General features: G+C 36.6%; 2 long non-coding RNA genes across 2 annotated transcripts; both read left to right on the top strand.

Annotated features, from left to right (window-relative positions):
* Nucleotides 1-31,009: 31,009 nt before the first annotated feature.
* On the top strand, nt 31,010-32,183 carry LOC135079072 (uncharacterized). The gene is made up of 2 exons (XR_010258721.1): nt 31,010-31,432; nt 32,007-32,183. It is a non-coding gene; the product is annotated as an uncharacterized LOC135079072 (long non-coding RNA).
* Nucleotides 32,184-34,739: 2,556 nt separating this feature from the next.
* LOC135079071 (uncharacterized) lies at nt 34,740-36,547 on the top strand. The gene is made up of 2 exons (XR_010258720.1): nt 34,740-35,796; nt 36,371-36,547. It is a non-coding gene; the product is annotated as an uncharacterized LOC135079071 (long non-coding RNA).
* The last annotated feature ends 35,542 nt before the right edge of the window (nt 36,548-72,089 follow it).

Below are 72,089 nucleotides of genomic sequence, written 5' to 3'. Positions count from 1 at the left end.
AGCGGAATCATCCTTTTTTGTCTAATATAAGACTTGATGATGTCATATTTATTGTATGTAGTCTTATAACCATTATAACGCTACTAAATTCTAAATAAAACAGGTCCTCTTAGTAACTTTTGTTGTTTAACACTATGCGATATAAGTAGATAGGTAGGTAATAGAATAGGTTCTTTGTGTGACTCTATAGTCTGATCTGTGAGCACGTAGAATTTTGTCCAGTCGCGACAGCAATATAATTACGCGCGAGCGATAAGGATGGGTAGCTTGGGGTCATTGGACAAAATTCTACGTGCTCACAGACCGGGCTTTAGTTCAAATCAGTGGGTATCAAAGGTGATTGGTATTAATACGTCAAAACGTTCGGTTACCAATGGGGCTACAACAAAGCGATTCAATCGCTATCTATTAATTCAAAGCTTAATCAATGGACAAACTATTCACACCAATTGAACTCCACTAACACCGAAAGTCAACCGCGCCCGCAACTATTGTGGAGCCCTCGGAAGCGCTCTCTAATCACAACAACCTAATTAACAAAGCGGCGCAAACTAATATCTAGCTCTAATATCAGATGATGCTAAAACAATGCGTGTTGTAAATTAATTTCGCCGTTCAAATATAATTTCGATCGGCGGTAATCGGATAACGGAGATCCGACGATAAATTACTGTATTCCAATTAAACCGGCCCAGTTGGGGTAGTGGGCGGTGTAAACGAGCGTTTAAACGCCCAACTGATAGCATAATGCGTAGACGGATAACTTTTGTAGCACCGCGTGTATTAAGTGACATAGGTAGTTAAGTTAATCATAATATTAAGTTTTTTTTATAGAGTCTAGTAAATGGACGGTGCAGTTAAATGTTAAGTACCTAGTTTAAATTAAATGAAGACTAGGTACAAAAATATAAAGTCACTTAGTTACTATTGATGCAGATAGCAGCAAAGATGCAATACGGTTTGATTGACTCATTTTATTGTGTGATAAACTATGACAATAGTACCTAATATTTTTAGAGGTTGAAATAGTCTTTCCATCTGGGCAATGTTGTGATGTGTACAATAAATCACCCTGCAATTGAGGTTAAGGAGTTTATTGTGCCATTTTAATCCAGGCGTCTACACGCTCGTCTGCTCCAATACCCGGTGGAAGAAATTTTCATACTCCCAAAGCCCTCAGCGGCACCCGGCAAATAAATTAACGTTCTTATGGCGCCGACGGTACCGCCATTGAGCTCGCGCATGATTTATTGTTTAATTTGCACACGCTTTTTTTGCTGACCGTCCACGTGGTTGCGCGGTGTCAAAATTGTTTATTGTATCTTTTTGGTGTAATTTTAATTCAAAAATATTCGATACTTGTTTGAGATCGGTACTGGAGGATACCAGCGTCACCAGCTTGAACGATGAGATTTTTAATGTTATTATATTTTGTCAATTTTAGTCGATAAGCTTCTTCTAGTCGGCCGTTTGGTGTAGTGGTTCATAAACGTGCTACTATGCCGAGAGGTCCCGGGTTCGATTCCCGGCCGGGCAGAAATTGAAATGATGAATTTTAATTTCTGTGTCGGGTCTGGGTGTTACTATGTATAATATGTATGTATTTAAAAAAAAAAATATGTAAGTAGTATATCCGTTAAGCTAGCACCCATAACACAAGCATATAAGTTGCTTACTTTGGGGCTAGCTGGCGATGTGTGAAATTGTCTAAAGATTTATTTATTATTATTATTGTTTTGAAATGTATCGTGTTGTTCTTGCTAGCCCAGCTGGTCTGGTTTTTTATGTGGTCTCGATCTTTGGTTTCGGTTTCGTTTTACCTCCCTTCTCTTCCTCCTTCTTCTTTGGAATATTTTGTCTATACAAGACATGGACTGGCAAAATCATATGGTTTGCATCTGTTTTGCGGTGATAGACGAGAGAGACTAAAAAGTACTACATTATTAGGTGAAATCATGATTCTCGGGACTAGTGGAATGATTAAAGTAGGCGCATAAATGAGGTTATTGCAGATATCTCCTAACTCCTGCGGGGAGCAGGGTATTTATGCAGTCTCACGATGCGTTGTATCGCCGCGCGGAACACTGTTTATTTCAAGCGGTGCCTTATCATCGAGCGAGGGCGCTCATTGTGAGTACACTTTCATTACAAAGCAAAATAGACTATGAAAAACGAAATAATGCAATATTTTTCATTAACTTTAATATAATTTTACTCCGGCGACCGCTTTACTTTTGCAAGACGAATGCGCTTGTTGAAACAATAAAGAATGTCGCATCACATTTTTATTAACTCATTAAACAGCGGAAAGCGTCGAATTAGAGAAAATTGGGCAAAGTTGTCAAATTAGGCAAAAGGCGGTATAATTAAAGAGTCTTTGTAAGGGGAGACAGGGGATACGGACGCGGCACAATTACCTGGATTTTGTTTAAGTTTTTCCCTCGACTTTACTCTAAGTTATGTCGGAATTAAGGCTAGAGTTATAATGCTAATTTTTCACTTGTTGGCTCCCTTGGAGGCGGCGGCCGACCGAACTTTAAATAAATGAAATAAATAATTTATGACATAATCATTCCAACTTGAAGCTTTCCAAGAATCATGTTTTATTCAAAGCTTGTAAATTCTAAAAATATAATTTATGAAAGATGTACAAAGAAGAACTTTATGGGCCTTTTGTTCGAGTACCTATGGAAAAATATTAAAATAGCTTAATAATATTGTCAAGAAGGATACCTAGTTGACTAAGAACCAAGAAGAATAAAATAAAGAATACTTCTTTTTCGAAATGAGAAAAGACAACACAGGCATGTTATTGCCACCGAAAGGACAGTAAATTATACAAGGTAGGACTTGGACTAGGAATCCTGGGTTCTATTGAAAACAACATAATCCATGGCCCCTTACCTAACAGGCCGAGGTCACGTAGAAATTAACAAAGGAAACATCCCTAAGATATAATGTCCCGCAAAGGAAATAGTGAGACATAAATAAATAGTAAACACAACGGCAATATGGCGGATCCTTTTATTCCCGGATTTATTTGCCCGGGCCAATTTACTGCCGCACCGGATCCTGCCTAGGTAGCCGGCGACGGATATTGAATTTTCTAAGCGATATTTCTAAATCGCTTGAAGGTGAGGACTTGTTATGATAATTTAAATAAGTTAATGCTAATGTAATACAATCAAGTATGTACAGTGTAACCCCATTTGCCTAACCTACCACCCGATAAAAATATTTGGTGCTTGTAAACTATTACTCGTACATAGTACCTACTTAGTTACTTTATAATTACATAGTTATTAAGCCTATGAATTCAGTGAGCAGAGCCGCAACGCGTGACAGGGTTTATAATCAAACCCAAGCAAAAAAAAACAAGATCAAAATTTCGTGAACGTCAGAATGGCGGGTGTATGATCACAGAAATGAATAAAATAAATATGATTAATTAATACCTGAGGTGTACCTTGGTGTACCTTTAGTTATTTATTTTGTACTTCCCTAAGACAGGAACAATTACGATTACAAAATGAGCCGCCAACCTGATATCAGGTTGGCGGGTGTATGCTGAAATTGGACGAAACAGGTAAGTTATGGTATTCTAATATTTATCATTATTTAGTACCTGAGATGTACCTCACAAATATATTAATACGAACCAAATGCGACGAATAATTAACGAGAAAATCGATACGATAAATTTGATATCCACCATTTTCTTGATGGCCACCATTTTTTATAAGAAGTTAAAAAGTTGATACCGACACAGATAATACATACCGTAGTATTTTAAAAGTCTGTTTTTATGACACGCACACTCGTGAATTTGCCAATACCATTAATTTGCTAAAATCAAAAAATATTGATAGCAGCGCCCTCCTGTAATTATGCATAGAGGAATTAAGTGTAAATATCATAAATAAGGTTGTCCAACGTGCAAATTAATGGTATTGGCAAATTCACAAGTGTGCGTGTCATAAAAAACAGACTTTCAAAGGGTATGATTTAAGCTGTCACCAATTAAACTCGTTTTCTGTTTCCAATACAGTTTGTCCCCAAAATAATAGATTTGTCACCAAAATCAAGTCACCAAACAATATAAAATCAGTTCCACGAAAAAACACCTAAAATCATGGAGATAATAATAGGGTCTAGTACCAAATTAATATTGTTGAATGTATTTTAATAGGTTTTATCTTAATAAGTATTGAAGCAAATTAATTTAAAGTGATCACCGCTTTTTTGTCGCTAGAAAATTTCAAAAAGTTTCACTAAAATTAGAAGTTATCATCACGAATAAAGTCTACCTGCTACTTTACTGGACATTTATAATGCCTCCCCCAAGGATCTTAATTCCCACAGGTAAAAGCATGATTTAGATGAAATTTCTAGCAGGATAGTAAATAAAACACATAGTTTACGTGACAAAATAACAAATTAAAGGGAATCGCTGTTTGGGATCGAAAATCGATTTATTTGGTGACAGATCTACCATTTTGAGGACAAAGCTATTATTTTAACTAAAACTATTATTATGAGAACGATGTTTATATTCAATCAATGCACTACATTTTATTTGGTGATCCATCTTTAATTTTACACATATTATATTAACATTAATTTGGTGATTCATACCTGGGAACACATTTGTTTATCTGAGAACGAAAATATTTCGTGGCGACAGATCTAATTATTTGGTGATATAACTTGATGACAAATATAAATTTTGGTGACAGAAAATATTATAGTTCCCCTTTAAAAATACTACGGTATGTATTATCTGTGTCGGTATAAACTTTCTTACTTCTTATAAAAAATGGTGGCCATCAAGAAAATGGTGGATATCAAATTTATCGTATCGATTTTCTCGTTAATTAATCGTCGCATTTGGTTCGTATTAATATATTTGTGAGGTACATCTCAGGTACTAAATAATGATAAATATTAGAATACCATAACTTACCTGTTTCGTCCAATTTCAGCATACACCCGCCAACCTGATATCAGGTTGGCGGCTCATTTTGTAATCGTAATTGTTCCCGTCTTAGGGAAGTACAAAATAAATAACTAAAGGTACACCAAGGTACACCTCAGGTATTAATTAACCATATTTATTTTATTCATTTCTGTGATCATACACCCGCCATTCTGACGTTCACAAAATTTCACTAAATTAGGGACTAGACAAAAGATAGGCTTAGCTATAAAATTAGTCAGTACTGAAGCTTAAGTATTTTGCAATATCAACTCAATAACGTTCAAAATGTGAATTTCACAGAACTACTACGAGAATTTACCTACTAACATCTAAAATTAAGTTATGATAAAATCAAAGCAATCCCTCGAAACGGAAAATACAGGACACGGCAAAAATGTAACTATTACAAAGTAAAACTTTACACGACAAAACACAATATTTTCGTCTGAAAATTACGGCGCAAGCTCTCCCTCACGCTGTAAAATTAATTTTGCAACTTAAAGCAAATAGTTGAAGAAACACACAATCCGGGTCGCTAAGTCCGTCGGCAAGCGGCCCGGGTGGGGCAAGCTCATAAATAAAATCTACACGTGCTTACGTTGTATACCTTAATGCCATTTTACATAACAATAAATTGAAATACGAACACAATTTCTCTTAGATGAGGAATCATTTTGAAGCGAGTTTTCTGGATTCAAACGCATTTTGTGGTCATGGAAAAACCATTTTGTTATGTGTCAGGTTTTGTAGATAAATCCCGGTTTGTGTGTGACGCTTGTACCTATGTTATTAGAGTTAAGTTAATTAGTAAACTGAAGCGTGAAAGTACTTTACGTAAATACCTTTATTGAAATTGGTTTAAGTAACACGAAGACTAAATCGCCTTACAAAATATTGTTCGCGTCCAACTAAAATTGAAAGGAACTAGGAACAATTTTAATGAAATCAATCAATTGAATTAATGAGTAAAGTTGAGTGTTTAAGAAGACGCCATTTATAACAAAATATTCGGTCGGTCTGTTTGTGGCCGCGACGTAACAATTTTATGGGGACTAACAATTTACGACCAGAATAAACCCAGATCCGATACTTTGAGGATTTGAATTTAGGTATCTGTATAATGTAATGATAATAACGAAAGTAACGAGTTTAAAATGCTAATGTTGTGTAGGTATTAGCGAAATGTTACAATCACACTCTTGTCATCGTTCGTTCGTTTCAGCCGAAAGACGTCCACTGCTGGACAAAGGCCTCCCCCAAGGATTTCCACAAAGACCGGTCCAGCGCCGCTCGCATCCAGGCACCTCCCGCGACCTTCACCAGAACGTCGGTCTACCTAGTGGGAGGCCTGCCCACGCTACATCTTCCGGCTTGTGGTCGCCACTCAAGAACTTTCCTGCCCCAGCGGCCGTCAGCTCTACGAGCTATGTGCCCCGCACACTGCCACTTGATTTTAGCGATTCTGCGGGCTATGTCAGTCACTCTAGTCATAAGCAAGTACAAACATCTTGCCACCCCATAAGTTGAAAATTCTATTCTTATAAGGAATCCTAACCAATTCATTCATCATAAACAGTGGAATCTATAAAAACTACACAAGTGTAAGGTACGTGTGTGAAGCGATGATACAAAAGATCTAAAGCTGGCTTTAAACAAGTCATTTGTAAATGCCACAAAATCTGCTCAACAATATCCATTTATCATCTGCGTTTATTTATTGCTATTACAACTTCAGCTCGGCAGTGAACTTCTTTACAAGACGCTCGCGAAGTCTGGCAAATTGAATTTCGTTTAAAATTTCAAGTGCAGAAGCGAGTGTAAAGATTCGCCGGCCGCGCGAATAATAAACTTTGGCTCGTGCTCGGACTCCGAGCGAGAGCTAATACATTTTCGGAGTTAGCTAATGTTTTGAGAAGCTCCTCAAATATGGCGAAAAGAAATACAGAATGAAGACGACATTATGAGAATGCCTCGGATTTGATGGAATAGAAAATACATTTCCAAATGGACAAACTGTTTGGGTGTTTTTTTTGCACTTTAAATTAAGATTATACCTTCTATTTTATATTGATTGCATGGAGCATTGACTTCAAACCACATTGGATCATTCTTGGAAATCATCAAAGGCTCAGAATATTACGTCCATAAGCCGAATCGATGATGATAATGACAAATGAGAGACGAAGCAGTCCATGCAGAAATTGCAAGCTTGCCGTGCTCGGCCGTGCGTTGTTATATCAAACGTTCGGCTCGGAATAATTAATACCGGTGTTTATCGAATGGTTTGCGGGCAACTCATTACGATGCTAATTCCTGGCCGCAAATATTGGCGATGATTGGATGCGGATCGACCTGTTTGCTATTCCAGCGGTGGTGGCCGCGGTGTAGCCAGAATCAAAATAAGTTACGTCCAAAACCGATTCAGATATTGGACGTTGTTGCTGAGAAACTATGTCAAATATTTTATTTGGTTTATATTTTTCATGCCTGAATTGTAAGAATTTTTAAAATAACACTTGGATGTGTTGTTTTAGAAAGCCCGTGGATTTTTGCGTCTTGTTGCCAGTTCTCGACGCGAAGCAAATAATAACTAGCCTAACAGCGTATTAGTTACCATGTGAAACTTTCCATGGTTGTGTTTTGTGATCGCATACTTAATAGGATTATTAATACTTTACAATGATCCGGATTACGAGCGATTACACAAAGTTGATCGCCAGCCGTAACTAAACATCAAATTAGTCGGCTCGCGTGATGCGCGACCTGTGCCTTTGATTTATTAACTTGTTGCCCTCGTTGTCCCGCGTCATGCAGTAATCCTCTGCAGTTCATTCGAAAATTTAATTGTCAACAGAATCATTGCTGTACGCGTGACATTAAACAACGATGACATCATTCGGATAATAGATTAATGGGTGCTGAGAAGACATGGATATTTCTGTTATATTTTTTTTTTCAGACTCTTTTACTTTTTATGATGGTTTGTAGCTAGATAATACGAGTAGATAGATGTAGAGATTAGTATTTGCTAAAATCAGCAGACTTCCATCATTTTTTTTTTAAATCTGTCAGTAAAACTTCACGCTAAACTCGTAGGTCCAGTACCTACGAGTTTAGCGTGAAGAAACTCGCCAAAAACGAAGATAAATGTAAAGACACCGATTTTTTGCTTGACCCTCATTACTTCGTTACATTAAATAAGTTATCTTGGAACGTGTAAAAGAGCTTTTGCATATCCAACCTAATGAAAATAAAATTATCGTTAAAATTATGGATCATATTACCTTTGGACAGTATCCAATTAATTTTCATAATAAAGAACCAATTGTGACGTTTTACTCCAATATTTTACCAACATAGTTTTCGGTAATTAATATTTGGTAATTAATTACCAAATATATTATTACTTCAGCCAAATAAATATTCATTAATAAACAATAATTTTGCATTATTAACGGGATGTATCATTTAAATTCGAATCAACTATAATACAATACTTTTTAATTATTGTTAAATTATTGAATGTAAAAGTATATACCTAATTATTTTCATTTAAAACGGATGGGTTAACAGCAGTCTGTGTCTCACTTGGCTCACTGGATTTCAGCGCCATTGCCTATAAAGGTCAAGGCACTTACGAATTCTGAAACCATTTCCTGGACATTGCTTCCTACTTCCAAGGTCAACATGTCTGCATTCATGTGGCTAACTATCCTCAGTTTCTCTATGTCCATCATTTAAATAGTTTATGCTCCCTATTGCCAGAGTCATACAGAAGGTTTCTAAACACAAAAGGAAAATAAATACCAACCGTCCTTCTTTCGATTGAAACAGTAAATCCAATAGAAAAATTTAACTGGAAAGTAATAGGTCTGTTCAAGAGAAACTCTTCAAACCGATTAAGCAAATCGAGTTTATAATTCTAATCGATCACAGTTTCCGAGTCCGGGGCTCGTGGGACTTACTCGGAGGAATTCGGGACAAAGAGTCGCTGCCCTTTGTGTGACGATAATTAACTTCCGTTAAGTTAAATTGATCCGCATCAGCTCGGAGGGACGTGATCCTGGGACGCAGGGATCGTGTGTGAAGACGTTATTCATAATTGTTGACTGATTGAATTTCTATCACAAAAAGTACCTACCTATCAATTGGATGAAGGTTGGTGTGGGATATAAGAACGTGACGAAATGGTGTACTCATACGGTGTACTTAAGTTATAATTATTTTTACGGTTTATAGTACATCTATAACGATCTAAACAAGCGAAGAAAATCTTGAATTTCAAATATGCGCATAAATGATAATGATTGTCTGCCTGAAAAGTGGTTTTAAGTGTTGCGTTGTTTTAGATGGTCTTCCCCAAAGACTTGTTTCAGTAGTGAAACTACTGTTGATAATACGCCATTAGACATAATTACGCAAGAGTAAGTAATGAAAACATCTTATCTTTGTGAGTTACTCTAAGTACGTAACATACACAAAGAATCTTGGGTAAAGTGTACCGAGAAACGTGTTTAAACGAGCGAGTTAACCAACTCTGTGCTATTAGCAAAAACATTCCTGAATTAAGATCGACCAATTCCTGGAAAATGTTATCGAAAGTCTAATGCAAGATTAAAACTCATCACACTCATTCTTTCATCCTTTTCCTCTTGACATAATGCTTTCAAGATAGCTGGAGTAAAGCAGGCAGTATTTGTATGACCTTTTGTGAGTTTGTGAGTGTGATGAAGGGTCAAGGAGGCCTTTGCCCTATAGCGCTACATCATCGGATCGCGATAGTAATCAATAAAAAGTACTTTCGACTAATGAATATTTTGACAGTTCTTTAAATTCCAAAAACTTTTCCGGAATTGGAACTTATAGGAACAGTGACTAGGATCTAACTGATGATGATTGATTATGATCTAACTACAATTAATCGACAGATTAACTGTACCTTTTGCTTAAATCGGACTGGCTGCTCTTCGTTGCCAGAGATCCAGCTCTCAGCCATTTGGATATCGTGAAATTTACGATCTGCGCCTGTGATTGACAGCTTAGTAAATTTTCTGCGACGCAAATTGGCTGAGAGTTGAAGGATCTCGCGTCTTTTGGGACCGGAGTACGCAGAAGGAGGCTTGCTCGTGGGTTGTTGTTGAAGTAATCATTCTGCTTAAACAGATAAATTGTTAGTTATGTGACTAGTTACGTAGTTGGGAACAGGCGAAAAATTATTGTGCAATTTCTTATAAAACTCGACTTTGGAAATAATATCTTTGTCATGGTACAACAATGCGTAGGTATTTAGTACTTAGAGTCTTCACATTACAAGAGCACTTATTATTACACTGAAAAATCAACCACTCAATAGAATCTTTGATATCGTGTACACAATCAGCCTTAGAAGACAAACACAATACCGGTCACCAAGACGAATCTCAAATGCCTTAAACCAGATCAAAAGCTGAAAGAATTTACTCTGGCATACTCTTGTGTGTTACAAAAAATGTTGGGCACAAAAGGGAACGCCCAGACCGAGGAAAAAGTTAAGAAGGGACAAAGCTAGGTAAAAAGCGGGATTTGTCATGCGTGGCTTAGCCTTCGCTTTGCCAAATTCGCGGTAGAATTTTTGGCAACCCTGATTCTTTATTTGCTTTTTCTGCGTATGGGTGGTGTTGGTTTGAGTCGCGAGTGTGGTTCAATCTTTATTTAATCTGATGCTTCTATTAGCGTACGTAGATGTTAATCGATAATCGATTGGCATGCGAATCTAAGTATATTTTTTTAATTGAAATAGATTTATGTAATGGTATTAAGTTGTGGTAGTGGGAAAATATATTAATCAATTCATTAACGATTAATAACGTTATGGTACGATTAATAAATTCATTAACATTACTCAAATATAAATGAGGTCACCCTCATCAAAGGAATTGTAACTAAGCGTTTCCCAAAATTCATTATTCCCCTAGCCCGTGCCGAGCATCCTAAAAATAGTTCCAAGTTATCAATAGCACATAAAACCGCCGCGAAGGTCAAAACACTCCGGGAGGTTGTTAAACACTCCTTAATGACCCTCCCTCGTTAAGAGGAAAGGTTTTGCCTGTTCTTTGGAATTAACAGTTACAACGCTGCGGAAAACCAGCGTATCTTGATCCTTTAGTCCTCATACTTGATGAGGAAACGCGAGTTTTTTTTCATGGGGCTGGACGAGGCGCGGGTCTCGCGGGACTGGCCGCAGGCTTGCGGCGCCGCATAAAGTTTTATGCATTCGGAATAGCGCGAAAATTGCTCGTTTGACGTTTTCGAAGCGTGAAACGGCGGGTCTAAGCTGGAAAATTTGATAAGAGACAAAATATTGTGAAGTGTACCCGAGGTGGAACGCCTTGATCTTTTGATTTTATCTTATTACGGTTACACTTTCGTACTAAGTTTGTTTTGTATTAATTGTTGGTCTTGTGATATAAATTCCCGCTTATGTTATTTCGAAACATGGTGTATTAAAATTTTTAATGATGACCTACGTAAAGGTATATTTACTGACTTAATGACCTCAGTGAAAAATCTTGAAGAAACACAAATGAATAGTTCTTTGTCCGAAATCTTCATAAGCCTCCGGTTAAAGTAGAGTAGTAGAGTTACATGAGTTCAAATATAATAATATACAATACTGGAAATATACAGAACATTATTATTAAACTTACCTACTTGTATTTCGTATCTCTATGACACGTGTAATAGGAATAGGATCAAACAGTTTCGCGACTCGACACGTATTCAATCAGCGCCGCCTGCCAGGTGAGATTTAAACGAACGCGGGCCCATTTAGCGAACTAGCCTTTGTCAGCGCGAATTTGGCCGTCACAGAAGAATTAAACTCTCAACCCCTCCGTGTTCCTGGAATTAATACCGCCGCTACAGAACACATTACTCTTGCTGTGTAATCAAAAACCAATGCAACAACTTTTACTGCAGAAGTAAAACTAAAATTGCTTAGTACATTCCGGCTTTTCATACGAGTTTACTTGTTCCCGTCGATGATTTTGTATAGCGCAATCAAACCGATTTCGAATTTAGTTCCGTCGTAAAATGCGCTTTATTCGGGAGCATGATATTAAAAGCTGATTACGTAGTTTCATGTGCTATTTGGGTTTAATTTTAGTGAACATTCAAATCTGCAGAATAATAGTTAGTCATCAAATCAAACAACATATTTTTGTATCGTTTGTGCGGATAGCGGTATATTTAGTTCAACTTTCTAATGAAGAACCTGACAAAATAACTTCAGATTTTTTTTTTCTAATAACAATCTTGCTCTGCTTAATTGTCTCGTGCTGCTCTACACGCCCCTGCGGAATCAATAGCAACTCTGTTCATAAGAAAAGAAGTTGATTATAGATGAAGTCCGGCACACGGCCGGCAATATTAGCGAGATTTATGGCCGCCCGCCGGGGTGTTGTCGGCTACGGTGGCCAAATGTGGCACGCACTCAGGACAGGAGCATAGAATTTTGGAACATGGTTTTCGTGGGCGGGATTGTCGATTACATCCGATAGAGTCGAGAATACTTAGGTAAGTAAATAGTCTCACATTTGAAAAAAAAAGTGAAAAGTAATCAATTTCAAGTAATTGAAGCCTACTTCGAGTAGGAGCGACCGCGTCCGCGATGCCTTGGTAGGTCTAGCTAGAAGAAGAGAGATGCGGAATATGTAAAATCTTCCTACACTATCAAACGGTGGTTGTAGAACTTCCTAGGGGGAGTCCTGTCAGTGGATATCTGAGTCTTTAACTTGAAAAGGAAAAAATGATGAAATCCCTAAAAGTTGATATTATTGGTAGCACTACTAAAGGGGTCCGTTTTCCTGCTTACGTTGGAAGTAACTCCAAAAACTGAACGTTACTCGAATAATCGCTTGGATAAGTTGTTATTATTACATGGACACATACAGTCTATATTTGCGAACCGACAGACGTAAGTATCTATGACGCACTGGCCCATTTATTGTCCCGAAGTAGTGGTAGGGTTAATACTGGGACGTGTAAAAGTGCTTTTTAAAGGCCTACTTGCAAAAATAAATGAGTTTTATGAGTTTTATTTCTACATCACATTGAATTCGTATTACCTTACCAAAATTGAAGAAAATCTATGAGTAATTATTGAAGAAATAACCCATCAACGCGATAGTTCCAGGTTTGTGGTTCAGACCACAGTACAACACAGATCAGAGTATTGGATAAAAACACAATGATCCAGGATGTACCTACTATATCTGAGTCATGGACAAAGCTATTTGGCTTGGCGAATATCTTCAATTGTCACGTCGTAAACTAAGTTTAATTTAGCTATGTTTGTTTGTCTAATCCTCGCCTATCAGAGCTTCAACAACGAGCTGCTCCAAAACCAGCAGTACATCGCGCCAGCTAATTCGTCTTTTATCTATTCCGCAGAGCAACATTGAATTATCTCGCAAATCCCGACACCCGGAGACAAAACAGCCGAAATATGTTCGTGCAGATCTGGCTGAACAATTAATCAGTATTAGCGGAGCGATCTGTCGTGAGGCTTTGCTGGCGCCGGGCGGCTTACCGTCTCCGCTGTAAGCCACTCGACCAGCTCGTGTGCTATCTTCGGCATTAGTGCGCGTAACAACAGCCTACCTAATACTCTCGTGTACCTCTTACATGTACATTGTACAAGCCATCCAAGGTCTTAAGAAGGTCTCCCTGATAGTTGCCATCTTATGATGCCTCGTTTTGGGTTACATACTGACAAAATTCTTCGGTGTCTGTTGTTAAATTCTGCTCTAAATCCCAATTGCTCTCATTTTATTTTGTAATTCACCCGATTTTTACTTTCTTGTCTTAGTTTATTTAAAGTGAAGGAATTTTGTATCCGAGCTTCAAATTCCTCAAAAAATAACTTCTGATTATACTTCGTTGCAGCGCTGTATCATGAGCATCGAATCGTTTACATCCGGCTAAACAGTTTAAGTTATTGTTATGACCGTTTTGATTATTTAGAATTTGAATACAAAGTCACAATAAACAAAACACAGCGTTTAGTTTTAGCGGGGCTCTTTTAAAAGCCAAATAATGTCCGACACAGTTTCAGTGCCAAACGCGCAGTTAACCTGCTAAAATAATAACAGGGACACGTCCACTTGAATTCATTTGCTTAAACCCGCCTCGAATGCCGCTCCCTGGGTGCTGTTTATTTTCGCGTGTTTGTGAAATGTTTTTCAACTATAAATTGTTTTGTTAAAAACCGACTGAGTAATTTGAGACAACCATAACTTTAATAAGCGGAAAATTGCAGTTCTTTGTGCGGCGCAGAATGTTCTAATCCTATTGTGTCATCTCTTGGATTAAAATTAACTTGTTCTTTTGATTAAGATTTTGAATTGCTGTTTCAGTAGAATAACCGGAATAGCATGTAAACGTTCTTAAAATACCTTACTCGTATATGGCTACTAATTTTATTAATACTTTATTATTTAATTAAACAGTCACTCAAGAAACCCCTACAGCTTGCATGAATGCAAAGGCTTTTGATATTTCTTTGTCTGAAGACAAATTAATTTTTAATAATTGCTTCGCTACCATTTTAAATTAAATAATTCAATCACGTGAATTTATGTAGAGGCACAGCTATTTTTAAATCACTTATCTAAACGTACTTAAAAGTATTAGATCGCTCTGAATTTCTCAAATTCGTTAAATTATATCCTTCGTTGTGTGCAACAAAAAAATCTTCCGCTGACATAATAAGCGCATTCGGCGAATACTGGCGAATGCGACATTGTCGCGCGCGCGGACGGCCGTCGGATTACGCGCCGGCGCCGGATGGCGATTGTTGGGGGAATAATATCTAATCTGAATATGCTGCCGTGGAACAAAGAATTCCGTGAGCCCTACGCTACCGTCAAGATATTTTTCGGTCATTTGGTACGTTTGCATAAGAAAGGAAAATGAACAGAATTTAACTTATACAGAAGGTAGTATTAAAGCAGGTTGAATAATAAAACAAACAATATTTTTCCAAGTACCTGAAATAATTTAAATGGAACACTGATTTTACTGCTACGTCTGAGTGTGTGTATTTAGGATACCATATCAATTGTATGTAGAGAAATGGATACGAATTTAGACCTTTTCGAATAGTGAAGTAAAGTGCGAATATATTCCTGTTAATTCCATGCAACCAATTTATTGGAGGTTAGTGTGATTTGTTTAGCATAATGCCTTCTCTAATATCGCTTGATATTAGCATTTACGCCAAGCCGAAGTCGCAGGGACGTTTCATAACAGCTGACAGTGAGGTTAGCCGCTAACCTCGCTCTCGTCCACCGGGTGGACCAGCGTTATTGAATTTAGCCTAAAACACTCCGCAGTTAGTTTGGGTGAGGCGTGTGTCCTTCGTGGGATGTATCTAAATTAAAAGCCTTCCTTACTATTGGCGTTTTTGTAGCTAACTAGGCTCTGGGTTCGTAGAAGAGGATACACAAATTGAAAGAATCACTGTGTACTTTTTCCAAGTTTAGTTAACTGCATTTTACGTTACAGACAAATGGTTTACAGACTTTGTGTATAAGATACATAGAAAACAACTAGACCTAACTATAATACCTACTCGAACAAACAGATATATTATGCACACCAATGTTTGTATTGTGCGGAGATCGAACGTGCGACCTCTGGCTTACTAATCGTCCGGTACGAACCACTACACCAAACGGGAGATAGGTATTTATTTCATCAATTTGTTTGACTCATCATAACGTCTGATACCAGGATTGTAATTTGTAACCTATTAAGATCATAATCATGGGTAGATAGATTTGCTATAACTAGACCAAAAATAAATGTACAATCCTAAACCCAAGGCACTATTATTATTCAATTACTGAGAAATATCATTATCGTGAGCACAAAGAAGACTCGTAAAAACAAAACCTTCTTTTATCTAGCCGATTAAACGGTAATGACCACGCATCAGGGCCCAGTGAGTTGACACTCGCCGATAACACTCATTTTTACCGTTATTATGATTAACCGATAACGTTTATTGCATACCCGTTATACTTACCAACTATCCCAAAATCCCGTTGTACTCTCTATCTTATAAATAGATGCCCCTTGAGGCTTATTTTACTTATGGCAATGTTCTGGGATATATACCCGGAATGGATGCCATAGAATATGATAAAATGGAGATTTTTGGAAAAAAATATATTTATTCACAATGTGGTTTATCACATTACTTTTGAAATTTATGAAATAAAATAACGATATTATTAATACCGGTTACTGAAAAGACATCACTAGCTAATGAGAATTGACTGGAGTGAAAGAGACATCAACAGAATGGGTCAGTAATGATATATGAACTCGTCGAGGGTGTTAATCTATTAAAGGGGGATAAATTGTAAGGTGGGCTGATTTGGGCCGATAAGCGCTGTGTTGGCCTTCTTTTCCTTATAAAAGGGTTCTCCTACGAAAGATTTAAGGATCCGGTTAAGTGAATAGTGTAGACGGAGTTCGAATAATATCGGCCGAAACTTCAGGCAGGGTTATTCCGGACTAATTCAAACATCGAACTTATGAATTGGGTCATATTGGATTAGGTCAAACAGATAAATACGGTGGAGCTGTGCTAACGGAGATTTTGTATTTGCAAATACATACAGGGTGACAGGGATAATCGAGCTATTTCCTTGAAAGGGTTAATACTAGAGAGAGATCATTAACAACAAATTATGTCCAGTGGAAATAAAAAAAGCTTACAGAATATAAAAAATATTTTTACTTAAGACCTTTTATTTCTGAGATTATGTAAGTATAGTACAAGCACTTTTTTTCAAAATGTTCACAATTTTTTCAGCATTTAGAAAAGTATCAATTCAATGTTTAGGGTGGAGTAGTTTATTCACAATTAAAATTGTCTAAAAATCGAAGAACCGTCTCAGCTCGCTAACCATACAGTTCCGACCCCTGGTTCTCTTGACTTAATGAATAAACCCCTTTCAATGAATAGGTCGAGTATCCCAATTACCCTGTATAGATGACGAGTCATCATCATCATCATCATTTCAGCCATGGACGTCCACTGCTGAACGAACATAAGCATCCCCCAATGGGGTGTGTAATGTATGATATAACTACATATCATATAATACTTAGAGGATATAACATCAAATTATATAAAATCATTTAATATAATAATTATTTACTATAATAAACGAATAATATAATTTTAAAACGAATAATTTTAAGACAAATAACTATTAACTGATATAAAATGGTTTGATATAATGAATATTTTCTATAAAACTTACAATGTATACTATTTAAAACAAATAACATTCAAATCATATAAAAATAAAATGTCGAACAATCAAATGAGATAAAATTCTTTTCCTATAAAACTTAAATCATATAACAATAAGTTCAATTGTTATAATACGCATTGCATGCAGCAATCAAGCAAGCAAACAAGCAAGCTAGCAAACGAGCAAGCAAGCAAGCGAGCAAGCGAGCAAGCGAGCAAGCAAGCAAGCGAGCAAGCGAGCAAGCGAGCAAGCGAGCAAGCGAGCAAGCAAGCAAGCATGCAAGCAAGCAAGCAAGCAAGCATGCAAGCAAGCAAGCTAGCATGCAGGCAAGCAAGCAAGCAAGCAGGCATGCAGGCATGCAGGCATGCAGCATGCAAATTTGACTAAAAACTTGAGACTTCTGTCACGGCTCCGGCACTGCGGGGCTCTGGCGGTCCCTCGCGTGCTAATCGTCGCAGATGGCTTTCGCTCGACACCGCGTCTTCGGCTTGCTGGCCGGCGAAGCCGGCCAGCCTCAGCCGCGGCGCCTCGCTTCCAGCCACCTGCTCCTTAGCCCGCGGGCCGCCTCGCCCCTCCGTGCCTACGCGCTTCTAAATTACACTCTAGGGGTAGGGCAGACAAGACTACGTGGAGTCGGTTTTACGGCGATTCGTTTTTGTCACTAAAGTCATTTATAAGTCAAGCTAAAGAACAACATACTAAAAGTTATATCTATCAGAAATTATATCAATTAAAGAGTACCTATACCAAATAGTCGTTATAACAAATAATATTTATTACAAGTAATGGTTATGTGAAATATTATTTATGTTAAACAAAATTACATCAAATGAGTCTTAGATTAAGTAAGGTTTATATCAAATGTCTTTATGCGTTGTGATTGGTATCTGAAATGACATTATTAGAAATGATTTATAACCAAATACAAATTTTCTTTCTTTCTTCTTTCTATATCAACATTTATAGCTCATTGTATGCAAATAACAGGCTCATCTACAAAAAGGTGCCTCTTAAAATTTCAAGATTTTTTTAATCGCCCAAAGATAGCTTCGTGTAAAACTTTTCTTGGAAAGTTCAAACCTAATCCCATAATTATAAGCAATAACAGTTTCCTCAAGATTTCAAAGTCCAGGCGCAAGTTCTGAAGTGTAGCGGCGAAAGTAATCATATTTTTAATGGCCTCGTTAAGCCAGATGTTTCGGAATATCTTCGTGGGTCAACGGTTTCGGGAACAAATGAGAACAGTGTCTGATTCAAGGAGCGGATAGCTTTAGTTTTGGCTTAATTATCTCTTGAATTGATACAGATCTCCAATTTATAAAATCCAAGTTTTCTATTTTTTTACACAAATTACCTAATCTCAAAATCGAAAATAATTTGTTCTATAGAACTAAATTGTTAATTGTAAATCTGTAAATTAGTTATTACTATAGTAACTTACTTATTTAAAATAATAATAAATAATAATAATCCTGTTAAGGAAATACACGCGTTTAAACCACAAAAGATATTTCACTTTTAATTAACATACAATACGTCTTGTTAAGGAAACCTACTAATTTGAAGACTCGTAAGCAAAATACGTTATCCGAATTTCAGGAGTTTCAGAACTGTAGGTACACCGACGAAAGGTGAATATACGCTTTAAATAGTTCAAGACACCACTCAGTCTATTTTTGTATTGTTACTTACGCTTTCACAATTTCCATTTGACGCAATACCTTCGTAAGGTTAATCTGACTTTAATAGAGAAGCATGATAAATTAGGTTTTGAGAGCGATCACCTTAGTGATTTCTCGCTCTTTGATGCCTTGTTAACATAAACCAATTAAATAGATTGTGCTTTTGCTTTAACTGGTGTGATGATAATGTCAGATCTATTTACAATATGTAGACGATATCATATGAGCAGGAAAGCGCTGGATGCAGGCCGCTACTAACCAGCTAGATTTTGTTTTTATTTTTATTTTATTTTAATTTAATGAATTACTATAACTAAAAGTGCAGATGTGAAATCTTTGGGGGAGGCCTATGTTCATACAGTTTTTAAGCAGAAATAAATTGTTGAGGAATTCTAACTTTTATTGATACGTTAAAATATATCCAACCCACCGTAAAAAAAACAATTCGCTGTCAGCTCAATTTTGTTCCAAACGCGTCTTCTTCCGCGGTTAATTACTGAAAACTCCGTAGCTTGAAAAAATAAAGGTGTTTCAGAGCTGAAACACGGGCAAAGTTTCGCGAAGTCGGGGAATTCGCTAAATCACCGCTTAAGGAATTAGTTGCCGCCTAACACGCCCCGAACTGCATGATTAGGGAAATCAGAAAATAATAGAAGAACATTCTACTAAAGCTTAACAAACTATGCTTGACGCAAAAAAGGCCTATTTACCTACTCATTTAAAAGAAGTACAGTGTTTAGTTAAATGTGCAGTTATCAGTAAGTCTACAACTTTACATTCTTCAAAATGATTATCTACAGTTTAAGTGTAACAACATTAAATTAGAACAACAGTCTATGTTAACTGCAAAACACAAAACTAAACTATATTCAGCCGAAAGTAACAGGATGAATTACATAATTTCAAATCAATCTCCAAATGAAACGCCCACAGCGGTTCTTACTGCGGATTTAGCGGACCCGTATAAATCGCTGGAACCATAAATGGCATAAAAGATCTTCCTCTCAGGATCAATCGCCTAAGTAATTTCGTTTGCCCTCACGATCTGACCCCACCTGAGGTCTGGGCCGTTGTCCCGGCGGCTGACCCGGGACTTGAACCTGCGCCGCTGATTGAGTTTCAATGAGACGATGAGTGCTTTCAGAATACCGCGGTGAGAAAGGTTAATTTCAAAAATTTAAATTAAGCTCGTCAAGTCGTAAGACTGACAAAGGAAATTGACATCGGCTAATTATAAAACCTTTGAACTATGCATGCTTTTTAATGATTTATCTTCGTACGTTTGTTCCTTTCAGCCAAATAACTTCCACTGCTGGACACAGGCCTCCCGCAAAAATTTCCACAACAGAGTCTTACAATTTACAATAACAATTTTAACAAACATTAAACTAATGAAAATGTGACGTAATTTTAATAAGGTCACCAAAAAGCAATGTCTTTTAAACCGTAACATAAAACCTTCCAATAAAGCCAAAACCTTTCACCAATCTGACACTTAGGTTACCTTTCTTTTCGTTTGTAATATCTAATTGTAATTTTTTGATCGCAGCAAAATTACATTGCTAAAATAAACGAAATTACTCGCCAGTTACAAAGAGAGCTTTTTAGGAAAGCCACATCTTCCATCACCGATGTCCTCAGTAATTGGCCGGGACTCGAACCCGGGCCGTAATTGAATTACAATTCCGTTGTTATTACTCCCCGTGCTATGAGTTCAATGAAGACAAAGGCCGTCTGAAATTCCAAGATATTTTCCCTTTTTAGGTATGATATAGAATTTGCCTGTAACGAAAAATAACGGATGGAACGTGAGATGTGAAAGTATTTCTAAGTAGAATAGCATATTCTTCGGTAACTTTCAGCCTATAACTTTATGCTATTATGGTAGGTATGTTCTATTGATTTCGGGGATAAATGCCAGTACTCATTAAACTTAATTTGGCTCCCACTCGAATATGAATCTGCTACCGCAACTGGCCTTGAACGTACTTAATATACAAACCACCAGGCCAGGTAGACATGAAATAATTATTTTGTATTTACTGAGTTAATTAAAATTCACTGAGTATTATGCTTAATCATAATCATATTATGACTATTAGGCTATGGAAATAATTTGGAATCAATCCATCCAGGTCGACTGTCGGTCAACATTAATATTATCAATTTTCAGTAAAATTGTTATTGGATAGAAATTAATATGAAATTACTTCTATGTAGGTAGTACTGTAGCGGACTCCGTTTTCATTAGGTATCATCATTATTAGATATTAATTCATTATAAGATAGGTACATTTTAATGTTACATCAATTATAAAAAATACCTCCTGTTAGTATACTTTTCTAAGAAAATTAAGTAGGTTAGACGAAATTTTATGTTGATTTCCACGAAAGTCTTACCTAAAATACTTTCATAATTAATTTTAAGCAGCCTTAAGATAGGGTCTTAGGCACAAACTTTGGAGAAAATCAACATTCTTGTTGTATGACGACCTGCTAGTGACTGATAAAATTTGTATTCGTATGTCATTGTTAGGAGTCTGTTATATACAGGGTGTTAGGTAAATGGGTATATGAGCCAACACTAGCCCATATTAACATGGGCATATAAATACGAACGTAAAACGAAGATATCGATTTTCTGACTTCACCATACCATTTATATGCCCATGTTAACATGAGCTAGTGTCGGCTCATATACCCATTTACCTAACACCCTGTACATGTTACGGTATATCAAAACGTTCAAAATGTGTGGCCTGTACACGAGCACTATACACGAGCCGTTGTCCTCTTTAATGGTATTTGTTATTACTAAGGTTACATTATTAAATAATCACTGATAAATGTAATTCATTTATTACTTTTACCACAGAATAATAATAAGTACTACGTACAGAAGTTTTACTTCGCGAAGGTATTTAAAAAAATGTATGCTCAATGTCATTAGCAATATGGTGTAATTTAGCTTGTCTCAAGAGTCAAGCAAGTTTGTCAGAAGTTTTGTTGACAAACGTCAGTGATCGGTACTGCGCCGAAGCTATAGGGCTGACTTCGGTAAAATGATGTGACGTGAGGTGCCAATCTGCAGAAAATGGCGGAGGAAATACATGATTTAGCATGAATTATCATGAATAATATTAACTACTTATTTACCTCTCAGTGTCTTGAGGCAACTTAAAAAAGTACATTCTGTGTTTTTATTATTATTTAGGCAGTTAAATACTGCACAGTATTTAGTACACCATTTTCTTTATTTTTTTCCATCATACACAAGAATACGCGTGCGTGAGTCAATGTTCGCTCGTATGTGAGGCCTTGTCGAATAGAACTCTTGTAGGGGGCAATCGTGCGTGTTTTGTTTTCGATGTAAACTCGCGGAGATGAACAGTGTGCTTACCATGAGTTTACGTTAGGTGTGCTCGCTAGCGACTGCGTAAAAAAATGACATTCATTGTATGACATATTGTGCAGCGCCCCTAGCGGCTACTTTCAAGAAACAAAATCTTCATAGAGATTTTTGACGTACTCGCTAGCGAGCACACCTAACGTAAACTCATGGTAGGTACACAGGCCTGCTTTTACCTCGACTATCGGTAATTATTATTCACAATAACCGGCGATTATTCACAATTTTCAGTTTATCACATTTACCGTAACATATACATTAAATAGAATCCATATTAATAATGTAGTATCGTAGTTATAGATGTAAAATGGATCCCAAATTGATAAAAGAAATAGCGTTGTTTCTTAGGGACTTTTTGTAAAACAATAACCTAAGAGAATCATAAATCGATCACTACATTGACATGAATAAAACTCATTTATACAGAAAAGAAGTAACGATGCACTCACGTCTTGTTGCAAAGGCTTTATTTAGCTCTAATTACTGATACATTCGTCAGATTTGTCTCTATTTTGTTACCGTATTAGAAACGTCCAAGGCAGCGACCCTCCACGTAAATCCTCCACGCACGCCATACATCGCACGGGGACATAAATCGGCGTGTTATAACCGTAGATTTTTCTCCGCGTGATTATATTCAAACGTACGGGGCGGGCATATTTCATTTTAACCGCTCATCGATAGCGCGTGAAATATGGCCGCCCTGGCTGGAGGTGGCGCGAGCCCGTCGTATAGTGGACTGCGACTCAGTAATCCTATTGTCTTCTGCTTTTTCCGAATACCATTCTGTTCTTTTGACTGGAAATTGCCCTTTTACTGAGATGAAACTTTCGTAAGTCATAAAGGTAAAGCTGACAATCTTTGCAGCGCGAGTACCTAACACATTATTATGGAGCAGGAAAACAGAAAAATAAAATTCACCGACCCCATTGTGACAAAGGACAGGAAAATTATGATAATACAGAAAGATATCTGATATTAAGTAGAAAATTTTTTTTTTTAATGTCATGACTCATGGAGCTTCTGTTAATATGCATTGCAATAATTAGGATTAGGAATTTGGATTAAGGATAATGATTGGAGCAGTAAACTAATTCACGTTAGTATTCATAAAAAAACAACAAGTTACTGCGAGTACATCTGCTTTACACAGCGTCTGCTCCACTCGAGTTTAAACCAGCTGATTTTGAGTAAGTTGTTGTATTTTTCTTTGATATGCACTATTACCATACAAGATCAGAATTTATTCATGACTCTGGGGAGTGTATGGCGTGTTGAATACTCCATTTTATGTTTAGGACTATTTTGCATAAGGTTTTAACATACACTTCAGTTTTTACTTTCTAAAAGAACTTTCATGTAAATCGTTTTGTAAAGTTGTTCACTCAGTGCCGAGAATCGTAGCGGATTGTGGTCAACTCCTGGTAAAACTATCGATATATTTTTGATTGGATTCGTATTTCCACGAAGTCATCGGTTCTCTACTGTACCCGGCTAGTCCTTTTGAGAGTCGCGCCGTGACATTTGAACCAATTACCTCAAGTAGACGTATACGTCGAATCGTAAATGTAACACGATCTTTTCAGTATGCAGTTATATTAGCTATTGTTGGACCTCAGACATTGAACTGACTAAAGATAGCTCGTCTGGCTTTGTAAGAGAAATTCTAATTTTGTCGCGTGAGAAAAAGGTCGGTTCTATAAAGGGTTGTGTCGCGGCCGGTCGCAGTTCGCACACACGGTAGGTCATGACCTCTCTACTTTGTCTGGTGTAGGGTCAATTGTCCGTGGCATGTACCTAAGTTAATAGCTTAGCATGAGGTCTATAACTTCAAAATCATTGCTTTTACGTTAACTTTTGGCTAAACGCAATGAAATTAGTGACAATAAAGTTACGTCTGTTGTATATTATTTGACCACTTTTCTTACTTCATAAGTCAATCTAATATTTATTTTCTCAAAATTTGTTTTTCTATTTGTAAAAGAAATACACTGGTCATCACAAAAATCGACCCTCCCGCGACAAGCACTTTCAAACGTATGCATCCCCACTTCCCACCAATATAGGCACCATTTAAAAGCCTAGTTCTAAACTTCATTTCATTAAAGGAAAGGTTTTTACCCCAAAAATGTGTCTGTAGAAGAATCCAGAGTCACTTCTTCAAAAAATAGGTAGTTACGCTTGAGCCAACTTTTATGGCTATAAAACTGTTAAGTTGGGATTAATCGCTATCCATCTGTTAAAGAGGACACGTGAGATCAGGCACATTTTAACCTTCTTAAGTTTTAAAACGTGGGAGTCGCTTTCATTTACTTAGACAGAAGAATAAAAAAGTGCGGAAATGATTTTGTTGGCTATTTGTTAGGCAAATATTCAGCTCACGGCCGCGGCCCGTTAAGATTCCGCCCGCCCCGGCCGCGCGAGTAAAGTTTCATTCAGCTTCGGACAACTTCACTACCTACTATCGCCATTATGTAATGGATTACAGCACATAAATGCAGATAGTAACACTCCAAAACCCTAATTTCGGTTGTAATTTAAAATTATGTAGTAGGTACACACAAAGGATCTTAAATTACATTGTTGTTTTTCTATCAGAGTGAGCTTAAATCTCTATGATTTGTAAGTTGTCTGAATGAGTAGAAACAAAACTCGATACTTATTTATTGTGTTCGGTTTGAAGGAAACTGACTCTGTGATAAGTCTCGGATTAGGATTTCTATATAATACATTTACCTTAAACGATTGCTTTAAATTAATTGAAGTGTTTGAGGCAAGTACCCTTAAACATGCATTATGTATGGCACTAAAAGTAAATGGAAAAGAGTTTTAACAGTTTTGCCTGTGAATTCAAGCATTACAAAACACAAGTAGAATGTATCTTTCCGGTTAAAATTAGATATTCCCGACACACACACAATATGGAACAAAATAACCATCTCAGTTTGCACTTCAGTTACAAAGAGTACAAATTTAAATTCTCTACATTCACGAGCATTACGTACCATGAATACTTACCGTCGTGTCCCACTAATTTCCATGCCGAATGTCCAGCTCTGGGCTTCGGTATTTGCACTTAAATCGGCCGGCCGTCGTGTTAGATGCCGAATTTGAATTTTAAAGTAAGCGTACCGTTTTATACGGGAGGTAAATTCAGGGGGTTTTAGGGGGTTTTTAGGGGGTCGTTCGGCTGGTGAATAATGTATGGCTTCCTTGTCTTGCCGGCTTCGGTGCTGACGGATTTGTACGTGGTCTTTTTTGTTTGCCGCGGATATTCTAGCAACACGGTCCCAGTTTTAACTCTATTAAAAGTTTGTTATAAGAACACTTACGTACGAGTAGGTACTTGTATTTTGAAAAGACGTTCTTTCATTTGTAGAATATAATTTCACTAACAAAATAATTATGTAGTAAGTAAATAGGTACTTACTAATTACAATATATTATTTATTTATGGAGGTAGGTATACCTTCAGTTTTCTTGGAACAGAGCTGTCCAACCAAACCGTCCCATCGAAATTCACGTACCGCGGATGCGTTCGCCAGGCCGTTGTGGTGAGAAACCAATGAATGGTAACTTATAGTTGGACACTGTACCGTTACTTACGACACGCGGTGGAAGGAAAACGTCATCAAGTTTGAGCATAGTTTCATATACGTCCGATGATTCATGTGTGACGTAAAGCCCGTATTCCAGCGCGGCTGGCGGCCGGCCAGCGCGGCGATAGTCTATCGGACACATTAATTGCGAGTAATGAGCAAACTTCGCCTTTATAGCCTGATTTTAATGAATACTTACACTTTTGCACATGTAAGTGGATGTTGATACTAAAATATTAGGCACCACGTTAAATATTCATGCCGAACCTCGAGAACTTTACGTAAATGAGTTACCGAGATGCACGAGAGGACCACGATGAAATAAAATGAAGTGTTTTTTTGAATGTTGCAATGATGAGATGACCTATATTTTTTACGATGCAACACTAGAAAAACAAATCGACCAGAGTTTTCATTATACATAATAAATTTTCCAGTTTCCACTAGCAAGGAAATGACAGGAAAATTCAATCGACTCGTTAAATTGTTGTCACGCGTCAAGAAATCATCTTCCGACGTTTAACACAAAAGTTGATGCAAATTAAATCTGTCACGCAACCGCCAGCAAACTTGACACGGCCGAATAAAATATGAAGCCGCGTCTCGAGTGTAATGAAGCGGGATAATGACGTGTATTGCGTGTAATTTCCCGTTCTTGAACAATTTCCGAGGTATCAAGCAACTTGGCGCATTACTTCGCGATTCACCCGTTTTGCGGCTTGCGTATGGGGATGCGAACTAGGGCCGGGGTATAATGAGTTTGAAGAGGGAAAGTAAATATAGGAAAACCAAAGAAAAAAAGAAAATGTGTTATTAATACAGGGGGAAATCTGACGCAATGGTGTATTGTATCTCATTTTGTAAAAGATCTTGGAGAGGCCCATACATAGGTACACAGAATAATTTACTTTGTTTAATTTTTTACGTATGTTACATTATTGTTACATAGCTATGCTAGTTATTCTAAACCTATGACATTAATTGGAAATGGAACTATTGTACTAAGTCTTTTTATGTTGTCCTAGCATAGCCTGCTCTCCGTGTGGCTCTGTCCCGCCAATCTCTCAGCATATTTATCTGCGGCGGTTTTATTAGAGTGCGGCTGTCCCGTTTAATGGGACGACTTTATTGCCGGGCCCGCCGCATCAGCGCGATCGGGACTCTTTACGGGAACTTATGAACACTCCTCTAGGGCTTCAATCGTTTTATTTTGTTCACATAATTTGCCTCGCTGATTTTGTGGCGCCGTAAACTAAATAAATAAGTCCGCGACTCATAAACGAGGAATGTAGGAAGTATTCGTTGAAATTGATAGGGCTAAAAGTTATTCCACACTGTTCGAACCTTCAAATTTTTTTACTCCGTGGTCTCTGTTTGGTAGATCTAAAAGGCAAGAATTTTTAGAATCTGCATTTCTAGTAGTTTAATATTTTATTTATTACAAGTACGAGTATGATTATAACTTTCATACATATTTTAATTCAAGACATGTTAACTACGAACGTCTACGAAATACAAATACAGTTGCCGGGGACAATATGGTTATTGACATAATTTGACTTGAACATTTCATGGCCCTGGTCGTGAATATAATACAGTCGCGCCATTTCCAATAATTTGGAATTGACGTCCTTTGAGCAGCACAATAGCTCGTCAAGCCTTGCTGCTGCCGCGCCGTCGCGGATCATTCTTACCTGTATTTTCTGAAGAATTTATGTCGATAGATGTTCTACTTATTTTTTATGAATAAATCAGGTTATTTTGTTATTGTATTGCGTGATTTATCTCAAAAACTTTCTCGAAACTTCATTTGACTCAAAACAAAAAAGTCCTTTTTACTTCTCATTTTTGCGGTACAATAATTTTGTAAAACAAATTTTCTACTTGATAAGAGTCAAACTTATTATTACATCATAAAACTTTGGAGAATGTAGAGGTAGAGCAATTATTTTACCTCGTTTAATTATTCAAACAGGGTTTTTGTGCCAGTCTCACCTTCCAGCCTACTCAACGAGTGTTTGGGGGTAACGATATTCCAGCCCGACCTCACAGTCACTACATTATCCACTTTCAAAAAAGAATATTTGATTACAGAGAGCATTTTATCGTAAAGGTCCGCGATGAGGGCTTCAAAAGATCTCGTTTCACTGAATTTTGTTAAGTGGTAAAGTACAAAATATTTGGCGTGAAGTAGAGAGGCATGAATAGAATTCAGGTCAGTGATACCAGATTTCGGCTGAAAAGAGGCTCGCATGAATGAAATAGGCTGAAAACTATGTTTATATAAATGCCTAAAGTTGAGTGCAAGACGGCTTAGAGATTAAATTTTATTCTTTATTCATATCGAGTAAAAATCGGCCACCGAACGTAAATTTTATGTAACTTAGTGTTTACATACTATCTTGATCTGGGGTCGCTGATTTTAATTCCATGTTTGCTATTACACCAAGGTAATTTTAAATGAATTGTTTCCAATTTAGCGAAAACTTAATCAACAATTTTTCTAAAAGAAAATGACACCGAAATTCGAAGAGGACGTTAATCCGGTACTGATCCATCGTAGTTGACAGATATTTTTTTTATTTCATTATGTAGAGTCATATTTTATACAATTTGGTAATAAAAAATATAACATTATTATGAAGGTTCTGTCGTCTCTACCTCTATAAAATTAACAACGTAATTTAATTTAGGCGAAATGTAGGTATTAGAGACCTAATGGTTGGAAATGTAGGATAGAATATTCTTTAAAAAGTTTGGCTTTGTAAAAGTCCATGAAACTGCTATTCTACCGTTCGACGGGGCCTAAGAGATTAGAGCCATTACCCTACAAACCGTTGTATGTAAATACTGACTATCTCCCCGGCCCCAGGATATAGCGTGACAAAAAGTAAGTAAAACCTCAAACAAAATTAGAGGAAGAAAAGTAAATCGCTCGTTTTAAATTTCAAATTGCCCGTGTAATATAAGGTATGGCGGTCGGCGGTCATTCGGTATGATAATGCCAAGGCGAGGTAATTGTATTCATTGAAATCTGCAAAGGTCGGGTCGAGAATGCACGCCGATCCGTACTCGCGTGGCGACGCGTCGTGGCTGAGCCGCTCACGAAATGGCGGTCTAATACAAAATGTTACGTTAGATATCTTCACAAAAAAGCTATAGGTACTGTTTTTATTTAGATTAATAAAATGTCTATTTACTGAAACCAAGCTAACTGTAGTTCTGTTAACATCATTAACATAGTGATTTTCTTGGTCACAAATGAAACTGACCCAATACCCAATACCGCAAGTGGTAAGACTCCTTGATTATACCTCTTGGCCTATATTCGTCTTTAGTGCCCCAGCCGGAGCTTAACGGGTTTGATTGGGAACTGCGAGATTGCACGTTATTGCATTCCTATCCGCTGTTATGTGCTTTTAGTGCTCGCTATCCGAAGCCTGAAATTTGAGAAACGGACTTAGCAAAAATATACAGTCTTACTTTTTATTGATTGTTGGATATCTTAGGTGAAATCATTTTAAATGTTTGAAATGTTTTAAAAGTAGGTATCGTTAAAATGAGGAAATAGCTATGATTTCAGATTTAATGAGCTACCGTTAGGCGTTTGACATCGCTCAATCTACAATTTAAGAATCCTATTTATTTTAATAATAATAAAAATTTATCGCTTTTTTTTTACAATAAAGTCAATAACGGTAATTTAAACAAAATATTAATTTTATTTTTATTAAAACTAAACGATACGTTATACACCAATAATTTCAAACCTTTATCAAATAATGATGTTTTGAAAACATCCAAAACTGTGAACGGACATACTTGTTGGTAATTAACACAAAAATCAGAACATCCGTTTATTAATGGAACGATCAAAGGGGCTTCTGTAACGAATTAATTCAATCTTGCCTCAAGTTAAAAGCACTTTTTCCGAGTTTTTAACGTTGGAGGTGGACGCGCAATGAAAGTGGGGACAGTGCTACCTCTCAGAGAAACACACCATGCATCGTTTTATTATTTCAATAGCATTAAGATAATATGTATCCAAAATCAACCCGTATTAGTAACAAGACGCTATTCTCTTCGCATTATTTCTTCTTTTCTAGCATTTGTCCGATTTTGCTAGACAAATGGATTCCTTAATAGATTTTTAAAGCGAAGGGTCTATGATGGTCTTAAAAAATAACTCATCATTATCATCATCATCATCTCAGCCATAGGACGTCCACTGCTGAACACGGGCCTCCTCTAATGCTTTCTATGTTGCCCGGTTGGTAACGGCCTGCGTCCAGCGCCTTCCTACTATTTTTATGATGTCTTCGGTCCACCTTGTGAGTGGACGTCACACGCTGCGTTTTCCGATATGCGGAAAAAAAAAACTACTAGAATGCAATTTACAGATTATTTATTTATTTATCTAATGTTACCTACTGGTTCCCACCTTTATTGTAATAGAGTGTTGGAAGACGTCTGGTGTCTGTTCTGTCGTTGATTTAATCAACGGTAACGAATATTAGTAAAATATAAAAGCAAACGTAATCAAAAAGATGTTTCTTTTTAATCATTGCGTAGTGCTTTCCTCCTACAGGATATGACTTGAGTGAAACGTTACAAATATCGTTATTCTTTTGCTAAATATTGTAACATTCTAGCTGTAGGAAAATAAAAAAACTGTCAGTCTGAATATTTATAATTGTTACTCAATTGGTCCACGCCACGGCTGGAAGTGAATCCAGTTCTTCAGCACTTAGGTCCGGTCTTGACTTTGAACGTCGCTACCACTGACGGCATGGACACACCTTGTCAGAGGATTTGACCCAGTCAATGTACGGGAACCAGAAGTAGGCGGTGTCTGGACTACGAAGAAGTAGCAAATGGTATTGCCTTGTTCTAGTTCAGCCCCCTGAAAAAAAAACAGCTGTCTTTAATACCATGTTGCATAAGGATGTTTCTTACTTTGGGGCAATTGTAACGTATACAATCCACATAAACTTAACTTATTTATTATTTACATATTATACTACACAATTATTATAATGAATCTTAACCTACTATTATTAAATACAAATGCTTTATAAATAAAAACTTAAAACTATAAATATAAATAAAAATGAATAAAAACTTAACACTAACTAAATAAACAAACTGACAACGCAGTTCGGTTTCTATGTAGTGATTAATATTTTCTGCGCGCGGGTAACCGGTCCAAGCGCGAGCGCCGGGCGGCCATGTCTAGGCGCGAGCCGAAGATTCAATAGAACGCGAACGGCGACCATTAGCTCTCAACCTTTTGATACGGCCTAATGTGCGTACGCTCTGCGCGCCGCACAATATTTTCGTGTCAGTTTACTTACTTGATTGATACTGATAGAAATCATTATTTTGTATTTGTAAAATACTTGCACTTCAAAATAAATAATAAGTGAAGTGAAACAAATATTTTCCCGTATTGGGTAAGTTGTGCATTTTTCTAGCTTATGTACTATTTAGATTTAAGAACATTAATGATAGTCTGCGTACGAAGGTAACAATAAATTAATTTAACATAATCTAGTTAATACGTGTCTTGGAGTTAACTTGTTTTAATAATGCATGTTAATCTCATACAAAGTTTATGTAATGATAAAAATGAATAATTATTTATTAGGAGTAATAGAATTATGCATTAATGCGTATGTTACCTTCGTACATTTTGTTATTTAGGCAAAGATATCGATGTGCTTAGAATAGTGAAAATTTACCTAGTTGTTATTTGTAATATTGTCCATTATAGAAAAAAAAAGGGTAGTATTGCCACTAGCTAAATTGTACCCCGCTTCTGCTATACAAAATCATTATTGTAAATGCCGTTTCACTCAGATTAACGTAATGAATAGAATTATACTCCCGTAGTCGCAGTAGTGTTACCCGGCTTCGCTTGCTCCCTCATCTCATGATTCATGATCATCAATCAATCAACGCGCTAGTGGCAGCCCCTGGATTTACTCGTGCAACTAGTAACTAACTAGTGTATGTACAATTTGACAGGATCACCCTGCGGGTTCTTGGATGGCGAAGACCTGGAGGCGCACTCGGAAGCACAACCTTAACTGGGACTGGAAGCCCGAGGGGAGTAAGGAGTGTGTAAAGTGTCACGGCTGCGGATCTAAGACCAGACCCTACCCTGAGATAGCTTAAATAAATTCTTAGTTTGTTTTCCTCATATTTTGTCAGTTTTATTTATCCCCTAATTAATTAAAACGTGACAAATGGCGCCCAACGTGGGGCTTAATTATATTATATTGTCCATCGAATATGATTGGCAAAAGAATGTAGCCACGGGAAGTTAGTACTTGGCCACCAGCTGCGGTGACTGATAAAATATTGTCAGTATGTAAAGTAAAATTATAATTTACTAGCTTCTTGTGAGAGTCATTTCCAAGGATGCTTATAACAGAACCTGAGTCAAGGAGACCGTAAATATCGAGGTCCTTGATATTGTTAATATTTACTTTTATGTATGGTCTAGGGTCTTTACTTGGCTTATTATTATTAAAAATTGGAGCAGTTTTGTATGTAGAAAAGAAGCTGCGTATAAAGATAAGCCAATTTTGCCACTCCAAGCTAGTGGTAAGAGTTGCTTCTTTACTGATCCAATTTCTTTTTAGTTTTTTGAACCAGTTTCTGCAATATTGGGGTTGCAAGTGGGGCATTCTGGTGTTCGAACGTCCTTCTTTCCACACTTGAAACAGAAAATGGCACGTTCAGCCTTGCAGTCCTTCATATCATGGGTGTCGACTCGGCAGCGATGACAATAAGGTTTAGGCTTACCTAAGATACATACTTCATCATTTGATGTTGTATTAGGTTCAGCTATTGAATAAGATTTTGGATTTGGGTTAAAAAAAGTTTTAGAATTTGAGTAATTACTAGTGTAAGTTCTATTCGATTGTTTATAATTGTTAGTGAAATTTGAGTTTTTGTTAATATTTTTATTTGGTGATTGGTAAGCATATTCAGGAGCTAAAGTTCTAGAGTTTACGGCCGGTGGTTCTTTAAAATTATCGGCGCGAATTTTAAATTTTTCAAAGTTACGACATAAATCCCGTAGATCACTAATTGAGTTAATATCAGTGCAATTTGCTAAGGCCATTGAATAGCATGGGCGAATATTGTGGAGAATAATGTCCAATTTTTCGGTTTCTGTCAAGGAAGTTGACAATCTTGAAAACATTCCTTTCATAATAGACAGGTAAACAACGATATTCTCCGATTCGCCCTGTGTACGATTACGTATCTCTGTTATCATTCGATAATCGTAATCTGCAACATCAAAATCTTCTTTTAATAGCACAAGCAATTCCTCCCAAGTTTTTATCGAGTCCCTGATGCCACGATACCAGTGGATAGCATCGCCGGTGAATAAATCAATAGCACAGGACATCATTTTGTCATTAGAAAGACATTTAGAGATGCGAAGCTCTTCTATTCTATCAATGAAAGATCTAACGCAAGATTTGCCGTCATATTTAATTTTCGAAATATCATTAGATATTCCGCGATCGCATGTAACATTGATGCTAAGATTGCCGACCTCAGGTGAAATTTTTGGGTGGTCTATATCATCGGTTTTTTCTTTGGAATTACCAACAGATGAAATGTCTTTAAATTGTGCGTAATAGTTATCGAAGCATTTCATAGCCGCTTCTAGAGACCTCAAGTTTTCAGAAGATGTAGGTTGTTCGACCCTACGCAACCGGTGATATAAATGATTAAGGAGTGAAAGAGTTCGGTCAGCAAGGGCTGGGTCAGCTGCAGAGCGGAGTAGTTCCAAATTTTGCTTAATTTTGCCTAAAGTTTCATTAACGCCTTTGATATCATCTAACGTATCAAGACACGAGTCGGCAATGTCTTCGGATGCATAAATTTGTGTCAGCTTACAGACCTGCCGTCTTAGGTCAAGAACTTTACTTGCAGGTTCTTCACCTCTGATTGTCACTTCATATTGAAGTTCTGATTTTTGTAAATGTAAAAATTTCACTGGATAGGACATTTTTAGTAAAAGTATCGAGGAAGTTGTGCACAAAGTAAATAAAATTAAAATTACAATCAAGGAACCAAACAATAGGCCAAAAGCTTGAGTCCGTTCTGTCACAATAATCAGCTCTTGTTCGAGAACGAAATAAAGTCTTAAATACTGGCTAAAATGGTCTCAAATAAGAGCTACGCCAAAAACATGCACATTACCAACACCAGAGAAACGAGAGAATAAAAAAATCAAGAATGATAAAAGTAACACGGTGAAGAACTAAGACCATCTAGATTTTGAGGTGGGCGCCATTTGTCACGTTTTAATTAATTAGGGGATAAATAAAACTGACAAAATATGAGGAAAACAAACTAAGAATTTATTTAAGCTATCTCAGGGTAGGGTCTGGTCTTAGATCCGCAGCCGTGACACTTTACACACTCCTTACTCCCCTCGGGCTTCCAGTCCCAGTTAAGGTTGTGCTTCCGAGTGCGCCTCCAGGTCTTCGCCATCCAAGAACCCGCAGGGTGATCCTGTCAAATTGTACATACACTAGTTAGTTACTAGTTGCACGAGTAAATCCAGGGGCTGCCACTAGCGCGTTGATTGATTGATGATCATGAATCATGAGATGAGGGAGCAAGCGAAGCCGGGTAACACTACTGCGACTACGGGAGTATAATTCTATTCATTACGTTAATCTGAGTGAAACGGCATTTACAATAATGATTTTGTATAGCAGAAGCGTTCTTGGGATCTGAATCTGCCAAAAATTCAGTTCGCAATCAACACTTCAATAAACGAAACAACAGGTTATACTCCAGCTTTTCTCGTTCACGGGAGGGAATTAGTAACTTGCGGGTCTCATTACATTGAGAATGACATCCCAAATGAGTTAATTTTCGCTCCTCGAGAAATTTATGCTGAAAACTTAGGATATCTCTCTAATATTTTTAACAAGGTACAAAAAGCACTATGGAACGCTCACGAAAAGAATTCTCAGCGTTATAACTTAAGGCGTAAGGAAGCAGAATATCATGTCGGTGACATAGTTTGGAAGCGTACTTACTTCCAAAGTGACAAAGATGCTTATTATGCTAAAAAGCTCACTCCTAAATATGTTAAATGTAAAATTATTCAAAAACGTTCACCACTCGTTTACGTTTTGGAGGATATGGTTGGTCGTAACTTAGGAGCTTGGCATATCAAAGACTTAAAATCAAACATTTATAAATCACATTAAAAGCGAATCATAAACGGATTAGTTTTCTTATTATTGCGGATTTTGCATAAGGCAAAATCCTTTCTTTCGAAAGGGGGTACTGTAACGTATACAATCCACATAAACTTAACTTATTTATTATTTACATATTATACTACACAATTATTATAATGAATCTTAACCTACTATTATTAAATACAAATGCTTTATAAATAAAAACTTAAAACTATAAATATAAATAAAAATGAATAAAAACTTAACACTAACTAAATAAACAAACTGACAACGCAGTTCGGTTTCTATGTAGTGATTAATATTTTCTGCGCGCGGGTAACCGGTCCAAGCGCGAGCGCCGGGCGGCCATGTCTAGGCGCGAGCCGAAGATTCAATAGAACGCGAACGGCGACCATTAGCTCTCAACCTTTTGATACGGCCTAATGTGCGTACGCTCTGCGCGCCGCACAATATTTTCGTGTCAGTTTACTTACTTGATTGATACTGATAGAAATCATTATTTTGTATTTGTAAAATACTTGCACTTCAAAATAAATAATAAGTGAAGTGAAACAAATATTTTCCCGTATTGGGTAAGTTGTGCATTTTTCTAGCTTATGTACTATTTAGATTTAAGAACATTAATGATAGTCTGCGTACGAAGGTAACAATAAATTAATTTAACATAATCTAGTTAATACGTGTCTTGGAGTTAACTTGTTTTAATAATGCATGTTAATCTCATACAAAGTTTATGTAATGATAAAAATGAATAATTATTTATTAGGAGTAATAGAATTATGCATTAATGCGTATGTTACCTTCGTACATTTTGTTATTTAGGCAAAGATATCGATGTGCTTAGAATAGTGAAAATTTACCTAGTTGTTATTTGTAATATTGTCCATTATAGAAAAAAAAAGGGTAGTATTGCCACTAGCTAAATTGTACCCCGCTTCTGCTATACAAAATCATTATTGTAAATGCCGTTTCACTCAGATTAACGTAATGAATAGAATTATACTCCCGTAGTCGCAGTAGTGTTACCCGGCTTCGCTTGCTCCCTCATCTCATGATTCATGATCATCAATCAATCAACGCGCTAGTGGCAGCCCCTGGATTTACTCGTGCAACTAGTAACTAACTAGTGTATGTACAATTTGACAGGATCACCCTGCGGGTTCTTGGATGGCGAAGACCTGGAGGCGCACTCGGAAGCACAACCTTAACTGGGACTGGAAGCCCGAGGGGAGTAAGGAGTGTGTAAAGTGTCACGGCTGCGGATCTAAGACCAGACCCTACCCTGAGATAGCTTAAATAAATTCTTAGTTTGTTTTCCTCATATTTTGTCAGTTTTATTTATCCCCTAATTAATTAAAACGTGACACAATGCTAATTAATGTTTTGTCTTCTTAAGTTTAATACAGGTGTATTAACACGGAAGGGCCAAAATACAAGGGAGGCGACACGCTCGACATAATTGAAGCGGCTAATGCCGAAGTTGTCGATAGCGACACGTGTTTTGCGATTAAATATGCATCGAGTTTAAAAGCTTCGGAGTTGAGGAGCTCAATAATCCAGGCTTAACGAACTTCCAAGGGTTGTAAACTGCGCGGGATCTCGCATGCCGGGGCACACTACATTTACGTTTCTACAGGTATTCAGTTATGCTGTTAACTCATTAGATTTGAGGAATAATATTTATCTTAGTTAGTTATTAAGTTCATTCATTTAAATTGGATTGTAGTATGAAGGCAAATGTCTCTAAATAAATGAAACTTTATGCAAAAAATTGTACACGAACATTTAAGCCACTATGCTGTTGAAGACCATGAGAAATCAATATGAGTAGTCTAAGTAACAAGTACTCTACACAGTAACGATCATTTGATCCATAACGGCCACTGGTACATAACTGTTATGCGCTCGTTCCGGCGTTCAATATCCGGGGCGGGCTGTGGTCATACGATTCTATTTTAGAATGTACTACTAAAATAACGTGATTTCTTATACGCCTGATTTATTATCCAAGAACTACTTTATTTAAATATTGCATAGTTTCAGATTGAAAATACATGACCATCACCTCGCTAATGCGTTATCTCTAAGCATACATTTGAGGCGATAAGATTGTGCGTATTTTCCAAATAATTTGTAAGAAATTCAGTCAGTTTTCATAAATGATACAATAAAAGTTAGCAAAGAGGATAGACTCCAAACATCTCCATATTGTCTCGGAAAATGAGAGCATATTTGCATAGCATAATTAATTTTGTAATTAAGTTAAATCGTACATCGCGAAGACGACAGCCACAGCCACAATATTTTGCGAGTTACAGCGGATCTCATTTGTTGCTCTCTGACTCCTAATTGCAGACAATATTATACAGGTTGATTCTCATATTTTTCTTTATGATTATAATTATGCTTTTTATTGATAATTTTCTTATCGTAAGAATTCTTGAACCTGAATTTTCTATTTATTTTGTCAAATATCAAAAATCTTATAGGGCCGTTTGTTTTTTTGCTAAAACCAAGAGACGTCAAATTTTTCTTACTTCAGCTATGACAATGATGCTGAATTTGCTTAAAATTAGTAATTAGCGCTAAGTAAATTGTAACTACGTACTTAATTTAGTATTCTTCTGAGCCAACTTAGGTATCATGTTGTATAAGCTATATTTTAAGTGAAAATCCTGCTGTATGGATTCGACTTTAATTTTAGCTTATTCTTTCAACGTTGTGTGAATACGAAGCGAGAGCATGCACCCTGTAGCAGCACGCCGGCACCTGGGCGTGCAGTTTGATTCAATCAACGCGGCGCCTAATTAGGCGCGCCCGCAAACGCCCGGCTATTGCCTCCTGCTACGGGTATAGCAGGACGGTGTGCTGCGCTAGAAGGCTAGCTTGTTTTGAATAGCTAATTTTAACTTTCGTTGTTAAGAAACACCCGTTTAAAAATATATGTGATACTTGAAATATCGATTGAGGCTGTGTGTTAATTGGCCGTTAGTGTTTTACATGTATTTACCTATGTACCTACTCAAGTACTAAGATATAAAATACGTTCATAGTCTTTGAACTTAGTAAATACATAATAATATACCATGAAAAAGAATCTAATGTACCTACTAAACATTTTTTAAATTCGTTGAAAACTTAAGACATTAGTTTTGAACAAAATTATGAAGCTACCGTTAAAAGGTACTAAATCTTTAAGTCCTAAATCTTCGGGTATAAATCAAAAGTCTCTCAGATAGTGAATAGAAAAAGTCAAAGAAAACTTAAGTACTTTTAAATATCAACGTACCTACGTATCATTGCACACCATTAGTCTGTAAAAAAAGCTATCAACAGAGTATTGCAATTCATCAGCTGCTAGCACAAAGTAATTAAAGCAACTACAGTGTTTTCCCACCCGACGCCTTCGTGCTGAGGTTTTTCAGGAAATTCACTCCGACGCCATTATTCGGGGCGAGTGGCGTGAGATCCAAGAGGGAATTTTGGTTGGAAGTTTGGATAACTTCAATTTTGGGTTCGACGAGTGACGTTTGACATGACGCGACTAGTGCGGCCAGTTTTAGTTTTCTAATTTCATTAACAGTCGAAGTTTACTGCGTGATTTAAAGTTAAGGGTAATTGCAGAAGTTGGTTGCTAGTTTTAGATTGATAACTTTAGTTTTTTTTACATTTATAAAACGAACAAGTAAAGGCATCAAAGTCGAATTAAAATTAAAAATATATTTCGTTCGTTCGTTTCAGCCAAATGACGTCCACTGCTGGACAAAGGCCTCCTCCAAGGTTTTCCACAATGCACGGTCCTGCGCTGCCCGCATCCAGGCTCTTCCCGCGCCCCGTGCCCCGCCCACTGCCCCTAAAATATATTTATTGGAACTAATTTAAATGTTACATTTTTTTGTTGAAATCCTTTCTTTAAGTTTGTAAAAACCTGCATGAAGAGGAATCCGTTCGATCGTTAATACATTACATTATTGCATCTGGGGGCACGGCAGTGCCCCCGCCAAGTCGAGTGCGAAGCAAACACTGCCGTACCATCCTTTACTGGAACCATTTCGCCGCATTTTCAGGCCTCTATTTGAGAACCTCTGGATAAGACCAGAACGCAGAAACTTTCGTCATCTAATAAGCTATAATCACATACTTAAAATCCAAAATTTCAAGTCTGTAGGTCATTTAGTTCCGAAGTTAAGCGAAAGCAAAGTTTCGCATTTATGACACTCACTCACTCACTCACTGATGATCATCAAAATAGAACTAGTACTTCCCATAAACTCAGAGAGCTGAAATTTGGTACAGAGTTAGGTTTTAATGTCTACATAAAGGGAAAACTATAAAAACTAGGAAAATCGAAGATCTGGAGTAACACCACATTCATAACCAATACTACTAGCGCCACACCGGCACCGTGGTGTTCGCCTGTACCGCTCACCGCTAGATGGCGCTAGCACTTTGAGCGTCGATTTTCTGCACCGTGGTGTCCAGATTTTTTTTCCTTTCTAGACCCCCCCGTCCATTAAATTTAATGTTGTGTAATTATTTGCATTTCGTTGATTTCGTTTATTATATTATCGTGAGGTTCGCTTAGTTATTAAAATAATTTCTGAATTTCTGATTCGTTGTCCACTTTACATGTTCGTTGAGTTTATTTGTGTTTAATATCGTAAAAAAATGTCGATTAATATTAAAAGAAAAGACGACGACGTTAAATAATTAATATAATTATTCCACTTTCTACAAATAGAAGATTTTTTTTTTTTTTTTTTTTTTTTTTTTTCTGTGGCAACACTACCGCTAACAGCTGATTTGAACTTGTCCCAATTTATTTACTGATTTTTATTTAATTTAATATCATAAAAGGTCTCTAAACTCATCACTGTTACTGTTTTATGTAATTATAAGTGAAATAACGTTTAAATCTGTGTATTGCATTGTGTTTATGGTGCAAATTGTGCAAATACTTAGGACCGATTTGACAGTGCAATTACGAAAATATTACGTTGGATTTTGTTAACATTGTTCTATCTTTCGAAACAGGTACCTATTTGTTTTATATTTACAACAGTAGTGCATATTTTAGAAACGAAATACTATTATTGTGACCTTATACTGTCACCCGCGTAAGAGGTTATATTTACCTACATTTTTGTCAACCTCCAATTATTGATCAATTGATCCTTTGGCATTTACATTTTAATACTTTATTATTTACCAAAAGAAACAATGCTTACACGTAAAGCCTTTGCTCGCCGGGAGGAGTCCCAACTCCAACTGGCTTTGAGAGATTTGAAGGCAGCCAAAGACTTGATTGAGCAATTAAATAGGGAAAGAGAGGACAATGAGAGGGAGCTGATGGATGTGTGGGATAAAAACAAGCATTTAAAGAAAGAGATGGCTGAGCTGCACACCAACTATGAGACAATTGTAGAGGAACGGAATAGGCTACAATTAATCATTGACGGGTTTGGTGAGTGCAATGAAGAGTACGTACACAACCTCAGACGTATGACCATCATGAAACAAGACCTTTATGATGCTCACAGCCATATCGAATTAATGGAAGCTGAAAGAGAAGCCTGCACAGCCACCAAAACCCAAATCATGTTTGACGAGTTAGTCGGTAGTGCGCCCAGCCTGACCCAAACTGCATCTGACAAACAATTAATTACCATAGACCTAACTTGTGATAATACTTTAAACAATACTCCTGTATGTGGTAAGATTGTCAGATGCAGTAAAAATAAATTTAAAAAGTATGTAAAAATTAGTAATTATATTAAAAAAACAAATAAGTTGATTAAAAAACAAAAATGCTTATACAACAAAGTAAACTATATAAATGAGAGACAGCGTCTAAAGAATGAGCTTGACATATGTTCCACAATGTTAGAGAATAGTGTACTGAAATATGAACATGATGTCGAAAACCTAGAATATAAATTATGTAATCTTAAGAAATCTTTGAACACAATGTCTGAACGGTATCAATGTACAAAAAAAGAGTGTGATGAACATTTCCAGGCTTTGAAAAAATTTATATCTAATTGCAACTGTCAAAATTCTATCCTATTGGATGAATCTTGTACAGATAGTTTTCAGTCTGGTTGTGAGTCACCACCTACTCTAAACACCCTAAACAAAGACTACTGTCCTAGGATATCACACACATTTACCAGCGGCTCCCCAACTAAAAATATTGAAAAAACCAACATAGTAATGTTCAGTGATGAGTTAGGCAAAAATATGGGCCAACTTATTAATAGTTACTTGGGACAAAGTGTAATCAACCATTGTTTACCGGGTGCTTCCTATTTACAAATTATGAGAAAAATAACAAATTATTCGTTCTCAATAAATACCACATTAGTAATTTTAATAGGAAATAGGGGCAATGTAGGCAAAAAAGACCTACCAAATATTTTTGATAGCTTATGTTTACTTAATGTAGATAAAATAATTTTGTTCACATTCCCCTACAGTAGAAGCTTGCCACAGGAGGAAAATAATTTAAGATATAAATTGAATTTGACATTGAATACACTGACATATAATCAATGCAAATTCCATGTAATTGACATTAACAATTATTTAAAAAATAAATGTTTATTGACAATAGATAAATGTAATTATCTAAATAAATATTGTAAAAGACGAATAGCGAATTCGCTATCATATTTTATTAAATATTTAGCCATTAATTTGGCTAGCCAAACTGCTTTTATTGAGCAGAACATGGATGTTCGACCCTTGGAATCTGTTCCAAATCATAATTTAAATTACATCGTAAGACAATAGAGGATAACTCTGGCATACAAAATTCGGGTACAAAGAAATTTAACGGTTTTAATTTAGTGCATCAAAATGTACAAGGCTTCTCCGGCAAAGACTTGGAAATTGAGTTATTTATCCAAGAATTGAATATTCATGTCTTATGTTTAACGGAACATTGGCTCAGGCAATATGAACTAATGCTGAGCATTAATAATTATAAGCTTATTAGTTCATTCACTAGAGAGTTAGCTATTCGTGGAGGGTCACTAATATTAATCAATGATAAATTAAAATGTAAAGAGCGTAAAGATATTGTATCTCTCTCTGTCGAGCGAACTATTGAGCTGTCATGTGCAGAACTGGACGACTATGTTATTGTATGTGTATATAGACCCCCATCTAGTAACTATGAATTATTTGAAACCACAATGGAAGAGGTACTTAGAAGAGTGTGTAATAGTTCAAAGAAAGTAGTTGTATGTGGAGACTTTAATATTAATATAATAGAAGATTCCTCTCTTTCAATACGGTTTTTAAATTTATTCAAATCTTTTAACTTGTTAAATCTTTTCTCTGAACCAACTAGGGTGACTCCAACATCAGCTACTTGCTTAGACAATATATTCTGTAACTGCCTAGTGCTAGAGAAATCAATAATAAATTTTGTTAATTCTGATCATTGCGGTCAAATAGTGTCATTTCAACACCATTTTGTGCCATCGAGCAAGGAAATAGAATATAGACCAGTCACTGCATCCCAGAAAGACAAATTTAAATCTCAAATATCTAATAAGGTCCCACTTTTGCATTATTTTAACTGTAGTATAAATATTTCATATGAGCAATTATTTGAATTAATTAAAAATGAGTTCAATAAAACTTTTCCTAAGAAAACAATTATTATTAAAAACAATAAAACTAAATTCAGTGACTGGGCTACAGTAGGTATTTATATTAGTAGGAAAAAAATGTTTGAATTATATGGTAGAAAAGCCTATAGTAGCGACCCGGACTTTATAGAATATGTAAAAAAATACTCAAAAGTTTTTAAACAAGTTTGTACCATGGCAAAATCTATTTACATACGTGACAAAATTAAAAACTCTGGCAACAAAATTAAAGCTACTTGGAATTGTATTAATAAAGAAACTTGTAGAATTATATCTCGGGATGACACATTCACATTAAAAATTGATAATAAGTATATTAAATGCAATGATAAGGTAGCAAATGCATTCGAAGGTTACTTCTCAAATGTACCAATCATAACAACAAGCAATCTTAATTCATGTTCATATCAGGCAATGTCTCTTCTCGAGGGTTGTGTTGATGTTTGCAATAGCCCATTAAAATTTAGACAAATAGACCCCATAGTTATTATAAAAACTTTCAAAGAACTAAATATAAAAAAGACAGAGGATATATGGGGCATATCAACAGACATAATAAAACCCATCATTCCTCTTATAGCTCCCCATTTAGCTCATATCTTTAATGAATGTATTAACGAAGGTCAGTTCCCTACCCTGATGAAACATAGTAAAATCATACCATTATTTAAAGCAGGAGACAAAAGTGACCCATCCAACTTTAGACCTATATCGATACTACCTGCGCTCAGTAAAATATTTGAAAAAATTATTTTCAATCAACTAATGTCTCATTTTAACTTAAATAAACTGTTTCATGAAAAACAATATGGGTTCACAAAAGGGAAAAGTACGACCGATGCAGGGGTTGCTCTTATCAAACACATTTTCGATGCTTGGCAGGAGAAAAAGGATGCTATTGGTGTATTTTGTGACTTATCGAAGGCGTTTGACTGTGTTGATCATCAAACTCTGTTATTTAAGCTAGAACATTATGGCGTATCAGGCAAGGCCTTAAGCCTATTACACTCTTACCTCTCAGACAGATTACAAAAAGTAAATATTCACGGAACTAACTCTTCGGGCGCCCCCCTAAAAATGGGAGTGCCCCAAGGCTCAATACTGGGACCATTGCTCTTTCTGATTTATATAAATGATCTACCTTTTTATTCAAAGGACCTTTGTGAGATAGTATTATTTGCTGATGACACTTCTTTAATTTTTAAAACTGACAGGCGTCAGGAAATATTTGACGACGTGAATAATGCTCTTTCCAAAGTATTAGACTGGTTTACAACTAATAATTTGCTATTAAACGCAAAAAAAACTAAATGTTTAAAATTCACTATGCCTAATGTCAAACAAGTTAATACTAATATTACAGTAAATAATGAACGCATTGAACTGATAAACTCTACTGTCTTTCTAGGTATTACCCTAGACTGTAAATTACAATGGGGCCCCCATATTGCTGCCTTGGCGGGAAGACTTAGTTCAGCTGCCTTTGCGGTGAGAAAGATCAGAAACTTGACTGATGTTGAAACAGCAAGGCTTGTATATTTTAGTTATTTTCATAGTATTATGTCTTATGGTCTTTTACTGTGGGGCTCAGCAGCAGACATAGAATCAATTTTCATTTTACAGAAAAGAGCTGTTCGGGCAATATACGGTCTTAAACCACGTGACTCGCTTAGAGAAGTTTCCCTTAATTCGACGACGTGCGATATACTTCCCATTGAACGAAAATAAATCTCCGTAAAAAAATTTACCGTATATCTTGAACTCAAGGTGTTTATTTGCTCCCTGAACTATCTAACTATGCTGTCAAAAATCAGCAAGGCACCAACATCGATGAGACGCGAGCAATCTCCAATAATATGACGGGGAGGAAGGGCCCGCTGTGCGGGCTCTCGGTAAATTGCATTTTATTCATTATTTTACGGCTTAATACTCTTGTAATATTATTAAAAACTATAGATAGGATACCTGCGAAGCTACTTACAATGTATTTACTGTCATACAGAGTTTTGTTTTCGTTTCACGACACCTATAACTTGCATGTCCAGTATACTTCCCGTCGTCGAATTACTAGTAAAGTAACTGCTAAATACTATGTCCAGTATTCTTCCCGTTGCCAAATTGTTAGAAAATTAACTTTTGTGGGTTTTGATAATAATATTTTAGGGATCCACACATAAAATGTTTTCTGCCTCACTATGTACCGTTTTTCAGAGTATCAACTCTAAAAAACAAGCCTTAGTAGCATTGGTGCCACCTAACACTACTCCTTTTCATATAGATACTGGTTTTTATGAGAAAATTGTTCTTCTCACCCTGCTTTTCCATCAGTTCTTGCATAGAGCACATGAATATAGACAGCTAAATCTTTAACTTTGTCTTACTCGAGGGAATAATGCCAGAGGCATGGACCAGAAGCGTTGTGGTACCCTTATTCAAGAAAGGGAATAACACCTTACTGAAGAATTATAGTCCCATCACGCTTCCGAGCCATCTCTACAAGTATTTATGCGAGGGTTATTACATGCCGGTGTCCGAGAAGTCTTTGTAACCATAAACCACATCCATACACTGCGGCAGGGTTATACAGAAGACCAAAGAGTATTACTTGCCATAACGCTTGGCGTACGTGGACTACGAGGAGGCTTTCGATTTGATTGAAGCTTGAGCAGTGCTGTAGTCTTTCCAGAGAGCTTCCGTATTGACCATTAGTGCTGAAGTGCTTGCACAAAATGCCACCTTGATGGCGGTCCAAGTGCAGGAGAAGAAATCAGCAACAGGTCCAAGTGTGTTCCCAGTAATCACATAATGGTACCTACTGAAAGGTTACTTCTCACAATAAGCCCTCTCTATATCACAGCATGACATGGAGAGAGCTGTGCTTGGTGTTTCTGTGCGACATCTAATGAGAAGATCCGTAAAAGAACTAAAATCACTGATATAGCCTTATGGATTAGCATGCTGAAGTGGCAATGGGCAGGGCGCACATCACGCAGAACTGGTGGCTGATGGCTACAGCAAGGTTCTAGTATGGAGGCAACGTGCCGACAACCGCTGCGTGGGAGGTCCACTCACAAGGTGGACAGATGAACCCATAAAGGTAGCAGGAACGCGCAGGATACAGAGTGACTATCAGATTGGCCGGTTGTTAGCCCACTTGCCAACCTGATAATCATTGGGGGAGGACAATGTTCATTAGTGGACGTCATAAAGCTGAAATTATGATGATGATAATTAATATTTTATTACGGAACCACTTGTTTCTTTTTTCTGTCTCTTCGACAACGGGAAGTATACTGGACATGGTTGGAGAGCGTCACTTTCTTATGAACTTGGCAACGTCCAGTATAATGGACATAGGTTTTTCAGAAAACTGAAATAGTTAGATTTTTTTGGGTATTTTTTCTGGGGTCCTAGACAAGCTAAGAAACGAAATCAGTAACTGTTTTATAAATTTAACTAAAAAAAAATTCCGTCGAATGAAGGGTTAAAGAAATCAATATATTGACTGTGGCTTCGCAATACATATTTGATAACATTATGTATGTCCGTAAACATATACATTTATTTACTAAGAAAAGTGACGTCCACTCATTTAACACGAGACATAAGAATAAACTTGCTGTTCCATCATTTAGGTTGCATAAGATAGGTAATTCATTCTTGGGGAAATGTATTACCATATTTAACAAAATACCACACAACCTTGTTGAATTGCCAATAAACAAATTTAAGATACATATAAAAAATACCCTTATGTCCAAAGGGTACTACAAGGTTCGAGACTATATTGATGACAAGGATGCGTGGTCAGTTCAGTCTGCACATATTTGATGTACTTAAATTTGACTATTCTTACCGTTAGATAATTCCTGGCAATAAGTGGTGACTGAGTTTGTTCCGGCGTTTCTTCTCAGCACTTGCCATATGTTTGTCTCGAAGCGCTGGTAGGGCCCAAAAGATAAGGAGACATGAAAAGTGCCCCATAAGGGCTACCTTTTCTTTTTTTATTATTTTCTATTGACGTTCATAAGTGCCACTTGTGGTCTAAACTGAATAAATATTTTTTGATTTTGATTTTGATTTTGATTTTGAAGTGAAATCCCACCAAAAACATTCTGTAAAAAACTAGCCAAGTCTCGATGTACTGCTGCTTGTTAATCTCTAAAAAGTAATGAAATCTAGACAAAGTCGTGCCAAGTCTACGGTTCCTTACTGCAATATCTTTATTATTATAGTTAATGTTTTGTGACTTGGCCGTTGAACAATATTTATAAGATAATCATACATAAGTATTATTGAAATACGCAGCTTTATCAAGCCTACTTGACTGGTTATTGAATCAACGTTTTCCAAGTGGCAATTTTCCATCGTCAATGGGCCGCTACCTGGCGACAGATTGGTGCAATAGTGTCATGGAGCACCTAGTTTTGTACCCTTCAACGGTCAAGTCACACAACATTAACTATAATAATAAAGATATTGCAGTAAGGAACCATAGACTTGGCACGACTTTGTCTAGATTTCATTACTTTTTAGAGATTAACAAGCAGCAGTACATCGAGACTTGGCTAGTTTTTTACAGAATGTTTTTGGTGGGATTTCTTATTCACAATGCCATATAAATTGCTTGCTTTGGAATTAATCCCTCATTGCATAGGCGAGATTTATTTCCTAGACAGTTTGACTACGAATTCAGGAATTCGAACCCCTGACGAGCAGCTATTTTGCATCCCATACATACGGCTAAAACACGTTAATTACCCGCAAACTTGGGTGCAACTTCACCCGAACAACTCGGGTACATCCGAACTAGCACAAAAGGTAAAATCTCCCATGAGGTGCACGAACGTAAATTACCGCGATCTCACAAAGACTGTCCGTGAATGGGGCCCACATTGTTCTGTCAGTTCAGACAAAGCGTCACAGCGATTAAAGTACGGCTCATTATAATTAACTTGCCGTAATAAAGCACGTTTCGGGAGGTGCGACGCGACAAAAGGGACTACCTATCTACGAGTACATACCTACAAATATGTACCTAGGCACACAAGATAACGAAGTAGATGAATAAACATGGGTTTATTTACTGGGTATGTGTAGGAAATACTAAATGTAGCGATAATCTTTGTGGATTAGTAAAATTACACGTTAAGTAGCTAAATGAAACTCAATAACATTTTATGAACCAAAAATAAAGTCGAAGATTTTTATGACGTTGTTTTTTAAAGATTTTTATAAGTTTAACTATCAGAGTTAAAATTTTCAAAGTAACTTTTATTATTGGAACGTCAGCTCGTTAGAAAATTCACGTATAAAAAGCAAACAATAAATAAAATTGAACTAAAATTTTCAACTTTTTTTTTGCGACAGGTCTTTACGTCACGTTTCGTTCGTATTGATGAGTGTAATCAATACAGCGGCGGCTTGTCAAACAATTTATGGCATAAGGAGAGCCTTGGTATGCAACAAATTGATTGAAAAACAATCGCTGCGTCTCCTATGTTAAGCCACATCAAATGCCTAGATGGTCCGAAAACCTGTCTCCAGGGTTGTCTCAAACCAAGAGAAGAATAAAATTGTTAGCAATTCTTTTTGTTACTAAGAGCCCTGTCACACGTTTTGTGATAATGTCAATTGTTGCTAAAAATATTCGCAGCAAGTTCGCCGTATAATCGTAAGACACTTAGCCAGTAGAAAGAACTCTAAATAGAACAATAGTAGGCATTTAACTCGCTTCTAGCTTACGATGCTAGCGGGCCGTATATTGTCATTTTACATAGTACGAGTAATGAGTATGTTTGTCTGCCCTAGTGCGGCTACACCTTAAACTATCCTATCTATCTCAAAGATGCGATACTCAAGATGTCAGTTGCTGATCTTATACGTCCGCGCCGTAACCGATACGACGGTGCCAGGACCAAACTGCAAACTGCAGCCAGTAACCACCAATCGCCCGTCGAAGCGCCGCGCATTAGCGATGTAACTTGAGTAATTGTATTCACGATGATTGTTCCGGGAAACGGTTGAACGGGTTTATCGACTGGTTCGCCATGCTAATGTGTGTTTAGATAGATATGCTGTCGCCTATACCTTAATGTTTAGGTACAGAAGTTTTAAATAAGATAAGATAAGCAAAAGAACGATTTTATTTTTTGTGCTGAAATACACGAAATATCGCACAATCAGGTTGATTTAAAACTGCACAAAAACTATCTATGATAAACGACAATGAATGAAATTGAATTTCGATTCAAAATATCCGTTTACTAAATCGTTAGTTGCTTCATTTTAGTAAAACCGTCTGAATATGAAAAAGTTTGATATTTTTCTGCTAAAAATTTTCCGCGCTGCCATTTCAAATAAAATATAGTATTTAGCGCTGTCCAATTCCAATGGAAATAGTATAAAATCATACCCGTCATTGGCGTTAACCGCAATAAAGTAGGGTTACCGTAATAGCGGATATCGAGGAAGAATATCCGCAGCCCGATAACCCTATTTTATTGCGCGGTGCCTAACGTGGCCGTTTAATATCCGGTGCTCGCGGATCTTGTCTACTAGTGTTTGACCGGCCATTATCTGTGCCATTACGCTGAATAAATCTTTTTGATATTTTAAAAGATGACGCAAACAACCGCTGTCTGCTGTCGGCTCTACATGCTCCTATCTTGATGTCATTTGTCGGATCATTTTATGACATTTCAGAGACTTTGTCACTTTCAGATAGAGTGCGTTTTCTATGGAATAGGTATCTGCTGATTTATGGTAACAATAAATTAAGACCTTTATTTATAGATTATACCTAATATGACAATCTGAATCAATTCACGCATGAATGAAGCTTTGACATTTTATGATCATGATACTAATTAATGTGGGAAAAATATGTTGCAAAAACTGTAGGTCTCGAAAACGAGTTTAATTTAATCTTTTACTCACAAATATCTCACAAGAAAACAAGTACATTATACAGAATACATACAGACAGCTTATGATAAAGTCTGCTTCTTTCATAGTAAAATACATAAATGGTATTACATCTTGGCATCTTTTCTTGAAATAAAAATATGAACCTGCTTACTTACTCAGACTGAATAACTAGAGTTATTTTATCTGCAATAAGGTGTTTTTTTTTTATCAAAATTTACAGTAAAGTAGTTCAGCTTTATGCAATACGTTATAAAAAATCGTGTTTGGATTGAAGGAACCATGTGGGTTAAGCCTAAGGCCCTTTTCACATGTCCCGGTTGCCGGCTGTGTGAATGAAGTCGTTTGACTATTATTTTGTACTGTGGCGTTGCTCGTGTAAATCAGCGCCGCCGCGCAGGTGTCGCCACTTTGTCACGCGTACTGTGAGCGTTTTATTGCTCCCGTGAGCTCCGCCGACGAGCCTTAATTCAACAATTAGAACGAGTTATGTTCTGTATAATTTCAAATGATATGTGGGAGGATGGCGGATGATTAAGCTCTGAAAGCTGCCTGAAGTAATTATATCTTCAAACAAAAGCTTTATTAAGGTACCAACGTTGAGTTTAAAATAACTCATAATAAAGCCTATGTTTCACAATTTACTGTTCTGTATTTCATCTCAGAGTTTCCAAAATAGGTAATTGTACTGTAACTTTTCGTACAAACCTAATTCTTCCATTTGAGGAGGTTTAAAGAGGGGAATTTCCAATATGTACTCGAATGAACCTTTCAAATGTACCTCTTTATAAAAAGACTTACCTTTAAAACTGACTTTTCATATTCACTTTAAAAAGAATGTACACTGAAAGGGCGAAATTTTAAAAATAACCTCTTAAACAGGCAAGCATCCGTTGAGAAACTTTCTGTGTTTATTAATCTTTCTAGACTTCGTTATTTTTGTCTATGCGTCAGTGATTCAGGCTCAGACGTTAGGTTAGGACTATCGATTTAATAAATACTTTTTAGTATACATATAGTTTACCGAGTTAATGGTGCATACAATTGCCTTTGAGGGGTGAGTGTCACGGGTCCATTAAAACCAACGCGGCCAAGTTCTTGCCAAATTATACAATCTGTGTATCACAATGTCTGCGAACTTGTTTCAACCGGATTTCGGGACTCCAGTTAAGCTGCGGTCGTGTGACTGCTTTGCATGCAGTCAAATCTCATTATGTAAGGACCTTTGCTGAAATGAGCCTAGCTTAGTGGTTCACGTCAAACGATTTAAGTATTAATAATTACTAGGGTTTCCAGATTTGCAAAAGATAGGCCCAAAGAAAGACACGAAATGAAACTACTAGCTTAGTACGTCAAATTATTATAAACACTGATGACAACATTATTAATATTAAACATAAATAACGTTCACGGACTAAACTTCGTACCTATAATGGAATGAAATCAAGGTAAACAATTACTTATTTAAAAACAGTCTCAATTTAACCAAAAGATCCAATAAACTGGGTCAAAGTTTACAAATTTAACAAGCCACATCCGAAACAATCAAGGAGTGGTCGGCCCGGAACCGAACTCCGACCGCAACAAAAAGTCTCATTTAAAAGAGGACCCGCGCCAACTCGCACAAACAATCGAAGGAATCGAGGATCCTTAATGGATAGAAAATGGATAGTACAGCGGTGCCGTGCAGAAAACATCGGAGCAAATTTTGCATAGTCAGGCACGTAGATGCAAAAATGCTAGATGAGACACGCATTTAAAAATAATATTTCTGCTCACAATGGAACGAACGGAAGTCTATATTATGGATATAACTTTTATGTTTCCATTTACCTTCCACTTAGGTATTGAGTCCACAGCTCTACATAAACCTCTTTCATGGATTTTTCTAGAAATCCAGAGCATGCTCTACCGTATTTTCATCGAGTCATTTTTTTCAGGTTTGTGGCCCTTTAACTGTACAAACTCTAAGGCTGGGTTGCACCATCTTCCTTTGACTTTATCAAACGTCAAAAATCTGTCAAATTCCATTCAAAATACGCCGGTTATCGTTACGGTCAAAGTTAGGTGGTGCAACTCAGCCTAAATGTGCGTTCTATAATGTATTTATGAACCTTTACTGTTTTTAAAGTTCATTTTAATCAAAATCAACCAAATGATGTCCATTGGTGGACAATGCTTCCCCAAAGATTTCCACAACGATCGGATATTACATTGCCCGCTTCAAAGTGCTTCCCGTGGCTATACTTACTTGACATATACACCGGAAAATTGTGGATTCTGAAAATTGTGAATATAATCTGACGTAGTTAAATTACAATCTAACCTAACATAACCCACTGTTAGTTTACAATCTAACGCATTATATTATAAACTGACAGAGTTCACAATTTCACGTTGACATATAGATTTGAGGTCACTTCCAGTAGCCGGGCGCTATCGACGCGTGCTGCCCCCTGGCCGCCCGCCAGCGACTGAACTTTAATGCCGCCCTGAATATTTATTTATGATAATAACTAATGATTTATACGCGGATTCTTTCGGCTAATCATTTTCCGACATGTTTTCTTTTACGATCGGTGTTTCAATGATATTTTGCTTGCTAATTTGTGTTTTAACGAATTGCGGTGGGAAATAACGTTTATTTTATATTAAAAGTTACAGGAGGTAGGTAAAGAAGTTTGGAAGAAAGAGAAATAATGATGAGTTATGTTTAGGTTTACTCGTGTGTTTCTTACAAAGACATTATTTTACCTTGAAATGTTGAAGTAAATTTAATATTCAGTAAAAGCACAATAATTAAGTGCCGGTAAAAATATTGTATCGAAATTAAACAAACAATTTCCACCAAAAGTAAAAACATATTTTGCATTTAACACTTATTCCCGACAGAATATTATTTTAAAGAAATCAGCTTAAATCTGAAATGTATTCCGCTATTGAAACGCGCGTAAAAACTCAGTCCATTTTTAATGACGCTAACGAATACCTCAAAATAATTATTAAAATATTTCTCGTTTAACCTTCGCTCGTGATCACGCCGTTAAATTAAATAACTTCGGAAACAATAATTAATCCTGTAGGAAAAATGATTAACCAGTTGTTGTTGCGTTTTAAATTACTAAAGAAAAACCTTAAAACAAATTTTCGACGGATATTACCAAAGTTGTATGGGCAATGTTAAAGGTGCTGCTATACAGAAGGCATTTTTAAATTATTTATTTTACACTTACATTGAATTTCATCAATATGATCTAAAATAAAGCTTTAAAAGATTAACGTATGTATTAAATAATAATATTCACCAGTAAGTAACATTAATAATTGTTACATGAATTCTTGATCGATCAGGTTTTATTGACTGAGGTCTAAGTCCAAGTGCTAGTACCTTTTACGTTATACCTAAGCGGCTTATAAGTTTTCAATGCTACGATTTCACGGCACCTAACGCGTCAGACATTACTTAAATCAGACCGACTGTGATGGCTTAGTGCAGCTTAAATTCTGAACCATGAAATAATGTTTCTTTTTGGATTATAGCTCTGACTGATTCAAGATGCAAAGCTAAATAAATGCCTCTTAATATATTAATTACACTGAACATAAATTTACCGACGTCATGAAAGTAGCAGGAAGGCGCTGGACGCAGGCCGCTACCAACCGGGCAACATGGAAAGCATTGGGGGAGGCCTATGTTCAGCAGTGGACGTCCTATGGCTGAGATGATGATTAATTTAAAAGTGATTCTCTCATTATTACGGAACTGAACCTAACCAAGATTATCTAAATCTAACCATTGGACTTCAGTGCCATTTATTTATCCAAAATACCAATATTTTGTTACTGAACAACCCAATTTGCGCACTCCTCAGCGGAGGTCGGTCTGTAATGTGGTTAATAAGGAGGGTTCGGCCACCGGCGATGTGAGCAGGCCTGATGGGCGGCGGAGCATTAGAGGCCGCGTCACTCGCGCTAAGTACGACCTCACTCCGCTTGCTTCTCTCGGATGAAATTATTCCACTGACGCTATGCGAGTTAAGGCGACGTCCTTGGGGAAGTAAGGGACATTTTTTAAATTTAGTAATTTACTCTGTGGTTAAGATAAAAGTCAGGATGCTAGTAATATATTTTGTATGTTATATTTACTCGACCTGTTTTCCTATTTTATTTTATATTTTTTACTACTTAATTATAGAAACGTTGCATTGATGGTTTAGTTAGTGGATACCATACTATCAATTCAAGAAATAATGTTTTTTTTTTCAGAATTACAATAGGCATACACACAACAATTGGTGTTAATAATAAATGTTTGTATACTTCAACCTCTTGACTGGCGCGCTCTATCACACGGTGACTGGGGAAATCAGTCAAACGCGACCCACCGCGAATGGTGCGTTAAGAGTTCCATTACCCGAGGAGCATAAAAACGCAGGATAATAGAAATATGCATGAAATATTCAGGACGCGCGTGCCCTTAACCCTCGCCGCCATTACTGCGTTTGGAAATTATCCGGCTTAAACGCCTCCGCGGCCATCGAGCCCAGTCTCGTGCGGTGCCTGAGATGTTTAGACGGATGAATAAATTACTTTAAAAATTAACAAGGCAGAGTTGCACCATCATACTTTAACAAACGTCAAAAATCTGTCAAACTTCATACAAAAAACGCCGGTTATGGTTATAGTTACTGTTAAAGTAAGATGCTGCAACTCAGCCTAGGTATGGTCAAAAGAAATGGCCAGCTCTCTGGCATGCCACGATCTAAAAAGTACCTAATTATAATTATTTCATAATAATTTCCACTATTTGTGTAAATTACTTCCACTAATTAATTATTCGTTAGTCTGTTTAAGTCTTTAGGTCAATATTTGGCTAGATTTTTGGGTTGTCTGCAAACTCTGAGACCTTCAAATATCAAAGCTACTTCTCCCCTTATACGTTTAAAAGACAGCACCGCAATCAAATAAAGCGTCTTAATAGTCCAATCAATGAATGCCTTAACGACGGTGTAGAGAGAAATCCGTGGAACACAATTTCTGACTTCGGGACTTTATTTAGACTAGTTAGGAGGTGAACTGAACATAGCAAAAGTCCCCGCCCTTAGCCCTTGAGCCGGCGGGGAGAGGGGGGTTTAAAGGTACTACTTTTCGGTTTTTCCCTTAATCCTCGGAAACTATGCGTCCTAGTGACATGACTACTATGAACCAAAAAAAGCTTATTCAATTTGCTACAGGTGAGACATTCAAGTTTTTCTATGTCTTTTATAGTTTTCACGGCATCTGCTCTAGAAGGTCTGTAATATTGGAAATTTTATTTTTCTCTTACATGTTCCCATCAGGAGAAAATTGACTAAATCAACATTAAGCCAACATTTAAGACATGCGGGAGCATGTTAAACCTAGTTCCAGGGAGGGGACTGCACCGTGCGTATATTTAGACGACCCAATTGGAGCCACTTTTGACTCCTCATCACTCAAAAACTACTGTGCATTAACACTTCAAATTTGGCTTATGTGTTGAAACTTGCAATGTAAACATCAGCTTCAAATTTCATAAATATACCTCAAATGGTTATTTAGGTATTGACGTTCAAAAATCGACATTTAGAGCTCTAAAATCTATCTATCACCTGTGAAATGTTAAAATTTACTGGTTTTTTATTTGTTCCTTTGTATTTATACATCTACCTATCTGGATGCCATATTTGAACCTTCAAGGTCATCTGGAAGTTGTTAGAATTTGGTCTATAGGTCAGATATGTAGATATTTAGACGTCAATACCTAAAGAACCGTTTGAGGTATATTTATGAAATTTAAAGCTGACGTTTATCTTGCAAGTCTCAACACATGAGCCAAATTTGAAGTGTTAATGCACAGTAGTTTTTGAGTGATGAGGAGTCAAAAGTGGCTCCAATTGGGTCGTCTAAATATACACACAGTGCAGTCCCCTCCCTGGAACTAGGCTTAACATGCTCCCGCATGTCTAAAATGTTTGCTTAATGTTGGTTTAGTCGATTTTCTCCTGATGGGAACATGTAAGACAAAAATAATTTAAATTTCTAATATTACAGACCTTCTAGAGCAGATGCCGTGAAAACTATAAAAGATATAGAAAAACTTGACCGTCTCACCTGTAGCAAATTAAATAACCTTTTTTTGGTTCATAGTAGTCATGTCACTAGGACGCATAGTTTCCGAGGATTAAGCGAAAAACCGAAAAGTGATATCTTTAAACCCCCCTCACCCCGCCGGCTCAAGGGCTAAGGGCGGGGACTTTTGCTATGTTCACCTCCTAACTAGTCTAAATAAAGTCCCGAAGTCAGAATTTGTGTTCCACGGATTTCCATCTATAATGCTATATTGACTGGACTATGTCTTCGTACGTATTCATGATGTCAGTCAATGTATGCAATTTTACATAACACAAACGTGAAACTTCGCAAACTGGCCGATTTATAGTTAAAGCAAACAGTAAATTTGTCGTTCCGGCAGTGACGTCACATTTGACCGGTGCGCCGGGCACCAATCACGGGCAATTAGCCCGCCTCGGTGACCAATCGCGGCCGCGGACGTGTGTCATGGGGCTGCGACTCGGTGCCACTAGAAAAGCGGCCAAATTATAACAAAGCAGAATCACTCTATTGAAACTTTTGTAAGGTGTACGTGTCTGTGTATTTTAATTTAAAGTTAGTTGCTGAAACTTTCGAGAACCGGGTTCCGGGTTGGTATGGCCCAGCACTGATTTCCAGTTGGGGATCTATTTTGCATCCCAGTCAACGAGGTGTACCACGTAGTCACCAGCTTACTTATTACATCTTTGCAGTAAATAGACAGAAGTCGTGTGACATGTACGTTGAGTCCCTTTGCATTTTCATACAAACGTAGCGCCCCTCTAGTAAATGTAACTGTCTTCCTTAGTGCAGTACAGTGCTGTAAAGTTGTAAAATTGCATATGACTGCGATGAAACATCCCTTTGGATACGTCGCTCCGCCTATGAAGATAGACTAGGCACAACTCGCGCGCGGGTGATAAACTCGTAATAAGCTTCGTTGGCGTGCGGTTGACGAAATCGGGCCTCGGTCCAGACCGGTGAACCGACGACAGGTCTGCCCGGTGGACCGAATTTAACTGATTTTATTCCAACTTATATGAGGAGGTTCAATAAGGCTTTATGTATTCGTATGTTTCATATTCGGACTATGGAAAGCGCTTTAAGTAGTTATAAGTACAATGATATACATACATGCATGCTTTATGTAAGCACTTAGTGGATTGGAGAAGGAGCGGTGTATAGTGCGTGAGCGACCTTTCTGTCAGATGTTATCAACTCGACGTAAAGCCTGTAACTAAGATGCTTAATGGGGAGGCTGACAAAGCTTAGAGCGAATATGTATTAAGTAATATTAAGAAGCCGGGAATACCTTGTGGTGATCTTTCTATTTCTTTAAAAGCGCTTGTTAAAATGTGTAAAATGCTAGTGGGTATTTTGCATAATTGTCTTTTAAAATACCATAAGTCATTATCATTACCCAAATAAGAAATAAATGTCCGTTATTCAAAACTAATGCAACGGTAGGTACAGTCACAACTAGCTACAAAAAACCACGGAAGAAAAATTTCCTTCATTTTAATTCCCGCAGACGGCGCGAATGATTCAGGCGCTGAAACTTGAGATGGCGACGTTTCTTTAACTTTCTTGCTAATTTATTTCCAGTTTCTGGTTGTGAACCGTTAATAAGGCAATTAAAGTATATTTCAACGTAAACTACTTAACTTGAGGTAGACTAATGAATTTGACATGCTACGTAATTAGGGACCTGCCTGCACTCGTAATTAGGGCTAGTAACTTCCTAGTTACGGGTAAAACTCTAAGGCTGGGTTGCACCATCTCACTTTAACTTTGACAAACGTCAAAAATTTGTCAAACTCCATACAAAAAACACCGGTTATCGGCAAAGTTACGGTCAAAATTAGGTGGTGCAACTCAGCCTAACAAATTCATTATCATTTAGAGACGTATCGAAGAAAATGGTATTGTTGTTGCAGTTTTTTTACTATTATAACCAACAATTTACTTGGACAATACTTTGGACTTGGATTTTAGCACAGTAATTACACTTTACAATGCTTCTTTATACCTTTTTAAACCTTCAATTTATTATTAAATACGAGTAGTGGTAGCTTAACGCTAGGAATATTTAAAAAAGTAAAATTTATTTAACGAGAGCTCAATAAAGTTCTCCAAAGCTACTTTGCGGAGCCCAATAAGTATAATTTTACCTTATCGCTGCTTTGGGATAATTTGGGCTAAGGAGAAGTAGCGTAAAGTGACTTTACAAATACGAGGTCAAGTTTTCTTTGACTTATGCGAGTACTTGCCCCGGCGACCACGCGGCGGCCGGCGGCAGTTGGGAGTGCGCGGGTTTTATTGTCCCGGCATACGGCACTATAAAATTTTATTACGGGACTGGGCCCAGGGAAACGTGGTACTACTACTACTTTTCAGTCGATTCAGTAAAGATTAAGTTATGTTGTATTTGTATAACGATCTGTAATAAAATATGAAATGGTCGCGACCCGCTGAACTTTCCGTTACAAATAAAATAATATTTATTAGAATAGAATAGAATAGAATATATTTATTTGTAATAAATGTGGTACATACATAGGTGTCTTAAGTTTAATTGAGCATTGCACATTTAGCTAAATTTTAGCATACAAATATTCATTACAAAATTAATAAAATGTCACACTATTAAATTACACTACATTAGAGATTGATTATTTGACATTGGTAGGAATAACTTTGTACTAACATTTGAATAAAAGTTTCAGATTATAAATAACCATTCACACGAAACCTTTGGTGGCTAAAAACCAAAACATCATTGTCCTCCAAAACTTTTAGACGGCAGAAGGTTTAACTCAAGAGATGGAGCTTACCAAAGATTCGGGTTAACATTAGTTTTAGTGGTAGTCCTGGTATACAAACAATCGTTTTATTTACACTAGAATGTATCAGATTTGTACAAACATTGTTAGATCTTACAGTCAGCCGTTTGATTCAAAAACGATAGAAACAATCCGCATTATTGTTACAGTTACGTGTGTTGAGATTTGCTGACGAAATGAATAAACATAAACATTTATGACTACCTATGACTAATTTCATAGTCATAGGTAGTCATAAATGTTTATGTTTATTCATCCATTTATCCATGCGTGAATTTTTGTGGAAAAAAGAGTTTGAATCTAAAAAAAAACGCTCTGTTAATATTAAAACAAACGCTTACAGAATGGTATTAAACAAAGCAACAAGGTTTAAGGCTCATTATTCGTAAGACCCTCACACAAGAGGCCGCCACAGCGCCATCAGTCAAATGGAAAATTCAATGCGAAATCATTGTTAAGAGCCACCCGGATTGTTCAGGACCGATCACAATTCAATCACAGCCTGTTTTCATATCGCCGATCGAAATATTATTGGAAATGTCGCGAGCAGCGGCGGCGGTCTGCGGGCGCATACGGGGCCATGTTGCGGGAGAAAAAGCTCTTCCAGCTCCATGTTATCCACGTCATGTTTTATAGTCATTATTGCACTTCTTGCCGTCTTCTTCTTGTCAAGATTATTTTAACACTTTGCGAAATATTTCAACTTTTTACTTATAATTTAATGTGGTAAGTAAGCTCTATCTTTTCGTCAAAAGAATTTTCTCCAGATAGCGAGTATTGTAGCTAATGCCTCTACTGAAGCATTATAAACTTATTACCATAACGACGAGCTCGTCCCGAATACAGCCCCGTGTGCTCCCCCGAATGGGTTGCATCGAAACCATTTCCTTTCTCGCTCCCCAATGAAACGTTTTTCTTTAAATTTTTTCTGCTCTCTCCAATTTGGCTGGCTTAATTTTTACGTACACGAGTACCGAAATGGAATTGAGTGAATGTGATTAGATTTTTCTCTCTAGATTTTTTATCGGTCCGTATTGAAAGTCAATTGGGAGGGCTCTCGTTCGTTGTCAAAATACGCTTCAGACGCGAACAATGTAGAGATAACGAGTCTCTCGATTCGGTTGTGATGATGGATTATTAAAAATTATCTTGTTTGATCTCGGAGTACTTAAGTTTTGCAAGGTCGCCGGCGACCAGGGGTAGTAAAAGTAAGGTCTAAGTTCAACACGCTCTGCTGATTCACATTTTGCGATACTTAGGTCTAAAATACACAGAAAGGCAGAGAGGAAAATGAATTACCTAGACATAATTTACATTGATTTATTAAAAATCTATTGTTAGCGAACGCAATCGCATCGACTTCCTTGTCTATCTCAGCCCTTGACAGTACATTCATCAGCAAAACTTCCGAGTTAAGAGCGAGTTCGTTCGCCTTCAGGCTGAGCAGTCGCGCGCAGAAGTTGACGCCTGGCCCGTATTTATAGGGCAAGTTCCGCTATAAATCCGCGGCGCAGCCCTGTGACTGAGCGGAGGTGCGAGCTCAGCGGGGCTTCTAATTGTACTGGTTCGGAAGAATGTTTAATTCTAAACTTAACAAGGCTAGGCTTAAGTATTATAATTGTGTTCTAAATCAACTGCTAAGGGAACCATCAGTGAAACCACTGGTTCCCAAAAAGTTAAACCCGGGACGAACACTGGTTTAAAATGACATTCCCATGTGTACTAAATGTCAATTAAACCTGAGTTCAACCAGAGTCTAACTTTTTGTAATAAGGGGGAGAATGTTGAGTTTGTTCCTCTATCTCAACAATGACTAATGTAAAGAAATTCATATCATCAGCAACAGCTCGTATTTACCTATTTCTTCCTACCCCTTTTTATTTCAAACACCTGTGCGCTCCTCGAGCAGTCTGAAAAATATTGTTACCTGGCGATAAGAACTAAATTGTAGCTTTGTTGTAATTGATACTTTTTGGGTAGTGTGCTAGCCATAAATATCAATGATCTAATCTAAATGACAATTTTGATATTTTTGATGTATCATATTTATTTTTCATTTTTATAAATACAATATTCGCTGGCGGAAAGTTAAGCTAGAGTGATTAAAAATAATATGAACATTTAATAATTATAAATTATATCGGACTGCCCTTTTGGTTTGTGTAGGTATTATTACATGCCCAATGCCCACTGCTTATACTATACAGCGGAGGCATATTAGCGACGTCTGCCAGTGACGTTGTATTTTAGACTGTACTGTTGAATATTTTAGGCGTGTTTTAGTTTGGCCAATCGCCAAGTCACAGCTGCGAAAGGCTAGGTCTAGTCATTTGCGGTCGCCCTGGCTAACTACGTCGCAGGCTACGTAAGGTAACGCGTGTAAGTGGATTTGTTACGGGCTGAGACTGAATTAGTATTGTAAAATGCGATGTTATTTAAAGGACAAAGTAGTAAAGGTTTTAAATTAACACTTTAATGCTGTAATAATTATATTTAGACATGTTAGCAGAGACTGCTTGGTAATTGCTACTAAAATTAAATACATATTATTGTAATTTACGCAGAAGGTGAGGCATCCAACTCTTTAGATAAAATTATTTCGATGTTCCTTTAATATTAAAGGGGTTGTAATGTATGAAAATGAAATATATTGTAAGTACTTGTATCTTTTAGAATATTTATTTACACACTAGTTCTTGACAACTATTTTTCTTCTAAATATTATTTACTTAAATAATATGACTTCTATAAGTGCTTTTGAAACACCACTATATCAACACAATTAACAATAAATGCGTATCTTATCCAGTTTGTCTAAACGCCAGAAATGTAGACTGCACCACTATCACCCGCAATACCCCGAATATTCGTTCCTGGAATCACATCCAATCTCTTAGCTGACGAGGATATGAAACTCCATCGATATTATGCTCATATCGACCTACTTGAACGTCACTCGTGTCGACGAGATGCATTTTCAAACCACTGAATCTAAAGTGGTTTTCACATTACGGATATTTACTTTGAAAGGGATAGAAAATACTTTAAAATCGACAGGGATCAGGAAATATTTACTTAAAATATTGAGAAGTAGGTAAATGTAATCTTTTTCAATAGGTTTTACTTAGCACTGCCAAAAAGAAGGGATTAGCATTGCACATGGTACATAGTAAGTTTATAGCAGCAGCAAGCAGTTACATAAATAAGAATGTGTTGTGTGTTATTTTTATAATTTAATAGCGAATCCAAAAACAGTAACTGAAACCAAGTAAGTCACCTTCACTACTTGGTTATATTGACGATCATGACTAACCTTGTTAAAGGTTAGCAGACTTATCAACTCTGAAAGGGATCAACGTCTTCGTATTTATATAATTATCTTGTTATTCTTTTGGAATTTTCCACCATATTTTAGTACAGCCTGATTTAAAAATCCATTTCAACGCGTATTAGTAACGCGCATAATCTAAAAATCTCGTTGCAAATTACTATTCAAATTTCTAAAGTTGCTGGCAGCAAAAATAAAGCTTTACATCAAAGCGTGTTTCCAGCAGCAAAAGTCCGTATTTGCTTGTGTTAATTTCAAAAGTCATCCTCTGAAAAAGCGCAGTGTGAGTCCGGCTTAATGTATGTAGGACGAGCGCGCTGCATATTTCATAAGGCGCGTGTTCTGGCGCTATTGATTGCGGCTCCAGCTCCGGCAGCACCTTGCTTTGGATGACTTTTGACTGCTTGGACACTCTTCCATTGAATACATTGCCAGTTTTAATGGTTACCTATCAAAAATACTCACCTTCACGTTTTGCAGAGGAATCTGGTGCTACGTTAAAACTTATCGACATTATTAACCTATTCATATTATGCACCTAAGGCCCGGTTTTTTGATTCGTAGTTAAAATAACCAATGGTCAAATTTGACAGATGTCAAATGACAAGTGGTTAAATATCAGAAAAAAATTTTTTCGAAAAATGGTTAGCTCGACTTTTAATACATTTTTTAACTATTAGTTAACATTTTGTTAATATTTAACCATTAGTAGCAAAATTTAACAATTTGTTATTTTAACTATGAATCAAAAAACTGGGCCTTAGTGTTCTAAGATCACACTAAATCATTGCAATTTATTATTTGTAGAAGACTCCTTATTCACAGTTCAAATTGCAGGACCTAGCGGAACAGGCGTCATAAAAATATTAATTTAGATTTATATTTTATTGATCATAATGTAATTTATATTTTGAACACATAAATCTCTAGAGACACACAATAAATACTTGAAGAAAAAATACTTAATACACACCCTAAAATATACAAAACATTACAAATGTTACAGTGTTTGCCTTGCTAAGACACGATTTCTATGAACCTAGTCCGTCAGTCAATCCTAAGCTTGACGTTTATATTTATCATAATTATAAAATTTCTGTGACAAAGGTTAAAATTGATAGAACATATCCAAATATTAATGCTACATAAATTTCACGAAACTCGAGGTAGTCAAGAGGAACTACCAGCGGAATTTGAGGAAACCGTTTATGTGCTTTTATTTTCTGTGAAAATTTTATATGATCCATGTATTTGACAAGTAATCCACTGATGACCGACCGCTTTATATGTTGATTCAGTGGCCCCGTGAGAGGGGATCCTGGGCGCAACAAAATCGAATCCAGCACGCTCGTGATGCTGGTATCAATTCTCAGTAATGGCTCCCCTTTGGCAGGATCAGATATGTCCCAAATCGTCATGTCATAGAACACATCAGGCACTACTGTATACAGTAATTCATTTTTAGAATTTATCACTTTAATTAAACAGTCTTCATAGGATCCACAGTATTCCAGCTGGGTCACATCCCAAGAAAAGTCTTTTAGTAAGACAGGTCGATATTTTGTGATCACCTCTTTAGTGTCCGTTACTTGTCTCTCTCTTACAGGGTCAGTCAACGAGCTTGCTAACAACGACCGATAAGCATTACATCTTATAAAACAATACATCAGCTACAAAATATATATAATTCCTGCAGTAAACGAAGATTTCATTGTACCAACATTGCAGTTTTCCCAGTAGTAACCGTATACAGTTAAAAAAGTCCGGGGATAGTTTTGGTTACCAACTTTACAAAAAAAATGAACTAAGAATAAAAAAACTATAAAAAGCAATGTGTCAATGCTGCAGCAAATAGCTCCTACAAGCTTAATAACTGCAGGCCCAACGGGCAAGCGCCTGGCACGGGGAATCACTAATTTGTTATTGTGCGCGAAAAAGGGGTACGTGCTCTCCACGCTTGTGGTGTAATCCCAGTCAGACTTTATGGCAACAGGGATATATCCCACAGACCCTTCGACTTCATGACGCTCTATCATTTTTAACATCTCAACGTGCATATTATTATTTAGAATTTTCGTGGCATTAATATGATTAGTATCATTCTTAAAATAGTCAATAAATTCAATAGTCACGTTTGATGTGTCCTTCCATAACTGAAAAATATGTTGCTTGATTCCGGGTGGTCTGCGGGGATTAAAATTAATATATGACCAGTTGGTGTACGAAACAAAAGTAAATTTACAATTTTTCAATTTTCTCATTTTTGGAAATCTAAAGACATTCTGTTTCCTTAATGCTGAGCACGTAGAAATAACTTCTAGAGTTTTAAAAGTAGGTCTATTGCAGGTATCAAGTGATGGATTGAAACCATATAATACATATTTTCCATCAGATTTGGTTATAACAGTACAATTAAAAATATTATTGCTATAAAGTAAATTAGACAGGGCTGTCAGATTGTTATTATTTTTAAAACAAATTATGATATTTCCTCTCGGGCCCCAATCACCCCCGCTTAATAGAAGATGTAAGCCATTTTGTAATTCTTCATTGTCTTCGCTAACAATTAAAATCAGACCAGTCGAAGTATCATTGTCCGGTCACCAAAAGCTTCGGGAAATATATTTCAACCCAATGGATTTGTGTAATTCACTGATTATGGCATTATCGGCGTTTATTAGCGTAACAGGTTCAAATCTATCGCTGTCCTGTAATTGTTTCAACACTTTTGAAACACAAGGAATAAAAATGTTTTGATTTGAAACGTCGTCAACTTCAAAAATAGTTGTTATATTGCATTTTATCAAATTGCTGTTTATTCCCATCAAGAAAATGATGTAGCAGTATGTTATTATTTTCTCGTCTGACATATTTTTCGTATGCACTTTTGCATCCAAAAATTGTTTGAGTGGTGTGCATTGGCGTGTGCTTCTACTCAAACTGACTTAAAATTAATTCCTATCGAATACCGCTATACAGTGTGAGTCACGTTAAAGTGTACATATGAAAATAGATGAAATTAGACCTATTTTTATCGACAAAAAAGAGGTCAAAAATTTTTTGAGATTTTTTTTTAATTTTTTATAGAATTTTTTTTCTTCCAATTACTTATTGTAAAGAAAACGTAATAACTTTTAAACTAAGCGGTATATCCTGACAAAATAAAAACAGTAATAATGCTAAATAACAGGCGATACTAAAAAAAAAAAAAATACACAAAAAATGCCAACAAATAATAAAAAAAGATACTTTTTGAAAAGAAATTTGCTTTTAAATTCGTGTTTTTTTTGGTATTTGATAAATTTCTCCAAAAAATGCCCCTATAACAGGTGGTTTTTATTACTTTGTATTATTCTCTATCGTATTATCTTTGTAAAACCAAAAATCGCATATCTCTATCCCTATCACAACATTTGCTATGATCGTTTGAACAAAGGCCTGCCACAACATTATTCTCCGCTACCGGTAGAGACAATTTTAATTTTAACTAAAATGCTTATTTTACTTCGAAATCTTTTGTTTTTATTTGAAATCTAACTTGTCTTTATCAAAATTACAAATCTAGAGCTATTTTCAGTTTCGTTTTTAACGAAGCGTTGAATGGCGCGCCCGGAGAGGCTTCGATCATTGCAAACGTTGTGATAGGGATAGAGACATGCGATTTTTGGTTTTACGAAGGTAATACGATAGAGAATAATACAAAGTAATAAAAACCACCGGTTATAGGGGCATTTTTTGAGAAATTTATCAAATAACCAAAAAAACACGAATTTAAAAGCAGATTTTTTTCAAAAAGTTTAATTTTTTATTATTTGTTGGCCTTTTTTATGTATTTTATGTATTTTTTTAGTATTGCCTGTTATTTAGCATTATTACTGTTTTTATTTTATCAGGATATACCGCTTAGTTTAAAAGTTATTACGTTTTCTTTACAATAAGTAATTGGAAGAAAAAAATTCTATAAAAAATTAAAAAAAAATCTCAAAAATTTTTTGACCTCTTTTTTGTCGATAAAAATAGGTCTAGTTTCATCTATTTTCATATGTACACTTTAACGTGACTCACACTGTATAAACCTAATGATACCGACATATTGTTTACTTTCAACGATGATAGATATGTATCATGTGCTTTTTTTTGGTTAGTCATCATAGCCTACAATCTTTACATGTACATGTAAACCCTGTGCATGTTTCCAATTTTCAAATCATTTTGGCATCAATACCTAACTTTTTCTAGGAAAAAATGGCTTTACCTAAATGTATAATCTGTGTGTAACTGGCCTAACTTGTGCAGCACGAGCGCGCATATTTCACCGGGACGTATTGTCGCTATTGATTCCACCAGCTATCCAATCCTGGGCGTCCTTCCGGGTCAACGCGTCAGGTGCTGATGCCCTTTTGCGGCTCCGCACACTCTTGTTATATCGGTGTTCCCACCCGTGTCATTTGTTACTGTAGCTTGTTTGCGAAGGATCCTCACTCGTTTCGATTTTATTATACGAGTACGAGTAGGTATGGCTTAAAGTTCAGTTAGTTGACATTGTTATGACTTCATCAAATTACTTTTCTTAACATTAGTAATATTTTATAACATGTTCTCATAAACTTACTAACTTTCACATGACAGTCATGGCAAGATACACTGTAACGAAATTTATTATGTACTAACATCTAATGGATGTGTATTTCTGTGAAATAAATGAATATAAATTTGAATTAGATAAATACTAAGGCTATTGCACCACTTAACTTTAACCATAACTATAATGATAATCGGTGCCTTTTTTGGAGTTTGACAGATTTTTGACGTTTTTAAAAGTTAAAGCACAGAATACATAATAGTAGCAAAGGTTAAAGTAAGATGGTGTAACCCACCCCAAGAGCTTACAAAAAGTTTGTAGGTACACGTATGACGGATGCTAGTTTTGATTAATTTTCCGAGTTTGTATTGTAGGCTAGTGCTTCTAGAATAAAACTGGCAAACATGAGATAATTTAGTGAAATAGAATGATGAATTAAATATTTAAATTCATATTTCTAAAGTTCCTGAATATAATTCACTTGGAGTCGATTCTGCGCCGTACTATAAGTTTGGTAGAACTGTCATTTTTCACAGAAACCAAAGCAACACGATCTAAGGAGAATTCATAGGAGCGTTTGGCCTATATTCCTTTGAGCCGGTATTCAATTTGGCTGATATATTGGCATCGGCCGCGGAATAAAACAACAAATTGATCCGAGGCCCTCGTGCGGCGGAACTCGGATAAGAGCGAGTAAGATTTTAGTCTATGACTAGTGCTTTTCGCGGCGACCACTTCACTGAGGACCTGAGACACATTACACATTTTGTGAGCTCTAAAATATAGAAGCCTAAATGCTTTTCAATATAAAAAAATAAAACTCCATTCTTAGACCTTGCTGGGTTTCAGCTAATTCATCATCTGCTGAAGCCTGAAAAGCTCAGAAAAAACAAAACTATCTGACTTTGATTTTCACATATTTTTTAAGGCTCATCGGTGAGCCCCGTGGCGTCCAACTATTACTTAGGTACGGGTATTAGGTCTATACCTACCTATGTAAAGTTTAACAATTATTTCATGTTGCACCCTTCGTTTGGATAAGTCTACAGCATGGTGGTCGCCGCTGGCACCCCGCCAAGGAGCTCGTCCCGCGGCGAGCCGTTGTGTTTCATATATTGAATTTATACGCTTATTAAGCTATTTCTACTATTGCATGATCATCTCCAATTCAGTATGGTCACTGAAAACAGTCCGTATCTGATGAAATCAGAAGAAGAAAGAAAGAAAATGCATGCGAGTAACTTTTAACCCTTTTTAAAAAGTAGTCTGTCGCCAGTACATTTGAATAAGTTCTCATGTTAACCACTCATATCTTCCATTCCAATGCAGGGGATTAAGTCAAAAACTAGTAAACACTACGCATGGGTGAAGTCACAGGATGTTATTATATCATACTAGTAATACACCCAAATTATGTAGCTTGAGGGGAGGAATAATTATGGGTAATGATTACCTATGTACCGATGTTTGCAGTAGCTGAATTTGTATATCCACGGATGGTAATAAACAAACATGTTTGTATAACAATACGTGGGAAACACAACCACCCTAATTATATTTGGCGTACGTAGTAGAAGTAACCTAATAATAAATTATAGTTACAAAAACAGATTCAAGACTACCGTCACAATAATGAATACCTATGATTTAAAAAAACCGGCCAAGTGCGAGTCGGACTCGCGCACCGAGGGTTCCGTACAAACCTGCAAGGTTTACAAAGTTCGTTCATTACGACAATCGAGTCATAACTATGGTATTTTTATTGCAAAATGAAATTCATAAGTTTATATTTATTAAAAAATATATATTTTGTAATGTAACTAAAAATTTAAGGTTTTCGGAATTTTTCCTTTATGTGTGCTTTAAAACGTTGCTTCATGCCAAATTTCAAGATTCTAGGTCGACTGGAAGTACCCTTTAGGTTTTGATTCCCTTGCGAGTACTTGCAAGTTTCAAAATATGCAGCTTATATTGCTGTTTCTTTTGATTGCGTTGACATAGAAGTTTGAATTTGTTACAGCTTAAAGGTATTATAGACCTGAGTATTTGGTATGAATTTCAATTTAATACCTCTACGCGTTTATGAGGAAATGGGTAGTAAGTTTAAAATTATTAAAAATATATATATATTATGTGATGTAACTAAAAATTTATGGTTTTCGTAATTTTTCCTTTATCTATGCTATAAGACGTTGCTTCGTACCAAATTTCAAGATTCTGAGTTCACGGGAAGCACCCTGTAGGTTTTGATTCCCTTGCAAGTGTCGAAAATTTGCGACATAAACGGCTGTGTCTTTTGATTGCGTTGGCTTAGAAGTTTGATTTTTTCACAGCTTCAAGGGACAGTAGACCTGAGTAATTGATATAAATTTCAGCTTCATACCTCCACGCGTTCCTGAGAAAAAGGGTCTTGACAGACGGACGGACGGACGGACAGACGGACAACAAAGTGATCCTATAAGGGTTCCGTTTTTTCCTTTTGAGGTACGGAACCCTAAAAAGGATTTTAGGCATCACATACGAGTAATGAATCTAGGTAGGTACTTCAAAATGGCACCACTAACAAAAAATAATAAGTAACTGCTTGTTAAAATGAAAAATACTACATTCCGCTTTGCGATTTCCCTTCTCTGTTATTTTCAGCGGAATTTCGACAGAACTAATTTTAAATTTGCAGTTCAAAAAATAAACTGTTAAGTTGAACGGACGTCACAGATGTCTGCTGCTCGCATGAGTTATGGCTTTGTCTATAGTTTTATATTAATTTTCAACGAGAACTGCATGGGATTGTCTATGATAGTACAAAGTAGTTCTGAAAAATGAATAGGTAGAACCTAGACTATGCAAATATTACTTACCTACGTTTATTTTTGTGAGGTTGAAAAACATAGGAGGTATCATATCATTAGATATTAATTAATTAACCTTTTGCGAATAAGTTAGTGCTGTATGTTCATATTTTTGTGTCACTGTGTGTATAAAATTCACCAATGTTTACTTTAGTATAGTCTTTTGGAAGTCTAAGCACATGCATAGGTTTAAGTGAGGAATTGCTTTTATACATATTAATTCAGTGCATTATAAAAGAGCTTTTTGGTGTAGAAACAAGCTGTGTCAACCACACAAGGCCACATTTAAACCACACAAGACTTGTAGTGACATTTTTACCTTGATGCATTTAAACACGTGTTCACGTTAGCTATTACACAATAAGACGCTTGTTCGAATAAATCCGAAGACATTTTAACTTCAGATCATTTTAACCATTGCTCATTTTGACGTTCATACTTTTTGCCACACTAACAGCCGGTCCATATGGACATTTTGACACCTGCACATTCCAAGCGTTGAGCGTTTTTTCGCATTGACTACCCTCCCAGAATGCATTCTCATATCAATCAAAAGTCAAAAAGTATTTGGAGATAATTTCTTAATCTACCAAAATATCAAAATATTTTTGGAGATAAATAAAACAAGACTTTAATGGTATGACAGTAGTTAGAGGCTGTCTTAAACTGCCGTTTGATTCGTTCGCTATAAAAATTATCATTAAATTTTCACTTCTATGGAAGGGTGAATAGAAAAAGCGAAACTATCAAGCGGTAATTAAATGGAGTTTAAAAGATGGCAGTTGGGAAGTTGCCGCGACTCCTGCCCCCGTTGAAATATCCCCGCCATTTGTCACTGTCCCCGCCTCCACTTGAGACTGACGACCGGCTAATTGGTAATCATTAAAGAATATCGAAAAACTCGTCAATAGGCAGACAACTTTGACTAGTGCTGCGTATTTGTATCTTTACTTTTGCTATGAAGATGATTAAAGGTCCTGGAAATACTTGAAATGAAAATAATTACATGTCGGTTACTCGGGTGTTAATGAATATTTGTTTTATTATTCTGTGAAGTTTAATTAAAAACAGCGTGAGTAAACATAATAAAATATTATAAAATGGATGATTTTAATTCTAGATTGTAATTCTGAATGTTTGACTGACAAAATAATTAGCTAGTACGAGTAGCTCGATGCTCGCAGGTTGCGTTGTAACTGTTTGAAATATCATGCTGTAGTGTATGTTATTTCACATTCACCTACCTTATCACAGCCCAAAATTATTATTCAAGCGGTATGCAGCGCGCCTCGCAGGGCGCCCGTCATTGAGAATTCAATTTTCAATTCAAAACCAATTTATTTCCAATAAAATTCCACTCGTGCAGACCTGAGCGGATAACCTGCGATTTTGGTATAGTCAACCTGAAAAATACGTTTCCCTATGTCTGGGTAATAAGGTCTTCAATTGTTTGTAACTTCAAACATCTCCGAGACACGTTCAAGTTGACATAGTGGGGCCCACACCTATATGAACATGACAAGCAGTATATTTTCTATGGTATCCATACTTAGATACCAATCAGTTATATCTAAGGCTAAAACAGCAACAGCTACCTAAGCTATCCGGTCCATTTTTAACGAGAACATGACTGACATCTGGAACTTCACCTTATGTATCTCGTGGTTTGATCTGGCGTCTCGAAGCACCCTCGAGGTAATCCATCCGTCCCCTAACAGCAGGGTGCATCCTCGAAAGAACGTGCATGTCAATTCCCAAACACAAGCACTTGAGCAAAGAGTGTAAAGTTGAAACATCACGTCCGAGGCATCTCTCTCGGAGGCACTCGCAATCCCGGCCTTATGAAATTCAATGAGCATTTTGTCTCTTTCAAGGCGCTACATATGTGCTGGGGTGTCGCGTTAGTAATCCTGTGTGGCGGTTTTTGAGTGGCCCAAGTGATGAAGGAAACTTACAAAGTTGCAATGAAAAATGATACATGTAGAGCTCCAGTGTTTTTTTTTAATTTATTTAACAACTAAAAGACGGTTACATTGATTACATTTAAATAGCTTTAAAAACCACTAGGGTTTGATGTAAAGCTAACGAGTTTGCAGTGGGTACATTCACAATTTCACGCGACAGTTGACGCGATATTTTGTTGTAATATTAACTTTTGTTCAACGTTATCTCAGTACAGTCAATACTAAAATACTAGAAAATTGCTTTACCAACCCATGGTTACACTTACCTTACCTACACTGAATAAATTGGAATAATGACAATGACAAATGCTAAGCGTCGAATATCCCGTTTACCAACTCATTGTTCCACCTGCTGGAGACACAATCCAAATTACTAGTGTGGATGATTCGAGTCTTTCCCTTTAAAATTATTTTCTTTCTTTCTTCTTTCCCCAAATATGCACATCGTCACGTTTTCATCTGTCATTGTATTTTTGACTAGCGGCCGCCCGCGACTTCGTACGCGTGGATCCCGTTTTCATCTATCTTACGCGGTTAAGATTTTTTCATACAAATGTTTTTTCCCGCTGACTCCCGTGGGAATTTTGCAATATCCTGTTGTAA

Source organism: Ostrinia nubilalis, chromosome 16, assembly GCF_963855985.1.
Source record: "Ostrinia nubilalis chromosome 16, ilOstNubi1.1, whole genome shotgun sequence".
NCBI lineage: Eukaryota > Metazoa > Arthropoda > Insecta > Lepidoptera > Crambidae > Ostrinia > Ostrinia nubilalis.
The sequence above is the reverse complement of the archived record's forward strand: the minus strand, read 5'-3'. Positions and strand labels throughout refer to the sequence as shown.